Source organism: Littorina saxatilis, unplaced genomic scaffold, assembly GCF_037325665.1.
Source record: "Littorina saxatilis isolate snail1 unplaced genomic scaffold, US_GU_Lsax_2.0 scaffold_259, whole genome shotgun sequence".
Lineage (NCBI taxonomy): Eukaryota > Metazoa > Mollusca > Gastropoda > Littorinimorpha > Littorinidae > Littorina > Littorina saxatilis.
The window spans coordinates 1-72,089 of record NW_027127582.1 but is presented as its reverse complement, the minus strand read 5'-3'; the positions used below and the strand labels follow the sequence as shown (position 1 = coordinate 72,089).

The following is a 72,089-nucleotide window of genomic DNA, read 5'->3' as shown; positions in this document are numbered from 1 at the left end:
GATGCGTGTACTGGCTGATTTTTTTTGATTTTTTACTTCGGTCAGATACAGATGATTGGAAAAAACCTTGTCAAGGATTACAGAATTTAATAGATCTGTTCGAAGTTTTTACGGGATGGGTCCTGTTACAATACAGACTGAATGTGCCCAAGATGAACTTTTGATTAAACATACACACACAAATGAATCTCTTGAGTTTGTTATACGGCGAATGTCCAGTTTCCACCACCACGTCTGTGGTATGTTTTTATACTGTTTGATTACTGACGTGCATTCTCTCGCAAATGTGCGCGCGTGTGTGTTTGTCTGTGCCTCAGACTTATTAATCAAAGATGATGTTGCACATTGCAGATCTATGCGACAGGAGCAAGTGGACAAGACAGCTACATTTGTCTGAGCGAAGATCCAACGGTAAGCTCTTTTAGCCGAAGACAGCGAGCCTGGGTGCATGCATGCAAGCCTCTATCATGTTCATGTGAGTGCTGCAGGGCTATTAGACGACTTTTCATTATTCTTGATTTGGAGATCCATGCAGGGTATTAGAAAGTGCAGACTATACACGTTTGAACAAATACGATGTGTGTTTGCTCTGAAAAAAATAAAAGACGCAACAAACAAACATTGTATTTGTTTAAAGTATCACAACTATTTATTACCTGTATCTGCATGTTTTGATAATGATGAAGGGCAAATTACTTTGACGTGTGCTTTTTTTTTAACCACACTGATAACGAATGATAGAAACACAGACACACTAATAACATATCCACAAAAATTGTAACAATAAATGTAAGCTGAACAATGCCTGCAACACATTTCAGGCCTCAGAAGGAAGTAATTATGAGATTCAGACAGAGAGAGAAAGCCCAACACGAAACCAGTTGTGACATTTTTTATTTCATTATGTAATATTAAAAACACGACAACAACGTATTTCCTGTACTTAGTTTCGTGCAATTATGGATTGCAAAGTATGTCTAATTGAGTGGCATAAACTGATAAAGAGGCACAGTTGCATGAAAAACCAACTCGGATCTTGACTAGGATCAGGATTTTACATGGACACAACCTAGAATTTAACATCCTGGGGGGAGGGGGGTACTGCGCCTTTCACATCAAGATGTAAAGATCTATTTTAAATAATACTTATTAGAAGGGAACAAAATCAAACAAACTACAACAATCGTTCTGAGGGGAGAGAATTACCTCTTCCGAAGAAATTACCTCCCTTGCTTTTCTTGTCGTGACTTATGTAGAGTAAAGTGAATAGAAAGTGAATCAGTAAGTAACAAAAACAAGAAGGGCAAAGCCCATACGACTCACATGCTTGACCTTCTGCTTTACACATTTTTCCTACCAAAATACATGTGACCTTGACCCAAGGTCAAGGTCATCCAAGGTCATGCAACACAAAGCTGTTAATTCAAGACATAGGAAGTACAATGGTGCTTATTGGCTCTTTCTACCATGAGATATGGTCACTTTTAGTGGTTCACTACCTTATTTTGGTCACATTTCATAAGGGTCAAAGTGACCTTGACCTTGATCATATGGGACCAAATGTGTCTCATGATGAAAGCATAACATGTGCCCCACATAATTTTTAAGTTTGAAACAGTTATCTTCCATAGTTCAGGGTCAAGGTCACTTCAAAATATGTATACAATCCAACTTTGAAGAGCTCCTGTGACCTTGACCTTGAAGCAAGGTAAACCAAACTGGAATCAAAAGATGGGGCTTACTTTGCCCTATATATCATATATAGGTGAGGTATTCAATCTCAAAAATTTCAGAGAAAATGGGGAAAATGGGAAAAATGGCTGTTTTTTAGACAACATTTATGGCCCCTGCAACCTTGACCTTGAAGCAAGGTCAAGATGCTATGTATGTTTTTTGGGACCTTGTCATCATACACCATCTTGCCAAATTTGGTACTGATAGACTGAATAGTGTCCAAGAAATATTCAACGTTAAAGTTTTCCGGACGGCCGGCCGGCCGGCCGGACGGACGGACGGACGGACGACTCGGGTGAGTACATAGACTCACTTTTGCTTCGCATGTGAGTCAAAAACCACAACATTTCTTAAGATCAATGAGGAGTCTTGAAGTATTTGTCAATCTTAATCTTGTATGCATAACAAACAATATATTACGGATTGATAATTAAAGAAAATCGTCTCTTCTACAGGGTTGACCCCCCTAAAAAGGACACCCACAACCATGCAAATTACTTCTGCATCTGTTGAACCAATTATTTTATATATGGTATTCATTAACTTCAGTTTATGTTCTGCCTTTACAGTAAGTGGCAATTTTGTAAATTGAATGGTCTGACTTTTGTGCAATTTTAATTTTTTTCTCCAAATTCGGGGGTCGACTAAACAGAACGAGTTTTGACATTGAGCGGTAGCCATTTTTACCTAATTTAAACCCTTCAGGCTTTTACCTTTTTGATTATTTTGAATGTCTGAGTATGTAAAAACATCCCCTTCAACCTCCAGGCTATCGATGACCTGAAGAAAGCATGCAGTTACAGCTAGGTTCAGGGCAATCCTCAGACACGAAAGCGATGCAAAAGTTAGATAATTTAACCTACAAATTTGCCACTTTGTGAACTGCATATGCATAAAATCAAGTTTAAGTATGCTGAATATGAAGTTATCCAGTCAATTGGTGTAGAAGTTATAGCATTTCTGTCAGTTAACAGTATTTAAAATCTCTAAAGTAAAATCTGACATATTCGAAAGTTTTGCATAAACACCCAGACAATTTTTACGATACTCTCCTAAGCTTCTCCACTTCTCAGCCCTGTCTTGGAAATGAATTCGAATAAGGCAGTCAAAATAACTTAGTTTGGAGCACCCATCAATCAGAATAAGCATTAACTTTTGACACAGGAAATATCTTCTACCGAAAGCTCTCCTGGTTTTATTCTACATTTTTCCTGCATAATGGTAACAAATTTAATGATAAATCTAAACAACAAAGTGACTGTGGTAAGATGAACAAAGTTAAAAAACAAAGGATTAATGTAAATGGTTTACGAATCGAAATCTAAACAAGTTTTAATGATAAGTACAATGATAAAAAAATAAAATTAAAAAAAGCTAACGTCCTCGCATTTGTCCAGAATTATTCCATGTTTAACATGGGAACAGAGGGATAATTGGTCTAAAGAATTTTTAAAAAGGAGGGTTAGGGTAACCCTAACCCTCTTTGGACTATCTGTATGCAATGCCCGCCATAGGTGAAAGACTTTTGTGGAAGCCATGGAAGAATGCATCGCTGCTGTGCTGGTTCAGCTTGAGGTCCTGTCCTAGCGAATATCCTGCACACACAAAAACACGATTTTTTAAGCCACTTATGTTGCATTCCGTGACATAGCTTTGTTAAAACCGTGTGCCTGATAATAATGACAGATTTTGTTGATATACATTTTTTTTAAGACACCCCATATAATATTGTTTGACAATCTCTTTCAACATAGTTTACGAATCACCAATGTGTATACAAACGCAAATAACCCACAGGTCAATAAATTACTTTCCAGAGAGAGAGAGAGAGAGAGAGAGAGAGAGAGAGAGAGAGAGAGAGAGAGAGAGAGAGAGAGGGAGATTAAAACTAGAAAATGTGTGCTATATAAAACAAGGATAATCACTGTCAAATCTTTGCTTGTACCTGCATGGTGTTTACTGCGCTATATACACAACCTGTTTTATTTCATTTATTTAAAAAAAAAAAAAAATTTGGGGGGGGGGGATGTTTTGTGATGAGGGTTTTTTCAAAGCCTTTACTGCTTTAGTCATTGAATCCACCCGACTTCGATTTATTGTTCAGTGATGGGTAATTGTGTGTCCAACTATGTAAGTTAGTGATTGTTCTGGCTTCATACAATGACATTGCATTAATTTTATAAGTGTATGTGTGTGTGTTTCAGGCAAAAGCTGATATTACAGTCCTAGTTGTATGCAGTACCTCTGCTTCTTCGTTCAGGAATCAAAGTATACAATCTAAACCGATTATTTTGTTCAATAATGTTCAGCTTACCATCCCGAAGAAGGCAGTAACGTGCCGAGATATTGATTATAGATATTAACGTACCTAACCTGGTTACTGGTGTGTTTTCTTTTCATTTCAATAATGTAAATGTGTGACAACTTGCAGAGTACTTGATGTTCAGAGCAATTTTTCTGGCAAAAGACCTTTTATGGATCAAAGAAAACTTTTGTCGTGGTGCACAAGTCAATCAATTTGGTTGATAAATAATTTGTGCTGCATTTTCCCTGGTTCCAAAACGTAGTATGTATTACCACATGTCCTTACCTGTCATTGGCATCACATGATTCTCTGCAAGCAGTCTTTTGTGGAAATACGTCATTTAACACTTGCACTTATAGTAGGTGGCTGTGGAACGGTAGACATGCAACGACAACGAACAACAAAAGACAAAGTGTGGAGTACACTCATTTTTCTTAACATACGCTAAGTTTCTTTGAGAATGCTCCAAGTGAAAATCAGGGGTTCCTAGGCCTGATATCACAATTAAACAGCTTCTTCTCAGAATCAGGAGGGAAAAATCTGTTATATGGCGAGATGTCGTGACAAGAACAGACAGCAGCAGCAGCAGCAACAACAACATTGCTAAATCGTCGCTTTAACAAAATTTCATGTTTAGCATCGCAGACAAAGCACGGCTACTGATCCGACCAAAGCCACACTTCATGCACGATGGGCACATTGTTATGGCCAGCTTGTTAACGTGCGCATTGTGTATGTTTTACATAGAATTGAATGTGTTTGTCGTTGTGTCTGTCATCTATCCTAGTCGTTTGATTTAGAATAAAGCAAACTTATTACAATGACGTTTTTGTTCCGTTTTTGATGAAGGATTGGCATCAAGACTTTTCCTATTTTCCAACTCTGCCACCATACACTGGCCGTTCAGGTCTGCATGTCGACCACATGGTGTGTGATCAGATTTTTCGGACATGTTCACAATGCTTACATGACCACCAAATGGAAAATCAGTTGGTATTTGTTATGTTTTTGTGTTAGCACAATCTTCATACAAGTAAACAAAAACAGTTTTGTTGCAAACAGAGCCTTCATAAGAAAAAATGCTTCTAAGTCAAAATACATACCCCCTTTTTCGTATTGCGTAAAATATACCCATCAATTCTGGACATCATATTTTTATTTTTTTTCACAACAATGAAACCAAACTTTGGCATATGTTTTAGCAATATATTCACAATAAAACCTATGAGTTTGAAGGCTGCATCTTGTTTTGTTTATTTTTTAGAATGTTTTTGCAAACCCATGCAAATGGCCAGTTTCTGGGGAGAGACTGGGGAGATAATGGCCAGTATAGAAAGAGTTAATAAGTAAACTAATGTCAGAAGTAGGTATTTACCTTGTTTGCCTTCGCGTTCTTGATAGCCCGCTGCAGCATTTGTATCACTTCCCTTGACATTCAAAACGCCAATGTATTTCTGAAAGTAAAATAAAGATATTGACCGAAACATCACACAAGTGGTATATCATGCTAGGTTTTGTTTACAGTGCCTGTTCTACGACCACATCTGATTGTAATTTAAATAAATTAATTTATTACTTCTCTATTTGTGTGTGTTTGTGTGTGTGCAGGGGCGGATCACATCATTTTTAAGGGGGAGTTTCCAAATTTCTTTTAGGGACAATTTGACGACGCGAAGCGTTTAGTTGAAGACGCGAAGCGTTCAACCTCCTTGGGGGGGGGGGGGGGGGGGGGGGGTGTCCGACAAATGTATGTTGATAAAAACAAGGAAAATGGATCAATCTGAGCAAAGAAACATCCCCTAATACACCTTCCAAAAAAGTAAATATATTAAAAAGAAAAATTTGAATCACAACAAGGACAATTGATCGATCTGGCGCAACCTGAGCAAACTAATTAGCCAACTTCTTTCCAAAATCGTCACTTAGAATACAAAGGCCGGCTCCTAAGTGGTCCGGAAACCCCGGAACCCCCCCTCCGGATCCGCCCAGTGTGTGTGTGTGTGTGTGTGTGTGTGTGTGTGTGTGACCGATGACCTTCTCTAAATTCTAATCGTTGCGTTTGCATGGTAATAAAGTTTTAATACTGGATATGCCCATGAAAAAATATCATTTCTTGTTCATGTCATTGTGTGTGTGTGGCCAGGACCGTGACTTCTGCTTGCCTCGACGTCTTCAGAAAAGACACAAAATGCCAGCAGGCGTATGTTCTTGGAGCACTCAGTATGCCGTAATCTGCAAACAAATAAATACAAATTATTCAACTGTGTAAATAAAGAACAATCATTTTAATATTACAACAAAAAATTCATATAACTGTAGTCTTCACCAGAGACATCCACTAGATCTACACTATCTTTAAATAAAACTGCCGTAAAAAATTGAAATACTATACAACTTACCCCCACTCAGATCTATTTGGGATTATTCAAGTTTCAACCATGAAACGATGCCGGTTTGGACAGATCTGCTAGTTTGCCGCTGAAACTGAAATCAAAGGCGATCTTCAGAACTATTTATAATCTTGTATTTGTGATTAATATAAAATACTGATCTTCCCAATAGAAGCTGATGTGTATACACATGACCAGGACAAAGTATTTTGTTACAGGGCATTTACGCAGACGTCGCAGTTCAAAATATCGTTTTAGATCTGATTTTGTACAGCAGCCTGTGTGATTCAGAATCGTCTGCCCTTTTTCGGTTTAACATTTTATGGACGATTCCTATGAGACTGCTCAATCATAACTGATCATGATGACAAATTCAGAAACAGATGATGGTTTGAAGTAGGCTACAGTAATGATTCGTTAAAAATGTCAAGCCACTCGTCGATCATTCACACTCAAAGAACCCAAGCCAAATCTGCTCTGGTTCCGAGCAGCTTTTTCCAACTGAGACCCTAATTGTTACGCATCTGCCGCGAAAAGATAGACCACAAACAAGCGGCACTGTACCATGCTTTCGTTTATGTTGCTAAACAGATTAAATGTGCATTGTAAATGTGCTTACAGCAAAGAAATGCATCCTTACTTACCACAAAAATACTGGTACCACATTCATCGCACTTGTGTCTTCTTACCAAAACCTATCGATATGTTTGTTTACGATATATTGGTAATTACTAACCGTTAACTATTTTTCAAAAATCTGAAATGACTTTTAAGAATCAAAGAAAGATTCGCTAAAACGGTTGACTTCAGAAAATAAGCAATATTTTTCTGAACCATGAAATAAAAATCGAAAACTCCGTTTGATCTTTTATTTTGGTAGATTGATGACAACAGCCGGAACTGAAAGTACCAGAACCAAAAATTAAGGGCATTAATCAGGTAAACTAAGAAGATTGTCGTTCCTGGCGCGCACTTCACATGTCCGTCAAACAGTGTCAGAGTGAGAGAAAATTTTTTTTTTTTTCGCAGTTCGACAGTATATGAGGCCCTTCTTCATATCAAAGTGTAAAGGTTGCTGAACGATGTTTTTCCTTTTTGCTTGTTTAGTTACACTTTAAAGCAGGTATTTTTCTATGTGTTAACGTACATTTTAGGTTCATTACACTCCACCCTTACCTGTCATAGTGCCTCTCAAAAAGCTTTCATTACATAACGTTGACTTACAAAATTAGGGGGTGTACTTCGAAAATGAACTCTCACACATGAGCAATCCCATCAGAGGTACCTGCAACTAAACGCCCGATGAATGCACTTTTCTCTGATATGTATTTGATTAGATTGTGGCTTACAAATGGTCTTTGAGAAGATTTGACAGTATCCAGAAAAGTGAAAATGACGTGACGTAACACAATTTCTTAAATGAAAGGCCTCCTGGTGCTCCTAAGTGTTGCACGCAAACAATCTTTTTACTTGCTGTTTAACACCTTCCATTTACTTGATAGTTCACTCAAAAATATTTACTCTGCTGCCTGCGGTTAAGCTGATGTTGCCGTTTTTTGAAACAGTGTTTTTTCTGTTGTGCATTTTTCAAAATATCGTAGCTACTTTGCCTTACAATTGCGTATAGCTGCTGCCACTTTTGGGTACTAAGAATGGTTGTTTCAGAGGCTATGTATGCATTTGTCTGTCAAATAAAACCAAATTTGCCCGGGAGTACCTCATGTGTATTAAACTCCTTGAAGGCACAGTAAGCCTCCCGTAAACCATCACAGATACGGTCAGGCTTTTACACACAGTACAAACACCCTTTCATTTAAACACTCACCGATTGAGAACATCCTAGGTGCCCTCCGTAAAGAGCGAACAATTGTCAAAGAATTTATTTTTGCGTGGTTTATCTTACCCCTGAGCCATCGTGAACCCGTGTGATCCAGTTTCCCTTTTTCACAATGTAGTCGTCAGTTAGTCATTTGAATGCGACTCGATGTGAGCTTATCTACAATAGCACGTTTTTATGCACGAAACAAACGGCTGTGGTTCACAAGAACTCTAGCGATGGCTTTTGGCTGTTGAGAGGAACGGCATTATGCATAAACCGTCGTCTGCTACGATCCTTGCGTGACCCTGCTTCCGGGCTTTTCTTTTTTCAAACTTTCACAACTTCGAATTGTACTGATCTTGTCTTGATGAAAAAAGAATTATTTTATGATTAAAGAATGTTTGTGTAACAAGCTGCCAATTTATCCCCGAGTACGCTAGTACTAGGGCTCAGCAGACTTTAATTGTCTGTCTGTCTGTGTGTGTGTGTGTGTGTGTGTGTGTGTGTGTGTGTGTGTGTGTCTGTCTGTCTGTCTGTCTGTCTACTGGGCGCAGTTCGTTCAAAAGTTGATACACTAACTTGATAATAGGTCCGATTGATCGTATTAAAACTGCATAATGTTACCTGGGACCTAAATGCGAAATAAACCACAAAAACGACTTGTCGGTGGGAGGAAAGCTTGTGGGAGGAAGTAGACATTCCGTAGTTTCCAAGTCTATGGATAAAGCTCGCGTAAGAAGATTACGTCACGGTCGAAAGTCTTTGACGTCAATTAACGCATCATGACGTCATGCCTCCCTGTAGTCTTTATTCTCTCGCGCGGTGTGTGTGTGTGTTCATTTTGTGCACATGTGTTAGTGTGTGTGTGTGTGTGTGTGTGTGTTTGTGTGTGTTTGTGTGTGTGTGTGTGCGCGTGCATGAGTCTGTACTCGTGTGTGTGTGTGTGTGTGTGTGTGTGTATGCGTGTGTGTGTGTGTGTGTGTGTGTGTAAGAAAGAGAGAGAGATTGGTTTTTGGAGTTTTATGTCCCTTCAGCACAGAGAGAGAGAGAGAGAGAGAGAGAGAGAGAGAGAGAGAGAGGGGGAGTGAGGGAGAGAGAGTGTGTGTGTGTGTGTGTGTGTGTGTGTGTGTGTGTGTGTGTGTGTGTGTGTGTGTGTGTATGTGTGTGTGTGTGTGTGCATGAGTTTGTGTGTGTATGAGTGTGTATATGTGTTTGTTTGTAAAGCACATCCTCGGCTCGCATGCAATGTATTTATATAGCAAAGGGAAGTCCTGTAATTCACACAGACCAATCACTTGGTCTTAAACGTGCACAAGACAAAAACTTTCATACTGGGGGAGCGAACCAGTCTGAAGAGTACTCGGGTCCAGCGCGAGCGTTTTTTATCATTTAGATTTTAAAAGTTAGGTCTAGCGCAAAAACGCACCACGGTCCAAAAACATTCTGATAATCATCGATCCACGGCTGTGGCCAGTTTACATCGATAGAATGAGACCCGAAGGGAAGTAACTCATTTTTGACCTGAGTTCAGGATGGGTCCAAAAAGTGTTCGAGGCAATCTGCAAAATTAATTCTTTAAAAATTGCTCGCTCTTTACGTAGGGCACCTAGGGTGTTTCCGTTTGGTGAGCGTTCAAATGGAAGGGTGTTTGTACTGTGTGTAAAAGCCTGACAGTATCTGTGATGGTTTACAGAAGGCTTACTGTCCGGGCGTGATTTCCGGTTATGAATATTCATAACAGCCGTACCCCCCGCGGGTTAGGGGGAGTCCCATATTGGTTGGGACGAGAAAGAATTTACCCGATGCTTGCCAGCATGTTGTAAGAGGCGACTAACGGTTCTGTTTCTCCTGTTACCCTTGTTAAGTGTTTCTTGTATAGAATATAGTCAATGTTTGTAAAGATTTTAGTCAAGCAGTATGTAAGAAATGTTAAGTCCTTTGTACTGGAAACTTGCATTCTCCCAGTAATGTCATATATTGTACTACGTTGCAAGCCCCTGGAGTAATTTCTTGATTAGTGCTTTTGTGAACAAGAAACAATTAACAAGTGGCTCTATCCCATCTTCCCCCTTTCCCCTATCCCATCTCCCCCTTTCCCCGTCGCGATATAACCTTGAATGGTTAAAAACGACGTTAAACACCAAATAAAGAAAGAAAGAAAGATAGCAGCCGTCCAGCACCAAAACGAGGCGCCATTGTTGTAGAGGAACAAGTCCACGAAAATAAATTCTTTGAAAATTTCTCACGCTCGACAGAAAGCAGCCAGGATGTGAGCGTTCAAATGGAAGTATGCTTGTACTGTATGTAGACGCTCGGGGAGCTCTGTGATGGTTTACGGGAGGCTTACTCTGCCTTTAACTAAGCACCTTTTTCCGATTTGGTTCCTCGTCTAGAAGGTCGTATTGATGACATGATTAGAGATAACATGAAGTTTAAAATAACAAATCAAAATAGTTTCAAAGATAAAAACAATGTTGTAAGCTCTGAGTCGTCGACGAAGCGCGGTGAAGGTTAAAGCCACCCTCAGCCTCCCGTAAACCATCTGTTTCTGATCAGCTCCCCGAGCCTTTACATACAGTACAAACATACTTCCATTTGAACTCTCACCAAACGGGAACATCCCGGCTGCTCTCCGTTAAGAGTGAGAAATGTTCAAAGAACGTATTCCGTGCAGTTAGAAAGGAAGTACATTAAACAAATCGGAAGCCTCGTTTTGGCGCTAGATCTAACCTTTAAAATCCAAATATTAAATTGACAGCTTGTAGCCCAAACATTGTTAAAACACCTAAGAATTCATCAAAACGAAGTCAGTACAGTTCGAAGTTTTTGAAAGATTGAAAGGATGTATGTCAAGCGAACCGGGTGAATGAGTCGACTGGTTTGTGCAACTTGCAGCTCTCTTTTGAATTGATGACGGGGAAGTGGGCTGCCAAAAACGATACAACTTCGCCTTTTGCTTTAAATGTTAGTCGACTGAGATTTTAATAATTTGATACTGTTTGTTGCTGTGCCTTTGTAGATTGTGTATTGCTCGCATACAAACGTGCTTCCGTGACAGGGCGACTATCACATTAAATGTGCTGCAGCCTACCATTGCAAAAGCAGAAAATTTTTCGAACCGCTACAGTTTCTTTGAAGATGCCGCCACTCTGTTTTTTCACTATCAGTCATTTGTTCTGGGGCGCTATGAACGCCCTTGTTGTAACGTTTTGCTGGAATTGTATTTTAGATTCAGAGGTGCACGATAACATGCTTTTGCAGATATAGAGTAGGATTGAAAACGCAAACTATTATGTTATCATGCATGAAAATGTGGCTCGGGGGTTGAGTAAACCACGAGAACTGATGTGTGGTTTACGCGTGCTAAATGGTAATTCAAGTGATCTGTAAGTGTCATTTATTGTTGTCGAATGCTGTTCTGAGTGTGTCCCATAAGGTTAGTATTGCTGTTTTAGTGATAGATATCATAGTTCTGTAAGCCTCTTGAGACGCTGATTTTGGCTTCAAACAGCGAGAAATTAGCATTTTATGCAGATAAACTTGATGTCTGTAGTTAGGCGAGTGATACACGTGTGATACATCCAGCTTCGCTTGGATAATTTTCAAAATACAGGTGTTCAGATTAAATCAAGTGAGGCAATGGATGGTGGCAGAGGGAACTTGGGGTGCACCAATTATCCATACACTCCCAGCACAGTGACGTGGACTCTGACCAACGAATCAGGACAATCGTTGGACCTAGGGACCTGTACAGATGTCAATAACTGCACCTCCCCGCACTCTCCTAACATCAATATGACGAGGCCTAGTAATGACAGCAGCCGTGTTCACATTGGAAGTGTTAACAGAACGCTTCAGGGTCAGCTGTCTTGCTCAATCACACATGGCGGGTCAACAGAAACGGATATAAAACCCTTCAATATCTACCGTAAGTAATACATAAAGCTGGGTTCTATGTGCGTGTGTATACGTGCGTGTGCGTATGATGATAACAGCTTTTTTAACGGCTGCAGCGATTTAGACGGAAATCTAAATACAAAAGTTCTTTCGATTTTGAAGCATTTAAAAGCAGAACACTTTCTGAATTAAATGCCCCGTGATCAGAGTTTCGACACGTAAAGAGTAACTGGCAAGGGAATCTTCCTCCTTCAACAGGCCAACAAGTGCCATGTCATTTATTGTGTTGCGTCCCTAATAAATCGGATACAAAACGAACTTCTAGTTGCCTTTGTTGTCCAAAAATGCAAGCACCTGTGTAAATTGTGAACAAGAAGACAAAAAAACAGAACCGACCCTAATCTGGTTGGCCTGCCCTTGTCATTGGAAACACAAGAGTGTGTGTGTGTGGGGGGGGGGGGGGGAGGCAGCTCAACAAGTTTATCTTTCCTTGCGCTTACTATGGTTTAGTTTTCTACAAATTCTGCCCTTTGTGTCGAAGCTACACATCTAAGTATGTTGCATGACTTTCATTGCACCCTCGCCCGGCAACAGAAACGTATGTATGTTTTGAGGTACTCTATGGAAGATTGTAGCGCTTGGTCCCATCTATGCATTGTCTGAAGTCGCTACATACCAGTGCAGTTTAAAATAATGGCGGTTTACAATTACTGATCTGTACTTGAGTCTAAACAATAACTCCAGGCGACAGCTAATACATTTCCTTATTGTGAAAGATTGAATAAGCAATCCTGAACGTACAAAGAGGCATCTTTTTACCGTTGACATTCTGAAATCTTGGGAACAGTTGCTATTTAGACAATTTTCTATTATTCCTCAACATCTTAAACAATTGGAAATCATGATCCGTACCTGTGACTGATCTTAAAAACTGTTCATATGTTCATCTTGGACAGATCCGGCCACTGTGGAAAACTGCAGTATTGACATCAGCCGTAACAACTGGTCGGCCATCCTGTCCTGTCACATCACCGACGTGTTCTCTTCGGCTGGACTGTACAATTTTCAAATACTGAAACAAGTGAGTGAAGCAAAGGTAGCGATCTATTCGTGTTGTTTCAGCTGCAAATAAACCTATCATGATCCATGACTTTCATATGAATTTTAGACCTTTTCACATCTAATGACGTAAATGAAACAAGCAGTTGGCGATACCCTGACGTACGCTCACCTTGTTGATACATATTGATGACTTTGCTAATTATGATGACGTAATAATTCATTATATCAGAGGAAAAGAGATCCGCAGCTAGCCTGTCGTTTTCTTGTTGTAGCACAAACATGTCACCTCTTAGTTGTTCTACAATACAGCTCAATGAATCAAATTTGTATTTCAATCCTTCGTCCATTGTCGTGAGCATGTTCAGGATTTCTTTGTTTGAGCATACCTCGCTGTCCCTAGAGCCTGTCCTTAATTGGAGAAAGTCGACTCCGCTTAGCTCACTTCGCAAAGCTTCCGGAACGAGAATTCGTCCCTTAATTGAACTATTTTCAGCATAGCTTCACAAAGTCCAAGGGAATGCATTCTGCTCTTTCGAGTGTAATTTTTACGTCCATCTTGAATCAAAAAGCACTCTTCTGACAAAGAGAACATTTTCGTCGCAGAGCTACGGCGTACCTTCGCATGTTAAAACTTGCGAAGCGAAGTAGGGTACAGAGTACTTTGCCGTAGCTACGGGTTTTCGGTATAAAGATTTCGCGTAGCTTCGCTTAGTCGACTTCGTGCTCAATTAAAACTGTGGTCTATTTGTGACTATCCGGGGCTACGAGTTTGAAAAGATAGGGCTGAAAATCATATACAGAAGAAGAATTCGACGCGGAAACGTATGTGTTTGGACCTGAGGGCCCTTAACAAGATAACAGTTTTCGACGCAGAACCCATTCCTGATCCTGAAGAGATGTTTGCATCATTGGCAGGTGCAGAGTATTTCACCAAACTCGACTTGGCCAAAAGCTACTACCAGATCTTCATTGAGAAGAAAGACAGACCAAAGACGGCATTTCAAACACCACAAGGACTCATGCGGTTTTGCCGGGTACCCTTTGGACTAGTCTCAGCCCCAGCGACATTTGCGAGAGCCATGAGAGAGCTGCTCGGCACGAGCACCATCAATTTCTTTGATGACATTCTCATCGCCAGCGTTACCTGGCGCCAACACGTGACAGCTATACGTGAGACTCTCCAGACCCTATGCGCAGGAGGTTTTGCAGCCAAGCCGAGGAAAGTGTATGCTGGATTCAGGAAACTGGAGTTTTTGGGACACACGATCGGAAAGGGAGAACTGAGACACATCAGAGAAAACGTCGAGTCAATCCTGAAGATCACAGCACCAGCGACAAAAAAACAAGTGAGATCGTAGCTGGGAATGATCGGATATTACAAGAAGTTCGTTCCATCCTTCTCAACATTGACAGCACCGATGACCAAGCTCTTGGCAGGCCGCCAGAAAGGGCCCGTCACATGGACAAACGAATGTGCACTGGCTTTCGAGCAGATCAGGAAATGTCTTTCCAGAGGACCTGTCCGGAAGCTGCCGGATCTCAGCAAACCGTTTGCAGTGAGGACGGATGCCAGTGGCACGGGCATCGGAGGAGTCTTGTTACAGGTACATGATGGAATGCAGCATCCAACAGCGTTTGCCAGCAGGAAACTACTCCCACGAGAGACACGCTACAGTACAATCGAGAGAGAGTGCTTAGCCATCGTCTGGACACTGACCAAGTTCCAGAGATACCTTTGGGTGCAGGAATTTCACCTGGAGACAGATCACAGACCACTTCAGTACATCACGTCGTCGTCGTACAAGAACGCGAGGATCATGCGCTGGTCACTGTCACTCCAGGAATTCCTCTTCACCATAAAGAGTCTGCCGGGTGATGACAACATTTTCGCTGACATTCTGTCACGATCAGGATCCGATCAATAGATTCCGTACGCACCTTAGCAGGTCGGAGGATGCCTGAGAAAAGAATGGAACATTCTTTTTTTCAGGGGGGGACGTGTGAAGGAAATCACGAGTAACACTGAAACAGGCAGAGTTTGACAGTGATATTCTCCACGCGTTCAGAACGCTAACCAGAGATATAGTGTGACATAGCAAAGTGTGTGGCACGCAGTGAATGCAGCTCACTGACCGGGGATAGTTGACGTTGTAAATCGCAACTAGGGTATTGTTACACTTTACCACTGTCCTTGGACATTGAGAGGTTGTCGCAGTAATCGTCAGGGAGGAAGGAAGCCCGGGGAGATGCGACAGTAAAGCACTTAACAGGTAAATGGAATAAGCATTCGAATATCGCCAGAGTGTTTATCGCATAAGTTGAATCGACTAACACTGTAAACTGTAAGGCCTAAAAAAAAAATAGGTGTGGTTACGGTAACCCGACCTACCCTATTTTTAGGGGCCGATCCTATAACTTTTTATTACATTTGTCACCAACAAAAAAAAAAACGAGAGCAAAAAACGCAATGAAAGTGAAAGCGCCCGAGTCGCACACTTATTTCCCTGTCAAGTAGGTTTCATTTGTACACATTAGAAAAAAAAGTTAACCAAAAAAAAAAAGTGATTGCCTACCTACCTACCCTATTTTGGGGGGCTATGTTACCGTAACCACACCTATTTTTTTTTTTGGCCTAAACATAGCAGACAGATATAGACAAGATGTCCGCTATTTATGTTTGTGCAGTGCGTCGTAGAACCAGTCTGAGAGGGAGATAGCGACCAGATGACAAGTGTGACGGATCTGAGAAGCCGCCGAATTATTATAACTCTAACCCAGCTTAGCTGAAATTCGACGGGATTTCGCGAAGTTATTGCAAGGTTATGGGTGTCCGTATAGTTGGACCATAGAGGTCACAGGACGAAAGGAACTGAGTAGACCGAGGTCGCCAGTGGAAGGAATTAGTATCCTGATACATTTCCCAGTGAACGGCCATAGACGCTGTGTAATTCTGTGTATTAACAAAGTTAAAATATGTCTATAAGATCTTAATTACATGAGATATAATGAGTGTTTAGTACGCTTGAATTAACATTCATGTGTTGCCAAAAAGTAACAAGAGGCAAAGCCTTCAAGGCTCACGTAAGAAATCGACAAACAGTAACACAAACTCAATCACTCCGTCACACATTCACACACACAGTACACACACACACACACACACACACACACACACACACACACACACACACACCCACACACACACACACACACACACACACACACACACAGAAAGAGCATAGGTGAAACTGTGCAAGAAAGCGAGACACTAGATCTAGATCTGTCTGTCTGCATGTAGCCTACTTACATGGACACGACTGCCAAATAGTCTCGGCCCGCTCAAAATAACAATCACCGAGACTTTCAGTAATTCCATCGCGTGACGTCTAACCCTCGTACGTCATAATGTGACGTCAATGTAATATGACGTCTTCAAATGTTAAAGTTTCTACCACAGACATACATACATACATACATACATACATACGCACGCACGCACGCACGCACGCACAGACAGACAAAAGTTAGCATCGCATAGGCTACACTTCGTGAGCCAAAAATTGCTATTCAAATGTGCCTTCATTTGCAAACATATTTCACGGAATCGCAGTACATGTTTACACCGTCAGGCTACACGACATTCGCGCCATGCAAATAGCTGCGATATCTCTATTTACAACATGCAAGCAAAAATGACAAGAACATTAATTGAATCTCTCCAAAGCTCTGTGCAGTTGAAAACAGACATCAAATAAATAGAGAATACTACATGGCTTGCTGTGTCGTACCAGATTTACACGAGTTGTTTTTTTAAATATTGAACTGCGAGCGAAAGCGAGCTGTTCACTATTTGAAAAAGCAACGAGTGTAAATCTGGTACGAAACAGCAAGCCATGTAGTATTCTGTTTATCCTACATACTGTACTTACGTGTATTTTACTGAAAATGTCCTGCATGCGGGGCAGCTAAATTGAAGACGCTTGTTTTGGAACCTCGATCTCTTTTAAAGCCTCGTGAAATCTGTGACGTCGAAGCAAAGAAACGTCACTCTGAAAGTGTGGCGTGACGTGTTAGTTCAAAAAATTCATCGAGGGTAATTAGCGAGCGCAATTTTTTTTGTCTATAATGACGTTTGTCTCGGTGACTTTGGCATCATGAGCAGTGGAAAAACAGGTCCCTGCCAGACTTGCTTGACATGACCTCATTTACATGATACACACACGTGTGATTTGAACGATTATTATCTCACGGGTGTCTCTCTCACGTATGTAGGATAAATAGTTATACATGTATTCACTTCTGAACAGTGGGCGGATAGAGATATAAATCATCATGCTGCTTCAAGAATAACATAACATGAATTCATATCACTGTTTTTATATTTAGTCAAGTTTTGACTAAATATTTTAACATCGAGGGGGAATCGAAACGAGGGTCGTGGTGTATGTGCGTGTGTGTGTGTGTCTGTGTGTGTGTCTGTGTGTGTGTCTGTGTGTGTGTGTGTGTGTAGAGCGATTCAGACTAAACTACTGGACCGATCTTTATGAAATTTGACATGAGAGTTCCTGGGTATGAAATCCCCGAACGTTTTTTTCATTTTTTTGATAAATGTCTTTGATGACGTCATATCCGGCTTTTCGTGAAAGTTGAGGCGGCACTGTCACGCCCTCATTTTTCAACCAAATTGGTTGAAATTTTGGTCAAGTAATCTTCGACGAAGCCCGGGGTTCGGTATTGCATTTCAGCTTGGTGGCTTAAAAATTAATTAATGACTTTGGTCATTAAAAATCGGAAAATTGTAAAAAAAAAATAAAAAAGGTATAAAACGATCCAAATTTACGTTTATCTTATTCTCCATCATTTGCTGATTCCAAAAACATATAAATATGTTATATTCGGATTAAAAACAAGCTCTGAAAATTAAATATATAAAAATTATTATCAAAATTAAATTGTCCAAATCAATTTAAAAACACTTTCATCTTATTCCTTGTCGGTTCCTGATTCCAAAAACATATAGATATGATATGTTTGGATTAAAAACACGCTCAGAAAGTTAAAACAAAGAGAGGTACAGAAAAGCGTGCTATCCTTCTTAGCGCAACTACTACCCCGCTCTTCTTGTCAATTTCACTGCCTTTGCCATGAGCGGTGGCCTGACGATGCTACGAGTAAAATGGCATTGCGTTCAGTTTCATTCTGTGAGTTCGACAGCTACTTGACTAAATATTGTATTTTCGCCTTACGCGACTTGTTACATTTAGTCAAGTTATGACTAAATGTTTTAACATCGAGGGGGGAATCGAGACGAGGGTCGTGGTGTATGTGTGTGTGTGTGTGTGTGTGTGTGTGTGTGTGCGTGCGTGTAGAGCGATTCAGACCAAACTACTGGACCGATCTTTATGAAATTTGACATGAGAGTTCCTGGGTATGATATCCTCAGACGTTATTTTCATTTTTTTGATAAATGTCTTTGATGACGTCATATCCGGCTTTTCGTGAAAGTTGAGGCGGCACTGTCACGCCCTCATTTTTCAACCAAATTGGTTGAAATTTTGGTCAAGTAATGTTCGACGAAGCCCGGACTTCTGTATTGCATTTCAACGTGGTGGCTTGCATTTCAGCGTGGTGGCTTAAAAATTAATTAATGACTTTGGTCATTAAAAATCTGAAAATTGTAAAACAAATTTTTTTTTATAAAACGATCCAAATTTACGTTCATCTTATTCTCCATCATTTGCTGATTCCAATAACATATGAATATGTTATATTTGGATTAACAACAAGCTCTGAAAATTAAATATATAAACATTATTATCAAAATTAAATTTTCCAAATCAATTTAAAAACACTTTCATCTTATTCCTTGTCGGTTCCTAATTCCAAAAACATATAGATATGATATGTTTGGATTAAAAACACGCTCAGAAAGTTAAAACGAAGAGAGGTACAGAAAAGCGTGCTATCCTTCCCAGCGCAACTACTACCCCGCTCTTCTTGTCAATTTCACTGCCTATGCCGTGAGCGGTGGACTGACGATGCTACGAGTATACGGTCTTGCTGCGTTGCATTGCGTTCAGTTTCATTCTGTGAGTTCGACAGCTACTTGACTAAATGTTGTATTTTCGCCTTACGCGACTTGTTCTCTATTCGCGCAGTAGCCTAGTGGTTAGGACATCAGAGACACGTAGTCGCGTGGTCGAGAGTTCGAATCTTCGCCGGGGCGTTTATTTTTTCCCCTTGATCTTTCTTGAAGATAAAATATGATCAGTCTTGAGAGAGCAAACCGGATGTTATCACTGCAAAATTCAAGCGTTGAATGAAGCTCTCAAGGTCATACACGCCGCGCCGTATAGGTGGGGTTTCGGGTAGCGTTTTCTGTACAGAATTGTGTATATGATTTTCAGCCCTATATTTTCAAACTCGTCGCCCAGGAAAGTCATAAATAGACCACAGCTTTAAGGACGGGCTTTATACACAGGTCTGTCATCGAACCTGTGTCACTGCCGTCGTCACGCCCTGTAGTGGTCGCCGTGTTTGACGTAGATTAAAGTAAAGTGTGAAAGCAGTGTATTTCCTCGTTTATTGTCTGATAGGTTAGGTTTATTGCTTTCTGTTCTTTGTTTATTGGTCCTGTACATTTACTGTCAGGAGCAAACGTTTGCGGTGGTTCGCTGAAGCCGACCAGGACCTGTTCATGTCGATGTAGAGAAGTCAGCATAGCCGCAGCGCAAAAAAATATCAGGATTTCCCAGTAGTACGAATTAATTAGAGGAAAACGCTTAAACAAAAAATGGAGGAGCTCATGTAAAACGCGTTTTATCGAGGCAGTGAGCGCTTGTTATTGTTTTTTTTTTAAAGAGATCTTCGGGGTATTTGTTTAATTTTCATCGTGTTTTTTTCATTTCTAGGGCGCTGGGCGTCATAATACGTGGGACGTGTATGATCGTCAACAATCGTATCGCGACGGACTGACCAGCTACGTCAAGACCACTGACAACCAAGTGTACTACAAAGGAAGCCTGATTGGCTCCTGGCGTCTCCTCCGTCTTCCTTTCTCATTCGTGGTATTTTATGTTCAGCTCCACAGGGGCGGGTACACCATAGACACGCCCAACTTTCTCAGTAAGTAACGATCGGTATAGGCATGACTCGGACTGGGGCTCGGGATAGCCCGATACACGGGTGGGAATCTGTTCCGCACCATATCCGTTGGGATCAACGTGTTCCCGTTGTGGATAGTCGCTATTATTTCACTTGCTCTGGATTGCATGCGAAGGTAAGTTGGTCAGCATTACCCTTCCCACAATATCTGGCGCATCACGTCACAGAATGGCTGGTCTACCATATACAGGGCCGGACCAAATGAGTTGTAAGGGGGGGGGGTTCCTCCTTTTTTGGGGGGGCAAATCAGCGAAGTGGCGAAGCCACAAGCGCAGGCGTGCGAACTAGGGGGGTCCGGGAGCATGCTCCCCCGGAACATTTTTTAAAAACGGTTAAAATCTGTGCAATCTGGTGCATTCTGGGCCTTGTTTTGAGGGTTAAGAGCAGCATTGGGGGGGGGGGGGGGGATACTTTTTTCTCATCGGATTTCACATTGAATAAAATTTGTTAGAGACACACACAAAATTTATTAAAAAAAAAATAAATAAAAAACCACTCAAAGCAAGGTACATGCTTTTTCCAGGGGTGGGGTTCCGGAACCCCTGGAACCCCCCCCCCCCCTGGGTCCGGCCCTGATATAATATTATAAGAAATGATTTACGGGGGTCTAGACTGTCAACAAGCGTGCGTTATGTGACAAAAATGCCAGTTTTGACACGTGTTGGTGTTTTTGCCATGTATCAAGTTTTGCAGACCACAGAGATTGTCATATGGCATAAGACCAATGCTAAAAATGGGGTTTTATAAAAAGCAATCAGTAAGGTTTATCCTAGCTCGTAATTTGATTATTTTCTTGACACCATGTTCCTGTTGGGAGCATTTTCCTACTAAAAAAATGTTCCAGTTGGGAAAGTAAACTTTCCCAACAGGAACATAGCCTCAATAAAATAATCAGTGAGAAGGGTCTGGTCGACCGACCTAACTTCGCGTGCAATCCAGAGCAAGTGAAAAATAGCAACTATCCACAACCGGAACACGTTGCTCTCAACGTATATGGTGCGGAACAGTTCCCCACCCGTGTGATAAAGAGAAGAGAGTAAGAAAGGGGAATGTCAGTCAAACAGAATGAAACTGTAGCTAGTATATCAATTTGGTCAGTGAACCTGCACCGGATCACTCTTTGGACTACACAGTCCGGATGATGTGGGTCGTGTACGACCAATACTTTCTAAAGAAGGATTTAACGTAACAAGTATAGGTCATGCCATCCGAATAGGGATACACTCTTTACCGCCTATTTGCTAAGTATGGGTCGTACACGACCCACGCCATCCAAATAGGGATACACTTTTTAATATCTCTTTGCAGAGTATGAGTCGTACACGACCCACGCCATCCGAATAGGGATACACTTTTTAATGTCTCTTTGCAGAGTATGGGTCGTACACGACCCACGCCATCCGAATAGGGATACACTCTTTACCGCCTATTTGCTAAGTATGGGTCGTACACGACCCACGCCATCCAAATAGGGATACACACAGTAAACTGCCTCTTTAATTCCATATGGGTCGTCTACGAGGTATACAACATCCGGAATGTGTAGTTCAAATGACGTTACTGTTAATATGTTTGTAAACAAAGATGATCCCAAGAAAATGGTCGATAGGAAGGTTCTATGGTGTGTGAAGAGTACATGAGATCTATATCAAAAACTCCCAATAGTTTTAGAGATACAGAGCACTGTTGTGAGGCTCTGGGTCGTCCACGACCCAGGAATCACGGTGAGGGTTAAGTGAGTGAGAAAATGGAGGGAAACAACGCATACTTCCCAGATTTCCCCATGAACATGCAGTCTGTCATTTACTTGAGCGAATGATTGTATTGAAAGGCATACAACAAAGTCTAAGAAAATAAGTTTCTGTGTTCAGTTTAATAACAGCAGCTGCGCGAACCCTGTGAATGTCTATGTCGATTCCTTCCCGGTTGGGCCCGGTACTTCTCAGTTTGCCGTCGTAGTTACGCTATTTTCAGCCGTATTTGAAAGACACATTATAATAATTCAAATGGAAATACATCATTAGGCCAAAAAAAAAAAAAAATAGGTGTGGTTACGGTAACATAGCCCAAAAAAATAGGGTAGGTAGGTAGGCAATCACTTTTTATTTTTTTTACTTTTTTTTCTAATGTGTACAAATTAAACCTACTTGACAGGGAAATAAGTGTGCGACACGGGCGCTTTCGCTTTCATTGCGTTTTTTGCATTCGTTTTTTTTTTTTTTTTTTTTTTGACAAATGTAATAAAAAGTTATAGGATCGGCCCCTAAAAATAGGGTAGGTCGGGTTACCGTAACCACACCTATTTTGTTTTAGGCCTTACAACAAACGAGCTGCATTGAATACAACGGTTGGCTCTCAAGTGATTTTGATGTCAGCTGTGGGGTGCAACAAGACTGTCCTTTCTTACCACTGGCTTTTATTATTGGAATTAAGTTGCTTGCAACCCGATTTCGAAAGGGTTGTGAAGTAAAAGGTTTGGAAATTGAAACTGGCGATTCAGAAGAATTGCGTATGTTTAAAAACATTTTGAAGGCACTTTTGTATGCCGATGATGTTACCATTTTTTTGCCTGATAAAGAGTATATTAAAGTTGTTTTGGAGATATTAGACGAGTTTGCAATTATATCTGGTTTGAACATAAATAGAGTAAAATCCGAAGCAATGTGGATTGGATCAAATCGGAATAGCAACGAAGGTGGATACGGATTAAGATGGGTTAAACAAATGAAGATTTTGGGTATGTATTTTTGTAATACATACTGTGCCTCCCTCTTGGATGCAAACTGGACACAACAAATTAAGAATATTAAACAGGTGATTTTAAATTAGGAAAAACGGAATCTTGGTCTTTTTGGTCAAATGTGCGTAATAAAAAGTTTTTTGATTTCTCAGTTTTGTTATGTTAAGCAGGCAATGTGCATCCCTGAACCTGTGTTGAAAGAAATTAATACGTTATTGTTTCGTTTTCTTTAGAGGAAAAGGAATTGTAATAAGAAAGCGTTTGAGAAAGTGAAGAGCGTTGTGTACAGTGGAATAGGAACAGGAGGAATTAACATGATTGATATGCAAGCATTGCAAGAATTTTTTGTGTGCGGCTGGCTTGCTAGCGTTCGAATATGAATAATGACAGTACATGAACCTGGATTCCTAGATTACATTTCCGTAATATTTTAACAGATTTATCATGTTTTAATTCAAATATTGTTCCTAAAAAGTTCAAAGGGTGAGATAGTCTTCAATCCTCTTTCTGGGACAAAGTACTGCGAGTCTGGTTGGAAAATGATAAACTGCACTATCCTGCATCACTGACGATGGTATGCATATGGAATAATGTCGATATAGAATATCAAAATAATGTAATCTATTTTGACAATTGGGCAACAAAAGGAATAACACATGTCAATGACCTTTTAGAAAACAATTCCATATTGTCATTTCAGAATGTATAGACATTATTTGGTACTTCACCATAACTGTATTTACAGTACATTGTTATTCACTCGGCGTTGTCTAGTTATTTAAAGAAAAATACCGATTATGTGCTGTTACTGAAGAAGTTCCAAAATTGTATTTAATGATAAAGTGATGTTAAAATCTAGAGATTTTCGAAATGTTATGATACATACGAATTTGTGTTCGATTTTGGGTGAACAAATTTGGTATTATTATTGATGAGCAAGTTTGATTAGTGCAAAAGACACAACAAAACCCAGATTAAGAGAATTACAGTGGAAAATATTACACAATATAATATTGTCGCTGTCGGTGCAAGACCTCGTATCCGACATTTTGGCGCGAAACGTTTTTTTGCATGGTTGCCCCCCCCTTAACATTTTTCGCGCCTTTTGGGAATACTTTGGAATCGATAGCTTTCTTGGAATTTCTTGTTATTACTAGTGTCAAAAGCTCGTATGTGAATACGCATCCAAACAATGAACTGCAAAACCTCGTAGAGAAACATTCGAGGTAAGTGTATGCGTAAGTGTATATATGTGTGCTTGAGTTGTTAATGCGAAACAATTGTATGAGTGCGCCTCGAGTCGCCTTGTGGTGAAATATGTGCGCGTTATAAAATGTTCGTATTATTATTATTATTATTATTATTATTTTGCTCGCAAAACACCGGTAAACATCGGTCAGAATGATGCAAATACGAGGTTTGGAGGAATTGTCCATTACTTTTATATCATGTTTGCCTGTCAGTAGGAGGATAAACAAGTCACGTAAGGCGAAATTACTACATTTAGTCAAGGTGTGGAACTCACAAAATGAAACTGAACACACTGCATTTTTTCAAAATGACCGTAGTCCGCCTGTACAAAAGGCAGTGAAATTGACGAGCCTCTTTAGCGCGGTAGTGGTTTCGCTGTGCTGCATAGCACGCTTTTCTGTACCTCTCTTCGCTTTAACTTTCTGAGCGTGTTTTTAATCCAAACATCTCATATCTATATGTTTTTGGAATCAGGCACCAACAAGAAATAAGATGAAATTGTTTTTAAAGTCGATTTCGGAAATTTAATTTTAATCATATTTTTTTTATATTTTTAATTTTCAGAGCTTGTTTTTAATCCGGATATAACATAATTATATGTTTTTGGAATCAGGAAATGATGAAGAATAAGATTAACGTAATTTTGGAACGTTTTATAAAAAACATAATTTTAATTACAATTTTCAGATGTTTAATGACCAAAGTCATCAATTAATTTTTAAGCCTCCAAGCTGAAATGCAATACCAAAGTCCGGCCTTTGTCGAAGATTGCTCGGCCAGAATTTCAACAAATTGGGTTGAAAAATAAGGGTGTGACAGTGCCGCCTCAACCTTTACAAAAAGCCGAAATGTGACGTCATCAAAGACGTTTATCCAAAAAAGGAAAAAACCGTCTGGGGATATCATACCCAGGAACTCTCATGTAAAATTTCATAAAGATCGGTCTACACACACACACGCACAGACAGACAGACACACACACATACACCACGATCCTCGTCTCGATTCCCCTCCTATGTTAAAACATTTAGTCAAAACTTGACTAAATGTAAAAACAAGAAAGGTAGGTTGTGGGAACGTTTGTTATTGAACAATTAAACTCAGAGGCAAAAGAAACGCAAATGTTGCAGTGAAGATGGGTTACACATGAATTTTAATGTCGAATTAATTATTTCGGGTTAACAATAACAAGGAAATGAATTTACCGATACAAAACCAGACGGGGGACATGAAAAACTGTCAATAACACCACTGAACAAGAGGCGAAGCCTTCAAGGCTCACGTAAGAAATCGACAAACTAACATAAACTCAATCACTCCGTCACACATACACACACACACACAGTAAGCATAGGTGGCACTGACAGTGTCACTGTGCAAGAAAGCGAGACACTAGATCTAGATCTGTCTGTCTGCATGTAGCCTACTTACAGACACGACTGCCAACTAGTCTCGGCCCGCTCAAAATAACAATGACCGAGACATTCCTTCGCGTGACGTCTAACCCTCTTACGCCCGTCGCTATATAACCTTGAATGGTTGAAAACGACGTTAAACACCAAATAAAGAAAGAAAGAACCCTCTTACGCCATAATGTGACGTCTTCAAATGACGAAATGTTAGAGTTTCTACCAGACATACACACGCACGCACGCACATACGCACGAACGCACAGACAGACAAAGTTACGATCGCATAGGCTACACTTACGTGAGCCAAAAATGTATTGGGATGAGAGCATGACGTGCCAGCGAATTTGCGATTCCTAAACGCCCCACTGAACGACTGACGTCACAGCCGCTTCGGCCTTTTCCGGAGGAACACCGCGTACCACTTCGATCGCGTTGCACTTGCCGCAGTCATTCGGCGATGCCACCTTGATTATCAGTTAATAAAGTTATTATTCAGGCAATATGAAAGAAATTAGTTTTTTCTTTTGTTACACTTACACATAGTTTTATGAAGATCAATTTCAGACTCGGCAAAAGAATGGTTGTATCATGAGCGACTGTCACAAGCGAGAGGTGCGGTTCGGTCAGTAGGTCAGTCACTGTCGAGGTGTTCGGTGCGAAGCACGGTTTTGTTTCTGGTAACTATATTGATTTCTTCAAGTTGTACTAATGTTTACGCTTTGCGCTGCGGTTTAATATGTGTGCTTGTTATTGGCTAATACGGTGAGCCCACGCCGTTTAGTTTGCAGACCGTGCACATGTGAGCTTTGTGTAATCGCGTTTTCATCATAACATACCACCGTGCTAAACCGCTTTGGGGGAAATGGTTTAAAAAAAAATTAAAATAAAAAAATAAACGGAATGCATCAGGGTTGAAAAGATTGAAGGGTGGAGTTGAGGACACAAAATAGATGATAAAAAAAAAGAAAAAAAAAAGAAAAAAAACTCTAATCATGAAGGGAGTCGAACCTGAGTCAGCTGACCTTCAAGCTGGAGCACAAACCACTAGGCTACGACAGCAACTGAGAGATAGGGCTACAAAAGTGAAGGCATTTCAGGATTACTCCGTCGTATGTGGCGTTTCTCGCGCATGAAGGTTCTGTTACCAACTCTACGGCTAAGAAAGGTTGCATTTGAAGTTAAATGTCCACTAACATATCAAAGGGAACACCATTTCTGAACAACACAACGGTTTGCGCTCGCCTCTCGCAGTCGTGCAGGTGAAACCAAATCGGCTTGCCTGATACAGCAGATATTTCAACACTTCCACGTCATACTGAAACACTGAGCTACAGTTTAGTAACGTGATATGTTTTCAATTGTTCGTTCACTTATATTGCTTTCAGATTTAACACACCAAGATGAATGGAACAGTGGCACGGTTTTCGTTGCGAAAATGTGCAATGGCAGTGCTTCGCGATCGAAGTGTGTATTATGTACACGCGGTGTTCCCCTCTGGAAAAGACCGAAGCGACATGTGACGTCAGTCGTTCAGTGGGGCGTTTAGGAATCGCAAATTCGCCACCGGGCAAGGGCATTAATCCTTCTTTGCATGATGTCCCAAAAGTGTTCGATTGGGTTGAGACCGGAATCGAGCAGGATGAGGCAGAAGGTTCACGCTGTTGTGACGCAGGAAGTTCTGGGTAGCACGTGCAGTATGGTGACGGGCATTGTCTTCCTGGAACAGGCAGTTCCGGTGCCCCTGGACAAATGGAACCACATAGGGACGCAGGACTTGATTGATATAGCGGTCTGCATTGACACCATTCCCACGACCTTGGCCGACGTTCTGAAAGACGACAGGCCCCACTCGCTGATTGACACCAATGGCGCCCCATATCATGACGCTGGCACCTCCCCACAGATCATGCTGCAGGATGTTATTGTTAGCAAACCGCTGTCCAGGTCTTCGCCAGATCCGGACACGCCCATCGCCAGGTTCCAGGCAAAAGCGCTTCTCGTCCGAAAAAAAGAACCCTCCGCAAGTCCCGATGGCGCCAGTGGGCATGCTGCTGGGCCCAGGCTAGACGATCCAGGCGATGCTGAGCTGTCAAGACAGGACGTCGAACAGGACGCCGATTTACCAGGTTCTGCCCACCAAGCCGTCGGCGTACAATTCTGGCACTGACGGGTTGTCCATGCACCCCGAATGTGTTACGGGCTGTGTTGGCGCCAGTTTCGAATGCATCTCGCTGGTGTTGATTGACAAGATGGCGATCTTGTCGGGCTGTTGTTACCCGGGGTCTGCAACGTCCTGGTAAGTCGCAGGTACTGTTAGTGGCATGAACACGTTGTTGCAGGCGAGAATCCGTGGTGACATTTACTCCAAATAATCTAGCAACTTGCTGAACTGATTGTCCGGCATCAAGTCTCCCGATCGCCTGTTGGCGCTGATCTGGTAATAGTCTCGGCATCGCGCCTGTGTCGCAGAAATGAATGTTGTAACAGTTTTGTGAGTACGGTACAGCTTGCCTGAATACTCTGAACACGAAAAGCTGCTTTTCCACATTTTGCACGTGCTGAAAGTTGTCCCCATGACGGTTTGGGATCTCCGTCAACAAGACCTCGCGTGTGACCCAGATAACGGCAAACACGGTTCTGACAAGATAAGACCGCTAAAACAACACGTGCAGAACATGCTAGTATCATTATTTTCTTTTTATTTCAAGTCCACAAAGGTTTAATTAACGCATCCTTTATTTGCGTTTCTTTTGCCTCCGAGTTTAATTACATTCAGATATTTTGACCCGACGGTCTTTTAACCTTCGCCCGACCGGGTTATCGACTAAACACGGAAGACATCGTGGGGCCGTGCGGACCCATGCTTCTCAAAGAAAGACACATATGCATACCCTTCCGTATACCCATGCTTTCCAAAGAAGCAAAAACAAACGTGCATCCCCTTCTGTAGACGCCGTGGTTAAATTTCCGCGAGAAGTAATTAAATTAAAGTATTAATTTAATTATTACCGTGCGGACTAAAGCTTCTCAAAAAAGGAAAAACGTGAATACCCTTCTGTAGACGTCGCGGGGCCGTGTGGACCCACATTGTTATGTATTAATTTCGCTCCACGCGACTTGCTTATTAACTCCAAAATTAAACAGATCGTAGAAAATGATGTTTGGAGCCAATACCTGAAGGTTTGTGACTTCTCTCCCTAGTTATTATGTAAGTTCCTTCAGTTTGAGAAACATGGGTCCGCACGGCCCCACGATGTCTTCCGTGTGTAGTCTAAATTTGACCTTTGTTTTTTAATTAATTCTCGCTGAAATTTAATGATCTTTTAGGACATAAGAGCGTTTTAGGTGTCTGAGGCATTCTTAAAAGCTCATTAACAAATTCCAACTGGTTTAAGAGATATTCGCAATTAAACACCCTTCTGGGTCCACTTGGACCCACGACGACCGGCGAAGGTTAAGTGAACAGACAAACAAATATTCACACAAAACTTATCTTTATTGAATTTTGTAACGTTGGCAGTCTTTGTTTTAGGATTTGTTAGTAGGAGGGTTAATCATGGTTTTCGAGACTGTTTCCAAAACCAACCAAAAACATTTGTGTTTTAAGCCACTTTTTGGATCAGAATATCATTACTGGGGTTTTAAGATAATAACGCTCTCTGTCTCTCTCTTTTATGTCTCTTCAACTCTGTCTTTATCTCTCTCTCTCTCTTACACACACACACGCTCTCTCTCTTTCTCGGTTCGTAGCCCGGCCGGGTCATACCTAAGACTTTAAAATTGGCAATCTAGTGGCTGCTCCGCCTGGCGTCTGACATTATGGGGTTAGTGCTAGGAATGGTTGGTCCGGTGTCAGAATAATGTGACTGGGTGAGACATGAAGCCTGTGCTGCGACTTCTGTCTTGTGTGTGGCGCACGTTATATGTCAAAGCAGCACCGCCCTGATATGGCCCTTCGTGGTCGGCTGGGCGTTAAGCAAACAAACAAACAAACAAACAAAATCTCTCTTTCTCTCTCAGTCATTCCTGTATGTCTGTCTGCCTCCCCCTTTCTCTCCTCCCCCTCTCTGTCAGTTCCTCTCTCTCACTGCCTTACCCTTTCTTTCTCCTCTTTCTTTTTGAGAAAATACACACTTCATTGCCTTGAAAAAGAAAACACATTACTCATCGTATCATATTTACTTCCAGCCATAGATATTTTGATATTTTATTAAAACATTTTCAAGTGAACATCAGTCAACGACTCTAATTGACCAAACTAAATCACATGTCATTCAATATCGATAAAACATAATACATTTCAATAACGGCGATTCAAAAGTGCCAAAAACTTGATATCAAAATTAAAGACTTGCAAAATAAAAAATGAAAATAAAATATAACTGAGGTTAAACATCCCCAACGTATAAGGTGTTATTTGTCATTAATATTGCGTTGCTCATGTTTCGGATCTCAACTATGCGAGACAGTTTCTAAAAAGTTAGATTTACTGTCAAGATCAAACGTTTTGTACTTTTGGAAAACTCACTTTTTTCTGCGCACATTCAATCAGGAATTGAGTGTTCATCGAAACTGACTATGGGGCACTCCAAGTGCTTATAAAATGAAGCTCTTTCTAAGTTTTACAAAAGAGCACTCAAAGTAGTTCTGTTAATTCCTACAACACTTCTATCAAAAGATTACAAACATTTGGACATATTGCCGCGATACAAAATGAAGCTTCAAAATAAAGCAGGTAATTTATGAACAGACAAACTTCTGTAATTCTTCTTTCTAAATTCGCAATTATCAATCCACGACACCCAAATAAATGTCTCACCCCTCTCCCCGAAAAAATCTGTGTATACATAACAAGCTAACACATTTCTGACAGTTTGTTTGTTTGTTTGTTTGCTTAACGCCCAGCCGACCACGAAGGGCCATATCAGGGCGGTGCTGCTTTGACATATAACGTGCGCCACACACAAGACAGAAGTCGCAGCACTGGCTTCATGTCTCACCCAGTCACATTATTCTGACACCGGACCAACCCCATAATGCCAGACGCCAGGCGGAGCAGCCACTAGATTGCCAATTATAAAGTCTTAGGTATGACCCGGCCAGGGTTCGAACCCACGACCTCCCGATCACGGGGCGGACGCCTTTCCACTAGGCCACCGTGCCGGACATTTCTGACAGTAGTGAACTCACTCCCTAAAGTTATCAGAGAAACCATAAGTGCGAGAGGCTTTATAAACACACTTGCAAACTTTCTACAAATTGATTGAGCTGAAATAAATAAGATGCTACTTCTGATTACTATATTTTACTCTCTAATTACATAATGTTTTGTAAATGTTGGTAATATTTGTTTAAATCTTATCTCTTGTCTTACTCTCTCACCCTCTCTCTGAACCTACGAACTCGCATGTGCGAAATTGCATAAATCATGTTTGATCTGCTTGTTCATGCAAAACTAAAAGTTTTACACAATTTTGTCTCGTCATTGTTGAGTTTGTGAATGCAAAACCTCGTTTTCACAAGAAAACAGCCCATGCCTGAGGGTCAATTCCTCGTATCTGCACACTTGTGTACCTACGTCACGAGCACTTTGATTTACACAAAGATACACGAAGCCTCCTTAATACATTAGAAGTCCATGGAAGGCAGAATTGTGTAGGTAACATTAACACAGAATGTTTAAAAACATATTTTTCGCTTTTCTCAAAACGGAAAAACTGCACGAAGTTATGAGGTCTTGCACTGACAGCGACGATATAGCCAACCAATATTCTTCTTTTAAAAATGGGACTCGTAAATAATGATAAATGTCCATATTGTATTGAACAAGATTATATTGAGAAAAAAACAATTCTACTGCAGTAAAATTCTGGTTTCCGCATTATTATTTAAAGGCCAAAACTATCGAACTCGAAAACTTGTTGGGTTTAGAACGTTCTTACCATGTAAAATACTTCAGTGCAGATGCAACACGAGAAATTTACTTTTGGAAATGAGACTGGATCGATTGCCCTAGCAGACGACATAAAACCCGCTTTGAAACGCACAGCAAATATACATGTTGGGCAAAATATGAAGGAAAACACTATTGGGATATAATACGTGTAGGGTTCAGAGCATTCTTATTGTCCATATCTTGTACCAGACTCCGATGCGTAGATATAACACGAGAAACATACCACATTTATTTTGAAAATGAGCTAACCATCGAACAGGCCTGGGAGTCAAATCAGGGGGCGTCACTCTGCACAGTCAATCAGTCGAAACGCGAAGCTTTCGACTCGCAAATAACAAAGTGCACAGTCCTTTCTTTGAGTTAAAATGAAGTCTTTATCAAACAATTTCACTTTTTAGCTTCACGCTACACTGGATTTTACCAACATAAATTAAAACAAGAGTTTACGTGTGACAGAAAGCACGACACACTTGAGACGGCACACACAAAAGTAGATCTAATACGACCTGACCACACAGTTATACCTATCCAAATATGTGTTGTCCAGCGCAGCAGACTGAACTGGCACGTCACTCACGATAAAAAGCGTGCCAGTTCAGTCTGCTGCGCTAGACTGGGTTTTGATGTTGGAAGACCTGTTTTTCGTAATTGTTTTGCGTTCACATTTCCATACCACCCAAGCGCGTTGTTGCTTTTGTACCAAAATTGATCCCTAATTGTAATATTCATTTGTGTTAAAGTGTGCAAAATGCTGAATTTGTGCAACTATACTGAAAAGAGTTATTACAGTTTAATCAAACTTTTCTGAAAACTTCCTGTGCGTCTAACAAACTCATCAAAACGCCATGATATTGTACACACTCTTTTGGAATTGTAGTAACAAATGTAAAAGCAAAACAAAGAGCCATTAGAAAACTACGGGGTTTTAACCCACATAGCCCACACAAAATGACGCGAAAACAAGCCTTTTACGGTGTCAGGAATAAAACATTCAAAATAGTTATAGACAGTCAGAAGTTAATACTCTTTTTCATACGCGTTCGTCTTTCTCCCACGCTTCATTCCAAGCAATACGAGAATTTTTTTTTTAGCTTAACTGTTTATATGATTCATTGAACATAACATTACAAATACACGTACACTCACAGCAATTCTTCAATCATCCTTAAACATAACGACCCAGGGCACTAGATGAGCAAAATTACCACCATAGCCGTAGACGTCTGTTGAGTTGCTCATAAGCGTAGACTCGAAGATATCCCCCGTTTATAGTCTGTTTCGTTTCATTGCGTCTGCTTCCCCATCCTGAACTCAGGTCAAAATGAGTTCGGCTCATTCTCTCGCTGACCGGACGCGACAGTCCTACGCGAATCTATCAAAACTAGGAATACAGAGTTATCTCCCATATGTTTTTCGCTAACACTGATCTAAATTTGAGATCAGTGTTCGCGAGACGAAAATGATTGCAGATTGGCCGACTTCGACAGTGATCTCCGTTCTGTTCTTCACAGTTATGATAAAGAAATCGTTCTAAGGTCAAAACAAGTCGAAATTTTGGGACTGCTGCCGGAAGGAGACCGTAATTAATATTGCGTTGCTCATGTTTCGGATCTCAACTATGCGAGACAGTTTCTAAAAAGTTAGATTTACTGTCAAGATCAAACGTTTTGTACTTTTGGAAAACTCATTACATACTTATTACAAATCAAAATAACAATATGATTTCATCATTAATTAACTAATCATAATTTTAAAAACATAAAACCCACAAATGTCGTGTCTGACATACGGCTTCTGACGAGACTAACACTGGTCAGTCTTCTTCAAAATGGCAAAACAACACTGCTAGGCACAACAGCTGAACCAAATCAATTTGTGTGGGTAGAAAATGCGTTGTTCTTTAATTTTAGATTTAAAACAAAACAAAACAGGGTCACTCTTGCTTATTTTGATTGTTTGTGTATTTCAGTGTCTGCGATTTTGGGGGGTGTCCTAGGTCTCCGGTACACTGCATAAGCACTAATTGATGAAAAATGAAACTCTTTATTTCAAACGGTAGGGGAAAAGTTTACCTTTCTGGCAATATACTTGGTTTTACTATAACTGGCCGCATCACAAAGTTATACAGCTAAATGTATGTGTTTAGTTTTTTTATGGCGATTAGTGCAGAAGTACTTATCTGCTATTACCAGCAGTCGACACGCGGTGATACATATTCCCTTTTGACCTTTCCTTGGGGATATCCCGTACTAAAAATAGAATATGGGATTATGGGAAAGCTGTTGAAGGGATTTCACGCACTATATTCGATTTTCAATACACGACTCAAAACCTTTGGGATAAACCAAAAAGAATAAAGTACAATAATATACAGTTCAGAAAAGAAGAAAAAAAGTTTAAAAAAATCACGTTGTACGAAAGTCTATAAGGAATCGAACCCGAGACCGCCGGCATTAGAGGCAAACGTCTTACCACCCTGCAAGACCGCTTACCGAATACTGAATAGGCGTGAAAACTAAGACTTGAACTGCCAACATAACTGCCACGTGCCCGGGTCAGTTTTCGAATAGAGCATTTGTTGACTCGTAGTTTTCCCCGTTCGTATTTGTGTTGTGTACGTTTTCTTGATATCATCATTACATGTAGTCGCGGTGTTGCCTATAGGGCAATCAATTTTCACCAAAGCCGATGTTACCCAAAAAAATAAAAAATGGGTAATTCCGCAGCTGGGGATATTGTCCCGCTGGAAGTACTCAATATATATATATGACATTTTTTTAATAATTTCGATTCATTTCATAATCCAAAACGTTTAGAATGAAGCAAATTAATAAAATACAAGAACTACGAGTTCATAAAAAAATAAATATAAAATTACCATCGAAGCGATTCGAACCCGGGCCCACAAATGTAAAGACTAGCGCATGTTTGAGCATGTTATCAACTGAGCTATTCTGTCGAACTCTATAAGGTGAGGGAGATTTTAACTTCAAATATTACACTTGAGTTCTCGAGCGTGGCGAAGACTGACTCGAGTGTCCGAGTCTCTCTGTTCGTATTTGTGTACTGTTCTCTATATCTCATTGTTCTGGGCTAATTCAGTTCATAACTGACCCTTCGTATAAGTTTGAAAAGCAATATAAAGTTGCGATAATTTCAAGATTGACCGACATTATTGATACGAAATGCATTGACCAATCGCCAAAAATCGCTGACGTCATAGCATGAAAAATACCCTAATCTCGATGACATACTTAGGAGTTAGTTCGGGAGAACGAAGATCTATGGACGGTTTATTATATAAAGGGAAGCAAGCGGTTAAAAACGGGCGTCGATAGAGCCAATGATTACAGAGATGGGAACTTGTAGTATTTCATCCACTTGTTCTTAATCTTATTCTTTATCATTTCCTCATTCCAAAAACATATAGATATGCCATATTTGAATCTTAAAAAAGCTCGGAAAATTAAAAGTATGACAATTCTATAGTTTAAGGTCCTCGTCTGCACTGTTTGGACAGGAATTCACATTTGACCGTTTGAAATCTGAGTCTATTCACTACAACTTAAAAAAATCTAAATAGAAAACAAGTCGCGTAAGGCGAAAATACAACATTTAGTCAAGTAGCTGTCGAACTCACAGAATGAAACTGAACGCAATGCAACGCAGCAAGACCGTATACTCGTAGCATCGTCAGTCCACCGCTCACGGCAAAGGCAGTGAAATTGACAAGAAGAGCGGGGTAGTAGTTGCGCTTAGAAAGATAGCACGCTTTTCTGTACCTCTCTTCGTTTTAACTTTCTGAGCGTGTTTTTAATCCAAACATATCATATCTTTATGTTTTTGGAATCAGGAACCGACAAGGAATAAGATGAAAGTGTTTTTAAATTGATTTGGACAATTTAATTTTGATAATAATTTTTATATTTTTAATTTTCAGAGCTTGTTTTTAATCCAAATATAACATATTTATATGTTTTTGGAATCAGAAAATGATGGAGAATAAGATGAACGTAAATTTGGATCGTTTTATAAAAATTTTTTTTTTTTTACAATTTTCAGATTTTTAATGACCAAAGTCATTAATTAATTTTTAAGCCACCAAGCTGAAATGCAATACCAAACCCCGGCCTTCGTCGAAGATTGCTTGGCCAAAATTTCAATCAATTTGGTTGAAAAATGAGAGCGTGACAGTGCCGCCTCAACTTTTACAAAAAGCCGGATATGACGTCATGAAAGACATTTATCAAAAAAATGAAAAAACTTTCGGGGATATCAATCCCAGGAACTCTCATGTCAAATTTCATAAAGATCGGTCCAGTAGTTTGGTCTGAATCGCTCTACACACTCACACACACACACACACACACACACACACACACACTGTCACACACACACACACGCACACACACACACACACACACACACACACACACATACACCACGACCCTCGTTTCGATTCCCCCTCTATGTTAAAACATTTAGTCAAAACTTGACTAAATGTAAAAAGCAAGCTTTCCTATTAAGTCCTTTGCTTTGCTGCACTATACTGGTTTGTCACTTCAAGCAATATGCAAACAGGCCATACGCTACTGCGCTACACTGGCTTGTCACGTTCTGTACGCTTTTGTCGTCAAAGTTGCTCGAGCATTCTCGGTTGAAGGCCTCGGGGAAATGCAGTGCGTTAATTTCATTCTGTGAGTTTGACGGGTTGACTAAAATTAATGCAGTAATTTTGCTTAACGCGACTTCTTTTAGCTTTGTGTGTGCTTAGAGGCTATTAAGAGATTTGCATCTGCCCAACACCACCCACCCCCACACACACACAGTGACACACACACACAAATCATGGTTGTCAACAGCTCATCCCACCCAGCCGACCCACACCTGTGGTGGCCAGATGTACTTCCCTGAGACTGGCGTGGTGCCGTGTGTCTGTACTACGGACTCTCTGGGATCCCCGGCAGGACGGCTGGTCTGGTTGCTAGGGAACATCACCATGGCAACAGGATACTACGGCGTGACGCAACTGACGTTCCCCTCTGGTAAAGTGAGCAGACAGCACGATAGGATGATGGCCACGTGTCAGCTGGACTGGGTACGACCAGAAACAGCGGCGATTACCAGTCAAGTGATCTGTGAGTTATATTGTAGACGTCATTTGTATTCTTACGTAATTTCCTTTCTGTTTTTACGTCATCGTTTGTTTTGATTCCATTACTGAAGAAGGAGTTTTTACTCCGAAATATTTATTTCATTTTGGTGATTGGGTGTTATTTTTTATTCTTATGTTGTACGTAGACGTGGCAGATTGATTATTTGTGCTCTTGATCAAGTTTTTTAAACCTTCCCTTTTGTGTGAAATGTATGCAATTATTTGAAGAAAAAACTGTTGAGTAAGCATAATCAGGCCTTTTGATTTACACAGCGAGCTTTCTACTGTACGTGAAAGTTAAACAAGTACATTCAATTTACGTTTCGTAGCTAACAGCATTCCCTTTCAGTGTGTTTTCCCAACGTTTAAAGTTATAGTTTTTGTCGAAAACATTGTTTTGTGCTGCCCGTCTGTCATCGCCTCAAACCAGCAATAGCAGTCAAACCAGATAAGGTGTCATCATCACACCTGGGGGTACTTCTAGACTGTGTAGATTACACAATTAAAGATACATTTCTTCAACAAAACCATTGGCGGGTATTGTTTTGTTTTTATTTACAACTTAATTCATTTACCCCAAATTAATTGTTTATGTTTTTTTGTTCTTTTTTTCTCCCTTTTTTTGTTTGTTTGCCAGATCGTCAAAATACCAATTTCGCTATCAACATGACACTGAAGTACGCGCTGCTGACAGTGTGTACCCGCGTGACTGAGTTTCAAGTGGGGACACAGGTTCTCGCTAGAATCGTACAGCAGAATCAAGAGTGGCCTGGCCTTTGCGCGGACAGGGCTTGCACCAATGCTCACGTCAATGCGACATGTGACGGCGCCTTTTCTAAATCCATCACGACCGTTGTTGTAATTGAACAAGTACCGTAAGTGATAAGACAGCGACAGATGTTGACGTTTATCGTGTGCTGAATGGCTGACACCTGTATTATTAGCACAACAAGGAAAACAGGGACAATGCTTCTTTAATAATGGCATCCTCGTAGCAGAACACTGATTGATTCAATTCAGTGTACATACGTGGCATAACAATCGTGTTGAAGCCCGGCTAAATGGAGCTTCTATAAATGTATGCCTACTAAAGTAACAACGGCTAGCAAAGTGGAATTTGTTAGCGCAATCCCTGAGTCCAGTAGTTCGCGAACAAACGAACATCTCATTTCATGCATCTGTGCCCCTTCTTTCAATTTGAGAAGATTCTTCTCATCCTCCATTTTAGTGACAAGTAGCTTATTATCTCAACGTTACCAAATGGTGCTTCAGTCAAATATTCCTTGTGGTATTTTACGACAACAACTATGGGAATAGAAAACGTGTAGGGTTCAGAAGATTCATAATTACCATGCAAGCTTAGTACCAGCCTCCCCGATGATTGCAAATACAACAAGAGAAATGACATGCCAAATTTATTTTTCGAAATGAGCCAAGCATCGAACAGCACGGTCAGTTTCACCCCAAGGGACGTCACTCCCTAGTTGTTTGGTTGGGGAGGGGGGAGCTGTTCATTATTTTGGAGCAACTTGTGACGGATTGTCTGGTTCGTGTTTTGCTGCAAACAATTAAATGACCATTAAAGTAAAATTGTAGACTCACGCGTAGATTAAGCCTAACTATAACTCATGCTGTTAATTGCTAATCGATAAAACGTATAGAGGGTCGTCAAATAGTAAGTAACTGGTCGGTGTTAACAGCGGCCAATATCCCTGTGGCGTAGCGCTTTGTTAAATATTTTTTTTTTTTCTCTATGAATCTCTAACTGCACTGTGATGTTTTAATAACATAAATAATAATAATGAGACAGGGGCAGGCAGATAGGCAGGCAGATATGTCCTCCTGTACATGCTGTCTACAGTAAAACACACATACAAGATTTCACATGAGAAGATGTGTTTGTGCAGGGATACCGTTCGTTCCAATGACACCAAAAGCACTCGCTCACCTCGGGATGTCCTGTTTAGGGCAGCGGTTCAAGAAGACGCCTTTGACCTAAAGGTACGTGTGTTACGCTGTCCGACCCCGAAATCTCGAGGTCATGGGTTCAAATCTCTGTTGAGGCGTTCATATTCCCCCCTTGGCCCCTCTTGAAAATAGAGTATGCTCAGCCCTGACAGAGCAAACATGAAGTTACCAGCGCAGAAGTCAAGCCTGGATGAAGCTTTCAAGGTCATGCGGGCAGTGTAGGTCGGGATTCAGGCCGCCTTAGCTGTCTTCCTCTCGGACGCCCTTTCAGTCCTTCAGGCCCTAGAGAACGACAAACTCCCACAGCTGGCCAAAGCATTACAGATGGTCAGACAAACCAGAAGAGTTGTCCTCCAGTGGATACCAGCACACTGTGGGATACCAGGAAATGAAAGGGCAGATGAGCTGGCGAAAGAAGGAGCCGTGGAAGACCAACCTGAAAACAGTGTCAGCTTTAGTGAGCAGAAGACAATCATCAAGGCATTGATGAGGCCAAGGACAAACAGAGATGACTACCACACAATGTCCAGAGAGCAGCAAGTCAACCTCATCAGGCTGCATACTGGCCACAACAGGCTCAATGCTCACATGAACCGAAAGTTCAAGCTGGCGCCATCACCAACCTGTGCCTGCGGTCAAGAAGACCAAACAGCGAAACACATCTTACAGCCCTTACTAGATGAGGAACGAAAAGAAGTGTGGCCGTCACCAACTCACTTGCAGACCAAACTATATGGCAGTCGACAGGAGTTGAAGAAAACGACAACATTTATCACCAGTGCTGGACTGATCGTGTAACCTCTGCGAGCGCCAAGAAGAAGAAGAAGAAGTGTCCTTGCAGGATTCTCAGCCCTATCTTTTCAAACGCATAACCTCGGATAGTCACAGAGATACGTACTCAGCTTTAATCGTGGAGATACATTTTGAATTCCACACTGCTTAATCTTTATGGATGTTAATTACTCAAAGCAATACATTTATTATGCAAACATATTTTGTATTGTACGCGAGGTCTATGCACATTCTTGCAAATGCATCAGGTACTGAGAAGATCTAGTAGACTTCAGATACGACAACATAAGACTTATACAAAACATCATTAAAACGCTATAATGTAAGCAAACTTCCAACAGACGCATGAAACGCTTCCAGAGTTTAAGCAAGGTATTTTAAATGTTTCATGTTTGATAATTAGAAGTAGAAACACCTGTTGCTACAAGCAACAAGAAAAACAAGAAAAGCTAATGCTTTATTCGACTCCCCTTCGTCATGTCTCACTTCACTCGCTAAATTACAGTTGACCCCCCCCCCACCCTCTCCCAAGAAAACGACCTCCATTCGTCCCAAACATGATCCGAATGCAACCTGACATATTAATTCATTTAGTTATAATTAATCCTCAGAATATCCCAGCACCAAATTTGCTCTACCCCAATCCCTCACCTAACCACCATCACTATCCTCTTACTCAACACGTGCCCTCTACATTTTGAGAAAAAAATAAAAACAGTAACAATAACACACAAGAAATGCAAATGCTTGCACGACTCTCCTTCATTTTTCAGGAACCCCCCTATTCTTTTTAGACCCCAACCCCTCTCCCTCAAAATAAGACGTACTCTCTCCCCTTTAAGACCCTCCCCCCTCCCCATCCGATAGAAGGCTCCTTCCCTAGGGCCTGCCCCCCCCCCTCCCCCAACCATCCTACCTATTAAAAGACTCCCTCTCTTTTAACCCCCTAGCCCTCCCCCCTCCCAGTTTAGCCCATTGGAGACCCAGTTCTCTCAGATTTTCTATTTCATCAACTCTGAAAGTTTACCCCCATTTTAAAACTCTTTTAAGACATGATTTTCTCAGGGTTTTTGTTTTAGGTCTTAAAAGGAGAATTTCACCGTGTATTACCCTTGAAGGGTTACAAGTTTCAAAACTCTAGCTTCAAAAACCCATGAGATAACGTCAATGTTAAGTTATTATGAATCGAACATGACCCCCTGTGACCCCAAAACTTGACGAGGGTCAAACAAACTTTCGTCAAGTCGGTAGATTATAAAACCCTAGAAGTGTGCATCGTATTAAAGCTCTTGCTTCTAAAACATCCGAGATAACCTCAACGTTAAGTTTTTATGAAACCAACATCATTTGACGAGGGTCAACCAAACTTGGGTCACTTTGGATATCATCAAACCCTAAAAGTGTGCACAGTTTTAGAGGTCTAGCTTGAAAAACATTCGAGATAACCAACTTTCTTCTTTTTTTTTGTCCACGGACGGACGGACATTCAGACGGACACATATGAATCCTAATACTCAGTGAGTCAAAAAATAAATGCGACAAGAATGTTCATCGAGTTTTACTCCGGTGTATATTCCACTACTATTGACTATGTACTCACTGATTTGTTACAATATATGGAATGTCTATTTCATTCGAATTTTGATTCAAGTTATAACACATTAGTAATTAAATTAAATTAAATACAGTGTACGTGTGTGTTTTTACATTTATTCAAGTAATGATTGAATGTTTTAACATGAGCGGAGAGCAAGGTTTGTCTCCCGATGTATGTTTGTTTGTGTGTGTGTGTGTGTGTGTGTGTGTGTGTGTGTGTGTGTGTGTGTGTGTGTGTGTGTGTGTGTGTGTGTGTCTGACTGCCTGTCTGTCTGTGTCTGTGTCTGTGTGTCTGTGAACAGTATTTCTCAAAAATTACTGGACGGATTGTGACCAAACTTGGTTCATACATTTTTGAAAGCATTAGCTTGAGAAAAAAAATCGCGGATTTTGGATGGGGCCATTTGATGACGTCATATTTGACTGTTTGCAAAAGTTGAGGCGGCACTCTCACGGCTTTTTGTTTTGACATTTCGTTACATGAAATTTGATTTGGTCCGGACAATGGGATTGCATTTCAGCTTTACAAATTTGCTGTTAAAAATTCGCTGATTTTTTTTATAATTTCTGTAAAATTGATATTTTAATCACAAAGATAACATCATTGTATTCTGTATTACCTGCTGTATCCGGAAATAGATAGTTCTGTTGTGTTGGATTGAAAAATGGCCTTAAAATAAAGAAAACCGTTAGATATTGACTTTCTTTATTGTGAGATGAAAACACAAACAATTATCAGAAGTATTAGGCCTCCAGGACAAAAGAACTCTTTCAGCGAAGTATTATGCAAGTCCGATATTCTCACAATCTTGCCTTTTTTATTTTCAGACCATTAATGCAACACTCCAGAAAAATCAGACACTTGTCTCAGTCCGGGAAATGTGCACACCTGGGTACATCTACACAAGAACTAATTGCGGTAAGAACAAGATAATGTGTTTAGTGGTGTTACGCCTTTCTTTCAACTAGTTTATTCATGAATCTGAAGAAGCTTCGGTAACAGCAAGATTCTGAAATAAAGTGATGAACAAATTCAACAATATTGTTTCTTTTGTGACTGTTCATGTTGTATGCATGTCAAAGATTTTTTTTTTTTTTTTTTTTTTTTCTTTTTTTGTTGACCTCAGTTGCATGCAGGATGCTTCAACCCATATTTTTTGCCCGATTTTTGTAATTTTTTTTTTTTTTTCTTTTTCTTTAAGGCGGGGAGCATCCTTCTTCCTTGGTCTCTTTCTGTATAACATAATCAACTTTATATTATACAAAACATAAATTTCTGTCTAATGTTTAACTCTAATTCCAATAAAATACGTAAGTCTAACTTCTTCCCATACTTAAATTTTCCTATGGTCATTTTTGTTATCAAAATACAATAATTTATAAAGTAAATTTGATCGTTTTTTAAATTTTCATTCCAAAAACCAAATAATATATCTGTTTCATTCAAAGTTATATTATAATAAATTTGCTTAAAAATAAAGTCTTTACATAGTTTCCAAACGTTCCTCACCTCTTGACAATGAAAAAAGAAGTGCTCAAGTGTATCCAGTTCATTACAAACTTCACAATTATTAGTTTGACATAAACCCATCTTGTTTAGTAAAATATTCGTTGGGTAAATTCTGTGTAAAATTTTCCAATGAAGCAGACGCAGTCGTTCTTCTTTTGTACAATTAACAGCTAACAGCCAGTGTCTTGATTCCAGAACAATATTATGCTTTCTTTGCCAAAAAGAACAGGCGCTCGGAGTTTGTACCTCGAAATTAACCAAAACAGTTCTTATTTCCCTTGGTGTAATATTACCAATACGAGTCAAACCCTGCAACAGAACATATCGGTATGGCAATGCGTTAATCAGTTTTGTTTTAAGTGCTGTACATAACGCATTATACTCAAATTGTCTGGCTGGTTTATAAGCAACCTTTTGACATAATTCTTCAAATGAAATCATGTCACCGATTTCATTCATGACATCCTTTACATGATAAATATGACATTTAATAAAATCTTTGAAAAAGAGGCATTTATGTTTATATTGTATATTCATGTTGTTCCATATACATTGATTCATCAATGGAACAGGTGTGGCATCATACTTTTCATACAAAATGTGTTTGTTGTCTAGCCAGGTTAACAATACTTGTCTCCAAAAGACCGATCTGCAGTTAACAACGCCAACCAGCTTCTTGGAGGATGCATTAGAGTCAAAACAGGACAAACCATTACCCAAACTTGAAAAAACATATCTAGGAGTGACAGACCAGTAATTGTCTGTAGAGTTCTGCAGACCAATAGCCCACGACATCATAAATGAGTTGTGCATATCCACAACATTTATCATATTTAATCCACCATCATCTTTTAATTTACACATAATTGTTCGTTTTACTTTTTCAAACGCCCGTGTATTTGAATATTTTTTCTTCCAAATAAACCTGAACAAAATGGAATTAATTTGATGTAAAACATGATAAGGCACTGCTAGAGACTGGAAGATATAAACGAACTGAGATATAAGAAAGGTTTTAACAATGCAAATTTTACCTTGTATACTTAAGTTTCTTTTGGACCAATTAAAAATTATTTGTTGCATACGTTGAATTTTCTTAGACCAGTTGTCTTCAATTGATGACGCAGGTATATTGTTTGAAAAAACAATTCCAACGATTTTTACTTTCCGTTTCCATTTAAGACCAAAATATTGGTCAGTACAGTATTTGTTTGACCCAATCCACATGGCTTCAGTTTTATTTACATTCACTTCTAAATTGGAAACAGCTTTAAACATGTTTAAAATATGTAAAGCTCTTTCCAGATCTCTTTGATCATGTAAAAAAAGGGTGACATCATCGGCATATAAGAGCAGTTTTAGGACCCTCATTGGTGATACCTCAAAAGGTGACATGGGTAGCCGGATACCCTCAACATCTTCATCTGAACGAATCTTAATTGCTAACAATTCAAGGGCTATAATAAATGCCATCGGCGAGAATGGGCATCCTTGACGGATGCCTGATTCCACAGGGAAATGCTCAATAACCAATGCATGTCAAAGATGAAACAATCTGTAAATTGTTAAATCACATGAACAATACATGGTAATTTGGTCGATGGTTAAATCACATGAACAATACATGGTACTTTGGTCGATGGTTAAATCACATGAACAATACATGGTAATTTGGTCAATGGTTAAATCACATGAACAATACATGGTAATTTGGTCGATGGTTAAATCACATGAACAATACATGGTAATTTGGTCGATGGTTAAATCACATGAATAATGCAGGGTAGGCTAAGTTGTTCGATGGTTTAAGGGAATATATCTAACAAGAAAACGGTCTCAAATCGCCCCATAAGCTATACAGTTCAGGTTGTAATTATATGACCACACACAAGAATTACCTTAAAATAAACGTTTGAGTGCTGAGTTACTCAAATTGAAAACGGCTGTGTTTTGAGTTGGCATTCCAGACTGTAATTCTCAATGTGACGCTCTTTAAGGAAGTTATAGATTTCGTCCTGACCTTTCGACCCTGAGTCTTGCATGCGCTTTTCCTAGATATACAGATATAAATTAAGCCGAGAGCTACTGAGTTCGTTTTGGGAGTTGAATAGATTACAATATACACGAGGAAGGTCTGAGAGTTAGTGTTTGAGCGTTCTATTGTTCAAATCTGAATGTTGTGTTTGGTAGTCATTGCAGAACTTAATATTCCCCAACCGACATTTCGTTTGTTTCTGCTGTGTAAAGCGTGTTAGCGCGCGATGTATGACACGCAATTTGCGTGCGTAAGCTCGACTGTAGATTCGACTTCTTCAATCCAACGGTCTTGATCTGCTTTGACGAATGGGTATCTATGAAAACTAAATAAACAATAATGACGTCCGGAAGTCCTGACAGGAGAGCTGGGCGATGCAAACCATTCGCTGATTAAACTTCATTTAATTATTTGGTATCGTTTCGGAGCGGTTTTGAGCAACACATTGCAGGTGTTTCTTAATTACAGTACTTTAAGGTCCAAATCATCAGAAAACTTTCCAAATGGCGCCTTCGATAGTATATCTTTAAATCACATTTATAATGCAGGGTAAATTGGCCGATGTTTATAACATTGTAATATTGCAGTTTTGTGTGTGTTGTTAATTCATAAACTGCTCTTAATATTCAAGAGACAACTGCCTCACATCGACATTAGAATAATTAACCCATGGTACATATATAAATAAAGTGAGGCTTAATCCTGTTGCACAGAAAACAAATAATTTTTTGTGTGTATGCTTCAAAATCACAGTAATAGACCAAGGGACCTTTTGCATAATATGTTTATTCATGACACATTATTGTGTTTTGTTTTTTTACGTGTGGTAAAGATAGAACAACAAATACAAAAACTGATCGTGGTTGTTTTTACATTTAGTCAAGCTTTGACTAAATGTTTTAACATTGAGGGGGAATCGAGACGAGGGTCGTGGTGTATATGTGTGTGTGTGTGTGTGTGTGTGTGTGTGTGTGTGTGTGTCTGTCTGTCTGTTTGTCTGTCTGTCTGTGCGTGTGTGTGTGTAGAGCGATTCATACTACTGGACCGATCTTTATGAAATTTGACATGAGAGTTCCTGGGAATGATATCCCCGGACTTTTTTTTCTCATTTCTTCGATAAATACTTTTGATGACATCATATCCGGATTTTTGTAAAAGTTGAGGCGGCACTGTCACACCCTTATTTTTCTATCAAATTGATGGAAATTTTGGCAAAGCAATTTTCGACGAAGGCCGGACTTTGGTATTGCATTTCAGCTTGGTGGCTTAGAAACTAATGAATGAGTTTGGTCATTAAAAATGGGAAACTTGTAAATGAAATTATTTTTTTATCAAACGATCCAAAAACAATTTCATCTTATTCTTCGTCATTTTTTGATTCCAAAAATATATACATATGTTATATTTGGATTACAAACAAGCTCTGAAAATTAAAAATATGAAAATTATTATTACAATTAAATTTCCGAAATCAATTTAAAAACAATTTTATCTTATTCCTTGTCGGTCCCTGATTCCAAAAACATATAGATATGATATGTTTGGATTAAAAGCAAACTCAGTGCGCTAAAAAGAATAGAGATACAGAAACGCGTGTTATCCTGCTCAGCGCGACCACTACCGCACTATTTTGGCTTGTCAATTTCACTGCCTTTGCCACGAGCGGTGGACTGACGAAACTACGAGTATGCGGCTTTGGTGAAAAAAATGCAGTGCGTTCAGTTTCATTTTGTGAGTTCGACAGCTTGATTAAATGTTGTTATTTCGCCTTACGCGACTTGTTTGTTTTGTGTGTGCATGTACTCTTTATCATAAAGGATTCACTTCAACACAGCACATATACATGTACATTTATATTGTTAACAAGACTTGTTGATCATACATCTTCTATGTAAATGTCACCATTCAATTATGTGTCGTACGAGTGAATAAAATCATGTGTGCTTCTGTTAATCTGTATTTTCATGTGTTGCTGTATCAAGTTTGTTTTGGTTCTACTGCTGGTGTGCATTCGTTGTGTGCTTGGCTTATATATGTGTTTACAATTAAAACATAGCTAGCTCAACACAATATAAACAATCACATAAGCAATATTAAAGCCCCAGTATGTCTCAAATGGTTTACAAAACGATTTAAATCTTCTAATGAAAAAAGCAGTTCTTACCTTATGGAACACACTTGCAATAGCATTTAATAGCATTAAATGAAACAGTTCGTTTAAATTGCTATTTAGCTCGCGTAAACCACACACCAGATTTCTTGGTTTATCTAACCCCTGAGCCATCGTGAACCCGTGTCACACACTTTCCTTTTTTTTCACAATTTAGTCGTCAGTTTGTGATTTCAATGCGACTAGCTGTATCTGCAATTGCACGTTATTGTGTACCTCTGATTCTAAAACGCAACAAACGACTGCGAGTCACACGAACTTGTCGGCGGCGGCTGGCTTCAAAGAAAGCGAGCGCTATGCAGAAAAATCGTCTGCATTGAGACACGACCTTTCGTCACCCTGCTTCCGGGCTATCTGTTTTAAAACTTTCAAAACTTCGAATTGTACTGATCATGTTTTGATGAAAAATTAAATCTTTTATGATTTAAGAATGTTTGTGTTACAAGCTGTCAATGTATCATTTAGATTTTAAAAGTTAGTTCTAGCGCGAAAACCAGGCGCCTGTTTGTAGATCAGACGGTCCACGAAAATAAATTCTTTTAAATTTTGTTACTCTCGACGTAAAGCAGGCCAGGATGTTCCCGTTCGGTGAGCGTTCAAATGGAAGGGTGTTTGTTCTGTGTGTAAAACCTGACAGTTTCTGTGGTGGTTTACGGGAGGCTTACTGTGCCTTTAAACACACTTCAGTATAAATATAATATCCACTATTTTCCCTCTACCATTCGATTTCAAATCACAAGTCACAGCACATATTTACTGTGCCACACTTTACATGAAAAAAATGCCATCTGAACGTAAATTCCCGTTCACACACAACATTCAAATCATACTGTTGACCATAATTTATTTGAATTTTTTTTTTTTTTTTTTTTTTTTTTTTTTTTTTTCTTTTTTTTCTTCTTTTTTTTTTTTTTTTGTTTTTTGTTTTTTTTGTTGACCTCAGTTGTATGCAGGCTGCTTCAACCCATATTTTTTGCCCGATTTTTGTAATTTTTTTTTTTTTTTTTTTTTTTTCTTTAAGGCGGGGAGCATCCTTCTTCCTTGGTCTCTTTCTGTATAACATAATCAACTTTATATTATACAAAACATAAATTTCTGTCTAATGTTTAACTCTAATTCCAATAAAATACGTAAGTCTAACTTCTTCCCATACTTAAATTTTCCTATGGTCATTTTTGTTATCAAAATACAATAATTTATAAAGTAAATTTGATCGTTTTTTAAATTTTCATTCCAAAAACCAAATAATATATCTGTTTCATTCAAAGTTATATTATAATAAATTTGCTTAAAAATAAAGTCTTTACATAGTTTCCAAACGTTCCTCACCTCTTGACAATGAAAAAAGAAGTGCTCAAGTGTATCCAGTTCATTACAAACTTCACAATTATTAGTTTGACATAAACCCATCTTGTTTAGTAAAATATTCGTTGGGTAAATTCTGTGTAAAATTTTCCAATGAAGCAGACGCAGTCGTTCTTCTTTTGTACAATTAACAGCTAACAGCCAGTGTCTTGATTCCAGAACAATATTATGCTTTCTTTGCCAAAAAGAACAGGCGCTCGGAGTTTGTACCTCGAAATTAACCAAAACAGTTCTTATTTCCCTTGGTGTAATATTACCAATACGAGTCAAACCCTGCAACAGAACATATCGGTATGGCAATGCGTTAATCAGTTTTGTTTTAAGTGCTGTACATAACGCATTATACTCAAATTGTCTGGCTGGTTTATAAGCAACCTTTTGACATAATTCTTCAAATGAAATCATGTCACCGATTTCATTCATGACATCCTTTACATGATAAATATGACATTTAATAAAAACTTTGAAAAAGAGGCATTTATGTTTATATTGTATATTCATGTTGTTCCATATACATTGATTCATCAATGGAACAGGTGTGGCATCATACTTTTCATACAAAATGTGTTTGTTGTCTAGCCAGGTTAACAATACTTGTCTCCAAAAGACCGATCTGCAGTTAACAACGCCAACCAGCTTCTTGGAGGATGCATTAGAGTCAAAACAGGACAAACCATTACCCAAACTTGAAAAAACATATCTAGGAGTGACAGACCAGTAATTGTCTGTAGAGTTCTGCAGACCAATAGCCCACGACATCATAAATGAGTTGTGCATATCCACAACATTTATCATATTTAATCCACCATCATCTTTTAATTTACACATAATTGTTCGTTTTACTTTTTCAAACGCCCGTGTATTTGAATATTTTTTCTTCCAAATAAACCTGAACAAAATGGAATTAATTTGATGTAAAACATGATAAGGCACTGCTAGAGACTGGAAGATATAAACGAACTGAGATATAAGAAAGGTTTTAACAATGCAAATTTTACCTTGTATACTTAAGTTTCTTTTGGACCAATTAAAAATTATTTGTTGCATACGTTGAATTTTCTTAGACCAGTTGTCTTCAATTGATGACGCAGGTATATTGTTTGAAAAAACAATTCCAACGATTTTTACTTTCCGTTTCCATTTAAGACCAAAATATTGGTCAGTACAGTATTTGTTTGACCCAATCCACATGGCTTCAGTTTTATTTACATTCACTTCTAAATTGGAAACAGCTTTAAACATGTTTAAAATATGTAAAGCTCTTTCCAGATCTCTTTGATCATGTAAAAAAAGGGTGACATCATCGGCATATAAGAGCAGTTTTAGGACCCTCATTGGTGATACCTCAAAAGGTGACATGGGTAGCCGGATACCCTCAACATCTTCATCTGAACGAATCTTAATTGCTAACAATTCAAGGGCTATAATAAATGCCATCGGCGAGAATGGGCATCCTTGACGGATGCCTGATTCCACAGGGAAATGCTCAGATATCCACCCTGTATAATTAATACAACTTTGACTGTTATTCATGATAACCGAAGCCCATTTCTTAAAATTGTCTCCAAAACCAAACTTATCAAAAGCAAACAAAATAAAGTCTTTGGATATGCTATCAAAAGCGCGTCGAAAATCAACTGCCAATAAAACTCCAGGTTTATCCATTGTATTCATAATATCTATGGTGTCATCAATAAGTCTAATCATTGTGCTAATTTTCCTACCTTTCATAAAACCAACCTGATTTTCATGAATAATATCACCAATTACAGTTGAAAGTCTCCTTGCCAGACATTTTGCGAGGATCTTGTAATCTGTGTTAGTCAGAGATATGGGTCTCCAATTCCCGAGATCATCTCTGGGCAATTCTTTCCCTTTATGGATTAATGTCAAGACAGCTTGTTTTTGAGTGGTCGATAACTCGCCATTAGCAAAGGATGATATAAAGGAGGCATGAACTACATCCCTAATCTTCAGCCAAAATACTTTATAAAAACAGGTAGTGAGGCCATCTAGACCTGGGGCTGAATCGTTATTTAATAGTTTTAGAGCAACTGTTAATTCCTCTTTGGTAATATCAGAATCTAGATTGCCTTTTTGGTCATTGGAAAGAAACGGTATATTCAAATCTTGTACAAATTCCTGTGCGCTCACTTCGTTAAATTCAGATTGTTTTTCATATGCATCTTTAAAAAAACGTACCTGCTCTTTCATAATTTCTTGCTGTGTATTTACTACCCTTCCATCTTTTGTTTGCAACCGGTCCATAATTTTCATATTGGCTTTACTTTTTTCCAAGTTCAAAAAATATTTGGTGTTCTTCTCCCCTTCTTCAATAAACTGGACACGGGAACGAACTTGGGCACTTTTGGCTTTTTCCAGTGACAGTACCTCAAGCTCTGATTTAATATTTTCTCTCTTTATCAAAAGTGTCTCATCCTGTGGTTTATTGGCTAATAGTGTATCAGATTCATCTAATTCCCTCTGAAGAGAAACACAATAATTAGTTTGTTTTCGTTTCCTTCCTGCTGCATAGGCTGTACACAAATCACGCATTCGTACTTTCAATAATTCCCATTTTAAGTGAGCATTCGTATCCATATTTTCTAATAAAAAGGCATCAATCAAATCATTCATCAGATCAACAAAAAATTTATCACTCAGTAATTGGTTATTGAATTTCCAATAAGAGGGACCACGTTTGATATTTACAAACTGAATTTTGAGTTCAAGCAAACGATGATCTGTGTGTGGTACTGACAAAATATTACAAAAAAGGGTTTTATCAAATAAATGATCAGAAACGAAAATATAATCGAGACGACGGGCTATAAAGGGGTTCTTCCTACTCCAGGAAAACTCCCTTTCATCTGTGTGAAACAGGCGCCATACATCATTTAAGACATTATTATTTAAGAATTGCTGGAAATTTACCACATCAACCGTTTTATGCTTTTTCTTTGAATTTACTTATGGACATTTTTTGAATTTATATGATGTGATTTATTTGCTGATTTTCATTTTGATTATTTTCATTAACTTCATAACCAAAAAGAACATCTCGTTCACTCAAAAGAATGCTTTTGCCAATTAACATGTATAAATCTTTCATTCTGAAAATGTATCCAAACATTTTTCATCTTGGTATAATTCAGAAAAAAAAGTTCAATAAAAAACGCTGGCGCTGGACCCGAGTACTCTTCAGACTGGCTCGCTCCCCCAGTATGAAAGTTTTTGTCTTGTGCACGTGGATTTAAAAAAAAAATTTTTTTTTTATTTATTTTACACAATTAAAAAAATTATTAGAGTAAAATAAAACATTAAAACGTTCATAATAAACAATAGTAAACAAGAATTAAAAAAAAAAAATAGACCGCCCATGCCGGGAATTGAACCCGGATCACTTTGGCCATAGACGGACGTGCTACGACAACTTTACTAGAGTTGTGCGCCTTGAATCACTGTGTGTATCTGTCGCTCTCTCTCTTTCAGTCTCACCGAGACCAAACACTGTATTGTAGTTTCTTTGCCGAGACCAAATCCCCACCAGCTGCGGCTGGTTTGCAAATCATGCTTTTCTCGTCACTGCGTGACGTGTTCGGCTCAGGGCGCCCAAGTCTCCCCTTTAGTTCAGTGACTGGCTGTTCGCAAAGCGACCAGCCTCCCACCGCAAAAACTCCCCCCGTTAAGAGTCGTTTTGGTGGAATATTTCGCATTGAGGTCCCAGGTAACATTATGAAGTTTTAATACGATCAATCGGACCTATTATCAAGTTAGTGTATCAACTTTTGAACGAACTGCGCCCAGTAGTTTCCCAGCAATAAGCTGTTAAGTCGAGACAGACACACAGACACACAATTAAAGTCTGCTGGACCCTAGTACTGCGTACTCGGGGATAAAATTAATGTTTCCACAATAATCGCACTTATTATTTTCTCTAATCCTCATAATTATTATTTAGTAGACGGTGGGATACACGTTATGCAAACTATTCCACTGTAATAATCTTAGTCGTTCTTCGTCTGTACAATTACGTGCCAACGTCCAATAATTCTTATCAAGCTGAACTTGATATTTATTTTGCCAAAAGCGTGCAGCGCATGGCACGGTATTTTTCGCCGTCGCTAGCAAGTGGCGTAAATCGCGCGGCGTGACCGGCTGTTTTCTCGTGGCTGGCTGAGTGTCGTTTTGTTCACTGTCTCGCGGTTTTACGCGCGCACATAGCAGTTTTTATGGCCCAGTATGCAAACTGCCTATTTACATGATGCTCCACTATCACACAAATATATGCACAGAAAATAAATTAATTTCCAACCCATGCATCTTTAACATATATAATGCCAGCTTGAATCTAATGCTTTAAAAAAAAGCATTGTACTTTTATACACAATGGCCGGGTCGTTAAATAATCACTCATCCAAAAAGAGATTATGCTCGCTCTCAACATGCGTTCTATTTTCTAACCATATATTCAATACTTCTTTCTAAAAATGTGAACGTATTAAAGGCTGCCATATACGTAGCGTTCATTAATTAATTCATGTTTACATGTGCCAATAATGTTATAAAACTGTACCTAAGGGGATATAATAACGATTGGCTGTAGCTTTCGAAAACAGAAAAAAATATTTCAGTATTGCAAAGTGGTTTTGATAGTGTCGAATGTAAACAGAACAGTCTCAAAGTGAAAGTGGATGTTTTCCGGAAATTGCGAAGTTAAACAAGAATACAGAAAAGCGCGCTTTCCTGCTTAGCACAATACGCTACCGCGCTAATCTGGCGTGTCAATATCATTATCACTACGTTTTGCACGTGGAAGGTGAGCGATTTCCTTCACGCGGGGATTGACGAAGCTGTACTGTCTGTGTTGACGGTCTAAAAATAGCCCAAGTCCTTGAGAACTGTTGCTAAACATTGCAATAAAGAATTAATTATTTCTCGTAATTGGTAAGGACTTCAAACCTAAAACTTTGCAGGAAGCTTCATTTATACATCCCCGCAACGATGGGAAAAGCCCTGGAAGCAATTAAACTAATTAAATAGGATTATGTCAGCCTTAAAATTCAATCTAACGAAATCCTTAACACATGCTGAACTTTTAAACCAAGCAAAATCCTTCTCCAATATTTTAAACAAAAAAGTCGGTATAATGTTCCCTTTTTTTAAAAACATCACAGTGTACGCGTACGTTTTTCGCCAATGTCAGCAAAAATGATGCTTGAAAATCATACATATTTATCATTAATACCTCCTTTCGTATAAGGCCAAACAAAAATATATGTTGATTTAGGGTAACCCGACCGACCCTATTTTTTCTCCCGCCGACCCTATAACTTTTGTTTTCATTTTCATTTCAGTCCTTTTTTTTCTCCATAAGAAGCAACAAAAATAGTGTTTTATGTATCGAGCACCTTTCTTGGTACCACGAGGGATTGCATCGGGTAACACATCTGCGACATCAAAAACGTCTTAATTATGCATGATTCCCCTATAACACCTAAATGTCTTTTTTGTCAATTCTTGATTATTTTATTCAATTTATATTATACAAAAACTGTTACTCCAATACATAAGGCAGGCATATAATTGCAAAAATAATTACCAATAATGTTCAACTTATTTCTTTGTTAAAAAACTAAATGGAGAATTCGTGTCATTCCTTTTTTAACCTGGCCACATAACCCTGTTTTGCTTTTGTTCATTTTTAAATGTGATATACAATAACATTCTTCAATCATATGCAAAAACTTTTCCAAATTTTGTGATCTCTTAAAAACATGTTTACATTATCAGTTTTAATATTTCTGAAGGATTATGCACATTTAAATCAGGACCGGGCAGACATAATCCGTTTTACATTCTCATATTGCATATTGCATGATTAATTGGTTGATGCTTATTGATATTGCACGGTATGTTGGTTGATGTTTTGTAAAAAAAATAAAAAAAAGGATTTGTATCAGAACTCATATTTTGCACAAACTGATTTCAGAAATCAACTAAGATCTAAATGTTTCTGCAATGACATAATACAAAATCTGAAGAAAAAACGAGTTACGAACATCAACTGCTTCACTTCATCTGTACTTATATTGATTAAATAATAATGGTATCTCAATTACTATTAATGAATTGCATAATCAATGTACGAGTACAACCTGCTTGGCATGAACATCTTCATTGCATTTATGTTAGCAGCATCTGAACAAATTATTAGCAAACTTTTGCGATTAGTTTTACATACCATTGAATCACTTTTAATTATTTGGACTGCGCACGAGCACCTTCCAGTTTGTGATTTTAGTAATCACTATTATTCTAAGAATGATAAAACATAAATGCATTTTCTTGGTTGTGCCGACAGTGAAACAAGAAGAACCGTCATCCACGTCCCCTGTTCTCATTGGCTCGATCATTGGAGGAGTGGTGGCCTTTCTGGTGGTTGTCATCCTTGTCATCGTTGTTTACAGGTGATGTCTATAGAAATGCTAGCGTACCTCCATTCTAGTCGGCTTGATTGATTAACAACAATAATAATTGATAATAATAATAATAATAATTGTCAGTAAGTACTGGTGTCACATGACTGATGTGAACCAGTTGATTGGCTAATGGCGATGCGCTAAAACTGTTAGCGCACTCTTGGAGTGCGCTAACTTTTCCACAGAGCGTATTATTACGCCCTTTGCCTAAGCAAGACTGTGCTCTCATCCTCAGAATTAATTACTGACATGTAGCTTATTTTCTCCACAATACCAAATGACCATAAATTCCCTGCTTCTCAATTAAAGCAGAAGTGTTTTTTTTCTGACAGATTGCATGTGCCTGTGCCACAGTGCGGCTGCCAGTGATCTAAAAATAGAAGCCGCTGTGTTTCATCTAATTTTCGCCGACTTGCATAGATTCTTCTCATATGCCGTGTTAGTGGCATGTAGCTTATCATCCACATTACCAAATGATGAGTTAGTATAAAATTCCCACCCGCTAGCAGAAAACACAAGTGTTATTCCGATAACGTACCAGCTAGACCAGTTTGGAAGACTGACTCGATCGACTCTGTAGCACTGACTACACTGAAATACGACTGCATCAGTTCAGTAAATGAATGGTTTCCGAATTATTATTTCAAGGCAAGAACAATCGTAATCGAAAACGTGTAGGGTTCAGAACGTTCTTACCATATATAAGACTTATCGTTACCAGCCTGCCTCGTAAGTGCAGACTCAGTGCAGACTGCATGCAGTGGTTTGATTGCCCTAACAGACGACATAAACCCCGCTTAGCAAATTAACATGTTGGGCAAATGTGAACGAAAAAACGATGGGGATATAATACGTGTAGGGTTCAGAGCATTCTTACCGTTCATATGTAGTACCAGACTCCCAGATGAGTGAGATACCACACGAGAAACATGCCACATTTATTTTGGAAATGTGCTTTCCCGTCGACCGTGGCAAGGGGCAAAACTCTGCCCAGTCAATCTGTCGAATAGTCCAGGCATATTAGAGAACAACGTTGAAGTGACAATGACTAGGTTTAAAATGTCCCTTATCAGAAAGTTCAACCTCATTCGTTTGATGTTTATTAAGCACATTTTCATATAAAGTTGGCGCTTCATACGGAAAAATGGCTTTGAAATTGACCCAAATCCTTCTTTGGGCTCTGTAAATGTCGTTTGGGGGTATGGTTGTAAAATGGTATCTACTGGTCACCCCAATGTATAAACTGAAAACTATTTCTGCACCAGAACACGCAGAAAGGATTGTATCTGCCTGATGTCTGATGCTTTTCAAAATCCCCAACCACTAACACCTTCAAAACGGACTTTAACTGACACTGTTGTTTTTCCCTATATAATCCTTACTATTTTTCCGAGACGTCGTCGTGTTGTGTATTTAGCTTGCCACAACCTCATACATGGTCCTGAAAGTTAAAGTTGAAGAAAATACTAAAGATAAATGAAAAAGCTGACGCAGTGTCATTCGCACCGTGAATCCCCCCATGGGAACATACTAAAGTCTGGTTCCAAATAGGCTCAATTTCCTTCTATTTCTTTGTATTTCTGCCTCGTAGGGGTAGGGGTGTTCAAACCAAAGGCACCTTTAAACCAAAATTCAAATCACACATCTTACAATACTAAGACACTCAGCAGTAAAAGGGTGTCTGCTGGTAAAAAATTCCAAACAATCCTAAAAGTACTTCACTACTAAAAGTGCTTTTAAAAAGAGCCGTTATTTTTCCCTCTATATTCAGTATTGTGTTTTCTGCGAACATGTAGTCTATTTAGATGGTTGTCGTGTGCACTTGAGTTGCTAAAGCGTTTTCAGTTGGGCATATGTCGAAAAGCAAAGAATTAGCCCTTTGAAAACCATCAGAACTGTCACACAAAAATAACATTTACCTATCTCACCAACTGACCAAACATAGGGCTTTTCCTTATGTATTATGTATTGTCGTGTTTTTTGTAGCATACTTGTGAAAACAGCCACCACTGTTGTAAATGATACTTTAAAGAGCATTATTTCATTTTTACAGTTGAAGGACAACCTGGACTGCCGTATATTACAGCTGTTTTACAATCAGCCAAAATTTTCTTAACAAACGTATGTTAAGAACAACTCCCATAGTGAAATTGAAGGAAAACAAATTGAAAATCCCCCTGCCATAGAGGAGCTAAAGAATCAACAATAAACGACTGCATGGATAGCTTGATGCACGAATGCATTGCGGACATGTTTGTCTCCAACCAAGAGAAAGTTCCAAAAAATCCCTTTTGTGCTTCTTATTATACAGTGACGTCAAAGACAGCCTTTTCTGCTGTTCATACATTCAGGGGTTATGGTTACACTAAACGACGTAGTTGTAGCCATACTGCCATCCAGATTTATTTTTTCCTTGCGAGCAGTCACAGGGTGTTTGTGCTGTCTGCCAACCGTTAGATGACCCCGCCCAAGTCTGTTAAGGGACCGTTTGACCGTTATAGAACGCGTCTTTTTGATTTTTTGGCACAGTTGGAAACGGTTGATTTTTATCCCTACCATTGTTTCCAAACATTATATAGGAATGTTTTGTGAACAACGGATAATAGCCGCTACTCGCATGTGTAGCAAAAGTGAGCGTACATACTCACCCTGGTCGTACAGCCGTTGTCCGTTGCCCGTCTTTATCTGTCTGTACTGAACATTACCTTTGGATATTTCTCCAACGCTATGAAGTGAAGAAACACCAAATGTTGCAAAATGTTGTATGACCCCAAGAGCTCAAAAAAGATACTTGAGAACCTTGACCTTACCATAAGGTCAAGGTCACAGGGAGAATTAATGTGGTCTAAAAACTGCAAAATTTCACATTGTGCCAGTTTTCTGGAAAACAAATTAAAAACAGCGGGCTTAGTTTTGTATGGTATACAAGAAAAAGAAAGCCTTATCTTCTGATACCATTTTGGTTGACCTCGCTTCAATGTCAAGGTCACAGGAGTCCTTCAAAGTTGAATTGTATACATGTTTTGAAGTGACCTTGACCCTGAACTATGAAAAAAATCTTTCAAACTTCATAATTGTGTGGGGCACATGTTATATACTGATATTGAGCCACATTTAGTCACATATCATCAAGGTCAAGGTCACTTTGCCCCTTATGAAATGTGACTGAAACGGGCAATTGAATCACTAAAAGTGACAATGTCTCTTTGTAGAAAGTGCCAATAAGTATGTTTATGCTTCCTATGTCTTGAATTGATAGCCTTGTGATGTGTGACCTTTGATGATCTTGACCTTGGCCAAAGGTCATGTGTAATTTGGTAGGAAAAATCTGTAAAACAGTTCTAATAGTGTACAATGTCCTTGCCAGCTTCAGTTGTTAGACCTTCACCTTCAAGGTCACCTGAAGGTCAAGGTCACTTTAAGACAAAGGTCAAGCATGAGAGTCGCATGGGCTTTGCTTTGTTAAGATTTTTTACCAAGACACATGGATTTCTTTACCCGGCTTGGTCACATTTTTCATAGGGGTCAATGTGACCTTGACCCTAACGATATGTGACCAGATGTGGCTCACTATGAAATTCTAACAAACGCCCCACTCAGTGTTTAAGTTTGTAAGAGATATCGTCCATAGTAAAGTTAAAGGGGCAAGCTCACATCAAAATATGTCTACAATTCAACTTTGAAGGGCTCCTCTGACCTTGACATTGAAGCGAGGTCAACCAAAATGGTATCAGAAGATAAGGCTTTCTTTTTCTTGTATACCATACAAAACTAAGCCCGCTGTTTTTAATTTGTTTTCCAGAAAACTGGCACAATGTGAAATTTTGCAGTTTTTAGACCACATTAATTCTCCCTGTGACCTTGACCTTATGGTAAGGTCAAGGTTCTCAAGTATCTTTTTTGAGCTCTTGGGGTCATACAACATTTTGCAACATTTGGTGTTTCTTCACTTCATAGCGTTGGAGAAATATCCAAAGGTAATGTTCAGTACAGACAGATAAAGACGGGCAACGGACAACGGCTGTACGACCAGGGTGAGTATGTACGCTCACTTTTGCTACACATGCGAGTAGCGGCTATTATCCGTTGTTCACAAAACATTCCTATATAATGTTTGGAAACAATGGTAGGGATAAAAATCAACCGTTTCCAACTGTGCCAAAAAATCAAAAAGACGCGTTCTATAACGGTCAAACGGTCCCTTAACAGACTTGGGCGGGGTCATCTAACGGTTGGCAGACAGCACAAACACCCTGTGACTGCTCGCAAGGAAAAAATAAATCTGGATGGCAGTATGGCTACAACTACGTCGTTTAGTGTAACCATAACCCCTGAATGTATGAACAGCAGAAAAGGCTGTCTTTGACGTCACTGTATAATAAGAAGCACAAAAGGGATTTTTTGGAACTTTCTCTTGGTTGGAGACAAACATGTCCGCAATGCATTCGTGCATCAAGCTATCCATGCAGTCGTTTATTGTTGATTCTTTAGCTCCTCTATGGCAGGCGGATTTTCACTTTGTTTTCCTTCAATTTCACTGTGGGAGTTGTTCTTAACATACGTTTGTTAAGAAAATTTTGGCTGATTGTAAAACAGCTGTAATATACGGCAGTCCAGGTTGTCCTTCAACTGTAAAAATGAAATAATGCTCTTTAAAGTATCATTTACAACAGTGGTGGCTGTTTTCACAAGTATGCTACAAAAAACACGACAATACATAATACATAAGGAAAAGCCCTATGTTTGGTCAGTTGGTGAGATAGGTAAATGTTATTTTTGTGTGACAGTTCTGATGGTTTTCAAAGGGCTAATTCTTTGCTTTTCGACATATGCCCAACTGAAAACGCTTTAGCAACTCAAGTGCACACGACAACCATCTAAATAGACTACATGTTCGCAGAAAACACAATACTGAATATAGAGGGAAAAATAACGGCTCTTTTTAAAAGCACTTTTAGTAGTGAAGTACTTTTAGGATTGTTTGGAATTTTTTACCAGCAGACACCCTTTTACTGCTGAGTGTCTTAGTATTGTAAGATGTGTGATTTGAATTTTGGTTTAAAGGTGCCTTTGGTTTGAACACCCCTACCCCTACGAGGCAGAAATACAAAGAAATAGAAGGAAATTGAGCCTATTTGGAACCAGACTTTAGTATGTTCCCATGGGGGGATTCACGGTGCGAATGACACTGCGTCAGCTTTTTCATTTATCTTTAGTATTTTCTTCAACTTTAACTTTCAGGACCATGTATGAGGTTGTGGCAAGCTAAATACACAACACGACGACGTCTCGGAAAAATAGTAAGGATTATATAGGGAAAAACAACAGTGTCAGTTAAAGTCCGTTTTGAAGGTGTTAGTGGTTGGGGATTTTGAAAAGCATCAGACATCAGGCAGATACAATCCTTTCTGCGTGTTCTGGTGCAGAAATAGTTTTCAGTTTATACATTGGGGTGACCAGTAGATACCATTTTACAACCATACCCCCAAACGACATTTACAGAGCCCAAAGAAGGATTTGGGTCAATTTCAAAGCCATTTTTCCGTATGAAGCGCCAACTTTATATGAAAATGTGCTTAATAAACATCAAACGAATGAGGTTGAACTTTCTGATAAGGGACATTTTAAACCTAGTCATTGTCACTTCAACGTTCCCTTCACTAAAGTGGCTAAGATGCCTGGACTAGAAGCTCGATGAAGGTTCAAGGTTTCGAAACCAAGAGCACAGTCCTTTCTCCGAGTTTAAATGAGGTCTCTATAAAAGATCATCACTTTTTAGCTTAACGCTACACTGGAATTTACCAACAAAAATTAAAAAGAGTTTGCGTGTGACGAAAGCACGACACACTTGAGACAGCCCACACAAAAGTAGATCCAGTGACACAAACCTGACCACACAGTTACGCCTGTCCAAATGCGCTTTGCAAAATGTGCGTTTTGAATCTTCTTTTTTCTCTGGCGGTACTGACAATATCGTTATTGAAACAATCCCAGTGCACTAAGGGATTTATAGAGCAAATCTCGAAAATAATTATTGAACTCAGCGCTATGCGCTTTGTTCAATAATGAATTTTCTCGATTTGCTCTATAAATCCCTTAGTGCACTGGGACGTCTCAATAACTTAAATAATAAGAGAATTTATAGCGCGCACATATCTCACCACAAGGCGACTCAAGGTTAATAATGACAATAACAATAACAATCAGAACACTTTATTTTCCATTAAAATGAATACATTTAAATGGAATATTGTCTTTGACACGTCTAACCTAACTGTCAAAGATTATAAAATACACATGGAAATAAGAATTACAAGATCATTAAACCAAGTTACGAATGATAACTGCTTGACTGAATATGTACTTTTATTGAGTTAACGTTAATAGTATATCAATTACAATTGTTTTTCTATGTATTTTTTAATCTGAAAAAGATACAACATGAATGTGTTTACAAGCACACACACAAAACACATGGGTTATAGTTTTAACAGGCACACCTATTGCAACTTGCCCTAACTCAGTGTGGTGTGAACAAACATTAAAATGTATAACATTACAGTATCGTATTAAACCTTCACCTGGGCGGGGATGTAGCTCAGTCGGTAGCGCGCTGGATTTGTATCCATTTGGCCGCTGTCAGCGTGAGTTCGTCCCCACGTTCGGCGAGAGATTTATTTCTCAGAGTCAACTTTGTGTGCAGACTCTCCTCGGTGTCCGAACACCCCCGTGTGTACACGCAAGCACAAGACCAAGTGCGCACGAAAAAGATCCTGTAATCCATGTCAGAGTTCGGTGGGTTATAGAAACACGAAAATACCCAGCATGCTTCCTCCGAAAACGGGGTATGGCTGCCAAAATGGCGGGGTAAAAAACGGTCATACACGTAAAATTCCACTCGTGCAAAAAACACGAGTGTACGTGGGAGTTTCAGCCCACGAACGCAGAAGAAGAAGAAGAAGAAGAAACCTTCACCGTGCTTCGTGGACGACCCAGAGCCTTGCAAAATCGTCTTTATCTCTGAAACAATTCGGAGTTTTTAATTGAGACTTCATACAATCTCCAATCACCATACGACCTTCCTATTGCTAAACTTTTGAAAGACTATCTTTGTAAATGTAATCAAACAAATAAACGATGACGTAATTTGAACTACACAGTCGGGATGATGTGGGTCGTGGACGACCCATATGGAATTATGTATGAAATTTTATGCTGCTTATCTTTATTCGGATGGCGTGGGTTGTGTACAATCCATACTCTACAAAGAGGCGTCAAAAGGTTAATTCCTTTTCGGATGGTATGGGTCGTGTACGACCCATACTTTTTACTTGGAATCCTACATCATCCGGACTGTGTAGTCCAACGCGTGATCCAGTAAAGGTTAAAAGTGCTAAGAGTCACTTACGAATGGTTTCATTCGCCGGTCGTCGTGGGTACGTGTGGACCCAGAAGAGTGTTTAATTGCAAATACCTCTTAAACCAGTTGGAATTGTTTTAATGAGCTTTTAAGAATGCCTCAGACACCTAAAAGCCTACAAAGTAGAGTTGTACTCAATGCATATGAAACCAATTATGTTATACTGTTCAAAAAAAGAAACGCATAGCTTGTAATATTTGGTTAATTTAGTTATATGGCTACAAGGATATCCACCAAACTGCAGAAAATGTTTATCTGGTCGTCGACCTTTCGTCCATTGCCACAAGTGAGCTCTGCACGTGACGCATGCGTTATCAGTGGCTACAATGTCAAAATTGCTCATTTGGCATGACCACTCGTCATGCTTCAGTGTAATCTCGTGAAACTCGGGGAATATTGAGCTCTCACCATGTCTTCCAAAACCCATAAAAGCGGATTGTTCGCCACAAAGAAATCAGACGACAATTCAGCGACGAAAGATGGCCCGATTGAGCAGAGAAGACCGCCAAATTGCATTGGGTCGTTTACAAGCAGGCCAAAGTCAAAGTGCAATCGCCAGGCACTTCCACGTGTCCCAGAGCACCATCAGTAGACTGTGGGTCAGGTTTCAAGCCACTGGCTCCGTTGCTGACTTGCCACGAGCGGGAAGACCAAGGGCGACAACTGCTGCTCACGACCGCTTCATACGGCTCCGCCACCTCCGGAATCGTTTCCTGTCGGCCTCATCTTCTGTCCAGGCTCTCCCCGGGCCACACCGATTATCGGACCAGACCGTGCGGAACCGCCTGCATGAAGCTGGTTTGAGAGCTCGCAGACCTCACAGAGGAGCTGTCGTCACCCGCCGCCATCGCCAGAACCGAGTGCAGTGGGGCAACCAGCACCTTCGCTGGACCGTCCGGAATCACTGGAGACACGTGTGGTTCAGCGACGAGTCCTACTTCCTGCTCCAGCGACATGATGGTCGGAGGAGGGTCTACCGGAGAGTAAACGAACGTTACGCGCCCATAGTGGAGGCGTCATGGTGTGGGGGGCGATCAATACCGCTGGAAGGAGCACCCTGGTGCACGTCCAAGGGCGCATAACTGCCCAGCGATACGTGGAGGAAATTCTGCGCCCACACGCCCTTCCTCTTCTGGCTGACCAGGATGCCATATTCCAGCAGGACAACGCTCGCCCGCACACAGCACGACTCACCACCCAGTTCCTCACCGACCACCATGTCCAGGTGCTTCCCTGGCCATCCATGTCGCCAGACATGAACCCGATAGAACACCTCTGGGATGAATTGGACAGACGTGTGCGCAGGCGAGAAGAAGCGCCGGCAAATCACCGCGATCTATTGCAGGCACTTCAGGAGGAGTGGGACACCATCCCACAGCAAGATATCCGGCATCTGATCCAGTCCATGCCCAGAAGGTGCCGGGCAGTTGTTGCTGCTCAAGGCAGTCACACCCCCTACTGACTTGACAGCCTCGGCACCCAATCGTATTGATTGACTGATTTATTTGAAGATGCAAATGAACTGTGTGTGCATTCAACTGTGTCCATACCAAATTTCAAACAAATAATCTAAATATTGGATTTTCTGTTAATTTTTTCGAAAAATAAAACAAATTTGGCAAGTAGCAACTATGCGTTTCTTTTTTTGAACAGTATAGTATTTTAAATAATTAATTGCGAGAAAATCAAACTTGACAACCTAGAAAATTCAACTGCAGAAAGACTGTTGATGGCGATTTAATGTTTAAAAAAATTTTTAACAGTCATTTAACATAAAATAGAATTGAGTTTTACTTCATGACAGCCTACCTCATTCATTGATTTACTCTTTCTTGTGGGTGCTTTGCATGTGGTTGCATCAGTGGAGGATGGTTGTCGATGTCATCCACCACACAAGATGCTTCATTCCCGATGAATAATGACATGTGAATATATATATATATATATACAGTCTACAAGTACCAGAAATGTAATAAATACTTCTTAAATTTCTGCCTACAACTGAGCAAACAAACTGTAATGGATTTTTTCTTCGTGTGTGTGTGTGTGTGTGTGTGTGTGTGTGTGTGTGTGTGTGTGTGTGTGTGTGTGCGTGTGTGAATTTGCATTTGTAAAATCTCTTACCCTTGAATGTTGCAGACGCATCAATCGGCCCGACACTGCCAGACGCGAGAGACAAGATGACGAACACGACTACAGCTCCCTGACCCCTGCTGGACGCTACACAGGTCCTGACCACAGTGGTCAGCAAGATAGTGTAGAACTCGGACGTCTGGACCTTGACCTGACCAACCCGAGCTATGAGTATGACATGTTTATCTTCTTCCTACTTGCCTTGTCTTGTTTTGCAAATGTCGTGCTTTTGTCGACATGTCCTTCCTTGTCTTGTTTTGTTTTGACTTGTCTCGTCTTGTGTTGTCTTGCATTGTCTTGCCTTACGTATTGTTCTGTTTTTGTTTGTTTTCGTTGTCTCGTTTGCTGAGCCTTATCTTGTCTTTCCTTGTCTGGATTTGTCTTGCATAATTTTCTTTCCTTACGTCGTATTGTTGTTTTTGTTTTGAGCTGTCTGGCTTTGTTTTGACTTGTCTTGCTTCGTTTTGCTCTGTCATGAATTAATTGCCACTTTCCTCTTTGCCTCGTTCTGCCCTCTATTGCTCTGTTTTGCTCTGTGTATCTCCGTCCTGTTATCTGAATCTTGTTCTTGTGCAGTTCTCCTGTGCTCCGTCGTATCCTGTTCTTCTCTGCTTTGTCTTGATCTTGTATTTTGTTCCGACATAATTATTCTGTCTGGTTCTGGATTTCTCTGTCATGTCTGCTCTTTTCAAGGACTGCCTTGCCCTCTGCGATCGTAATTTCCCTGTCCTTCTCGGTCACAAAATGTCGTTTTGAATTCACCGGTGTCTCTCTTATCATTCCTCCCTCTCTCTCTCTCTCTCTTTCTCTCTCTCGCTATCTCTCTCTTTCTCTCTCTCTCTCTCTCTTTCTCTCTCTTTCTCTCTCTCTATCTCCCCCTCTATCTCTCTCTCTCTCTCTTTCTCTCTCTCACACACACACACACACACACACACACACACACACACACACACACACACACACACACACACACACACACACACAAAGACATGGATATACTGACATGGACACATGCATACACCACTCAACCATAATTAATATAATTATGCACATTATTTACTTGCTCTTTTTTTCAGTGATAAGAACGAAAGACCTGTCAGCGACTATGACGTCATCGGCGAGGAAAATCCTGAAATTGCAAAGTATATGGCAGAATCATCGCTCGACAAGGAACATCCTGATTACCTATCTCTGAGTATTTCACAGAAACACGACTACCTCAAGCTGCTCCCGCCACGTGAAAACGGCGACGGAGGAGAAGGTGAGAATCAGGCGGAGTACTTAACACCATGTTCACCAGATGAGATCAGCAAAGAAAAGAACGATGAGGACTACATCACACCATGTTCACCAGATGAGATCAGCAAAGACAAGAACGATGAGGACTACATCACACCATGTTCAGCAGATGAGATCAGCAAAGACAAGAACGATGAGGACTACATAACACCATGTTCACCAGATGAGATCAGCAAAGACAAGAACGATGAGGACTACATCACACCATGTTAACCAGATGAGATCAGCAAAGACAAGAACGATGAGGACTACATAACACCATGTTAACCAGATGAGATCAGCAAAGACAAGAACGATGAGGACTGCATCACACCATGTTCACCAGATGAGATCAGCAAAGACAAGAACGATGAGGACTACATCACACCATGTTAACCAGATAAGAGCAGCGAAGACAAGATCGATTCGGACTATAGAACACCATGCTCCGTTAAAGAGAACCTGGACGATGAACTTGGGAACTGAACATAATTTGCCCCTTCTAACCCCTCTGTGTGAATCTATCAAGCATCAGAGTGCTTACAACGTTTGACAAGAGGAGACACTAATAGTTTTCGACGCCATGCTTCCCTCCAGGGGACTTTGACAAATTTAAGCAAAAAACTAGCCTTGTTAACAATCAGTTCCTTACAACGCGGTTGTTGCATCCTCCAGCTATTCTATAAAACAGAAGTTGTCCAGGAGGGTTACGAAAGAAAGACGACTCTCGTAACTTCTGTACCTGGACCAAAACAGGCTTAAAGGCACAGTACGCCTCCCGTAAACCATCACAGATTTTGTTTTGTTTTGTTTGTTTGTTTAACGCCCAGCCGACCACGAAGGGCCATATCAGGGCGGTACCATCACAGATACTGTCAGGCTTTTACACACAGTACAAACACCCTTCCATTTGAACACTCACCGAACGGGAACATCCTAGGTTCCCTACGTAAAGAGCGAGCAATTTTCAAAGAATTAATTTTTCGGATTGAGACCATCTCAATCGGACCCATCCTGAACTCAGGTCAAAAATGAGTTACTTCCCTTCAACTGGCGATATCCGTGGAGCGATGATTGTGCGTTTTGGCGCAAGACCTAACTTTTAAAATCTAAATAATAAATTAACAGCTTGTTACACAAACATTCTTAAATCATAAAAGAATTATTTTTTCATCAAGACAAGATTAGTACAATTCGAAGTTTTGAAAATTTGAAAAAAGAAAAGCCCGGAAGCAGGGTCACGCAATGTCGTGGTTTTCGTAGCAGACGACGGTTTATAGGCAGTCAAAAGCCATCGCTCGAGTTCTTATGAACCACATTCGTTTGTTTCGTGAAAAGTCAGAGGTACATAATAACGTGCTATTGCAGATAAGCTCACAGCGAGCCGCATTCAAATTACAAACTGACGACTGCATTGTGAAAAAGGGAAACTGGATCACACGGGTTCACGATGGCTCAGGGGTAAGATAAACCACGCAAAAATAAATTATTTGAAAATTGCTCGCTCTTTACGTAGGGCACCTAGGATGTTCCCGTTTGGTGAGCGTTCAAATGGAAGGGTGTTTGTACTGCGTGTAAAAGCCTGACAGTATCTGTGATGGTTTACGGGAGGCTTACTGTACCTTTAAGTAGTTGTTTTGTTGTTGTTGTTGGGTTTTGTTTTTGGTCATGCCACCTACACATGTTTGCCTCACACGAGTAATCGGCGAGCCATTGTCATGAGCAGTGTCTGTCTGCATTGCTATTCGTGAACAAAAACCTAAAAGTTGATTTGTTTCTCAGATGGTGGTGAAGCTAGACCTTTGGAACATTCTACACTCGAAGGGTTTGATGGCCTTCAGACATGACATCAGTCTAGTTGATTCTCGCGTAAATTCAAGACAGCATTCGACTTTGGATAATATAGGTGAATATTGTCAAATTCGTGGGCGTTTTTGAAAATCTAGAACTTTGAAACTTTGCACACTCCCAGGATTTAATGCCATTCAGAAATGATTTCAGTTTGTTTGACCCTTGACAAATGTCAAGGTCATATTTGGGCCAACATTCTTTGGAACAAAAAAAGGACAACAGATCTACTGCAGTATTGAAAAGTGGTACACACACACACACACGCACACGCACGCACACGCACACACACACACACACACACACACACACACACACACACACACACACACACACACACACACACACACACACGTGTGCGCGAAAAAATGAGAACTGATGGTTTCTTCCGAATGTATCCCTGCTTTTTGAATCATTGGCTTATGTACATTCCGAAGTTGCTACTTAAACAGATTATTATACTGGTAGTCTTTAGCCGGAAATGAGTGAACCCTTGAGACGCAAGTGTTATGCTGGAATAGGGGTTCATTTGGTTCGATTCCGTTAGTTTTGTTTTGGGCGTTTGCTTGTTTGTTTTAATGCCTGCTTTTTGAATCATTGGCTTATGTACATTCCGAAGTTGCTACTTAAACAGATTACTATACTTGTAGTGTTTAGCCGGAAATGAGTGAACCCTTTAGACGCAAGTGTTATGCTGGAATAGGGGTTCATTTGGTTCGATTCCGTTAGTTTTGTTTTGGGCGTTTGCTTGTTTATTTTAATCTGTTCTGGTTAGTTTCAGTACCACACCAACGATTTTTATAATGCTTTAGTTAAGAATTTTAATCTGAAAGTTAGTGTGTGTAATATTATATTGTTCATGTGAACGTATTATGTAACCTGTGTCTAAAACTGTTGAACTTTTGTATTGAAGAAACACGTAAACACTTTCGATTGAATAAGACCACTTAAATCTTTCTCTGTCTGTCTCTCTCTATGCCTGTCTCTATCTCACTCTCTGTCTCTGTCTGTCTGTCTGTCTGTCTGTCTGTCTGTCTGTCTGTCTCTCTCTCTCTCTCTCTCTCTCTCTCTCTCTCTCTCTCTCTCTCTCTCTCTCTCTCTCTCTCTCTCTCTCCTCTTTCTTAGCCGGGCGAGAGCAGTCTGTCTGCGTTAATTCAACCGTATCCAGCAAAAGACCTGTGTTATACGGGGTTCCCCAGGGTTCTGTCCTTGGACCACTACTCTGTTCCCTGTATATTAATGATCTTCTTCTTAGTATTAATGATGACTGCGAACTCTTTGCTGACGATACGACCCTACACACTACTGATAAAAAATTAGACAAAGTTTATTCATCGTTGCAGAACAGTGTAGGTGATCTCGATCTCATTCATTGGACGGAGTATAACCACATGAGTCTTCACCCTAAAAAGACCAAATACATGTTAATAACAACAAGACAAAAGAGACAAAACATACGAAACAATCCTCATTCCATATTAATTGGTAACGACGCAATAGAGGAGGTAGGAGATCATAAAGTTTTGGGAGTAAATATCGATAATAATTTGTCTTGGGCCCATCATGTTCGGTCGGTATGTAAAACAATGTCGAGAAAAATATATCAGTTAAATAGAATTAAACACTTTCTAGATCAGCACTCAAGGTTATTATACTTTAACGCATATATATACAAACCATCACAGATTATTGTTCAACCATCTGGGACTCTGCCAGTGCTCATATTTTAAAACCATTGTATAGTTTACATAGGCGAGCGCTGAAACTAATTTTACTGAAACAATGCAGTCTTGTATTTGATGATTATAAGAAACTTAAGATTCTCCCATTAAAAGAAAGATTTAAATGAAATGAAGGCGTACTCCTTCACAAAAAATTTTCCGGCCGTGCACCACGAACTTTCGTTGCAAACTTTAAAGTCAAACCAAACCGAAAGTTTAACGTCCCAATTCCAAGGATAGATCTCTTCAAATCAAGCTTAGCCTATTCTGGTAGCGTCCTGTGGAATTCTCTCCCAGAATTTGTGAGAGTCCCAAAGAGTCTCAATACTTTCAAATAACACCTTTTACTGTATTTAATGTTAAATTACGAAAAATCACAGTGATGGAAGACTTCGTTTAGTTATATTTTCATTTGTCCAAAGCATCAGTGTTCATTATATCCACACAAAAACACTCAAAGCTTTAATAACACATTTACTCATGCATGTGTATTCAGCATTGTTTTCACTACGTTACATATAGGACGCTTTATATTTGTGTATAATATGTAATGTGTAAATATTCATATATTGTTGTTTTTCTCTACCTTTTTTTCAACGTTAATATCCGTGTAAATATGTGATTAGCTTAGTCCCCTCTCTGGGCCAGGGCTGGTTGTATTGCTTATGCCACAACCCTCGAAAAATAAAATTTGATTTGATTTGATTTGATTTGATTTGATTTCTCTCTCTCTCTCTCTCTCTTTCTCTTTCTCTCTCTCTCTCTCTCTCTGTATCTCCCTCTCTCTCTTTCTCTCTCTCTCTCTCTCTCTCTTTCTCTCTCTCTCTCTCTCTCTCTCTCTCTCTCTCTCTCTCTCTCCCTCTCTCTCTCTCAGTAACAATCAATAGGTTGATTCTCACTTACTTATTGAGACCAACAACGCGCACTGACAAACTAAAACATTCAGAATTAAAGGTCGATATGTTCGCGCGGGTGCTTGCGCATAGATACACGCGGCGCATGTAGAGGCGCTTGCAATTCCTGCTGACGATATCTAATACAGAACAAAAATCATTGGATAAAAGATTAAATATTGTTCTTATCGGAAGTCTCCCGTTAGGAAAGGTTCCACTGTACGTAGTTACAAAAATGAGTTCTCATGGAAAGTTATCAAACCTGTTGTTCTAATTGTGTCCATGTGTACAGACCATAGGAGATAAAGTTTGAAAATAAGTTTTTGTTGTGACACAGGGGAGACTCATTTGTGGGTCAAAGTGTTTATAATCTATGATAAATTGAAAGGCAAATGCATAACTCTTTTTTTAATTTTTTTTAAGCGAACCTCAACCTGAATCGTCAAATTGCATTATATTTCGAAAAAATAATTGTATAACCGAATGTGACCCTCCACCACGAAATGAGTCGCATGATTGTCACCTCGCGCGGTTTTGCGCCAGAATTAATATAAGTTCGGGGAGTGTCTGGTAACAGTGTGAGGGTCACCTTAGTCACAGGCTTATAAATCAAAAGGTTTTCGCTCTTTCCTAAAAACGGTTTTCACCACTGGATGGAGAATGAAAAAAACTCTTTTAGAACGTTTGAGTAAAAATATTAAAATCATGAAAAGGTGACATGCGACTCATTCCGTGGTGGAGGGTCACAAATGACATGTATGTTGTATCTTACATTGGATTATAAATGGTATGTGTTTAGTCACTTATTGTGACCGAACCGTTATATTTTGCATGTTATATCTAATATATCCAAAATATCCAATGGTTCTGAACTTTACTCTTTTTGAAGGGATTGTACAATCCGTAAAACGGTATCAGAGAAAGTTCGCTTTGGAATGTGTGTCTGTCAGAGCCCACAGAGTAGAAGTGTATCTAGACCGAGTGTGCCTAAGATGTTTACACATGTTTGGTTGGAAATAATATGGTTCCAAACTGTATGTAGAAATGGATTTTTTATTTTACATACATGTAGCCTACCTGTATTCGTAAATAAAATATTTTCACACGGTATTGCGATTACAATGGTAACTAATAAAAGTTTTGTACATAACGACTGGTTATTCTTACACAATGGTTTTAAGTTCTGATGAAAATTGTTGATTCCTTAAATGTTTACATTTTGTGATGAAGAAGGAAAAATAAACTCTTGCATATTATGTTGTTGGATTGTAGTAAGTTCCAAATGTTCTGGAACTACTTTATGAATTGACCCCATGCAAAATTAACGCACTGTACTAAAGCAAGATGTCCATTTAAGTCTGTACTTCATAGGAAGCAGTCAGGTTGTTGAGTAGTGGTGCCTTTTCAAAAGAACAAAATTTGGTCCCGTTGTATTAAAAATGATAAATGTATTCTCGATATTTAACACAGCGTGTTGCACGTGACGGATAGTCACTTTATTCTGTTGAATTGCTTTTCTGGTCACTAAATAAGCCGAGTAAAGATATTAAGACGACACCTTTTCGTGACCAGGCTACAGACCCATGCCAGATTAAAAGAAAGTTTTTTTCAAGATGGCTTGATCAGTTCAAACATGATTAAGTATCACACTTACCTAAGAATCACAGTCAGCATCTTTAGTATCTGGTCAGGTGGTTCTTTTGACTCAAAACCATCCTTATACACCGCGGACTGGAATTATATTCCTGATGTACCACAAAGGCAGTTCGTTCCACGCACCCAGCAACTGTTCCATGAAGTTTTAAATGGTGGTGATGCAAAACATGCGGTTTTTCACTTTATTCTTGAGAACAGACCACACATTTTCGATGGGCTTTAGATCCGGTGACGGGCGCAGTGGCGTGGTGGTAAGACGTCGGCCTCCTAATCGGGAGGTCGTGAGTTCGAATCCCGGTCGCTGCCGGAGATTTGTCCGATCTCCCAGGTCAACTTA

General features: G+C 39.7%; 1 protein-coding gene and 1 long non-coding RNA gene across 2 annotated transcripts; one reads left to right on the top strand and one right to left on the bottom strand.

Annotated features, from left to right (window-relative positions):
• Positions 1 to 5,781: 5,781 nt before the first annotated feature.
• Positions 5,782 to 7,551, bottom strand: LOC138956008 (uncharacterized). The gene is made up of 3 exons (XR_011452464.1): positions 7,074 to 7,551; positions 6,439 to 6,523; positions 5,782 to 6,271 (listed from the first exon to the last, which is right to left on the bottom strand). It is a non-coding gene; the product is annotated as an uncharacterized lncRNA (long non-coding RNA).
• A 12,589-nt stretch (positions 7,552 to 20,140) lies between these two features.
• Positions 20,141 to 66,531, top strand: LOC138956009 (uncharacterized). The gene is made up of 8 exons (XM_070327483.1): positions 20,141 to 20,332; positions 36,593 to 36,868; positions 37,523 to 37,760; positions 38,793 to 38,886; positions 42,070 to 42,160; positions 54,686 to 54,791; positions 64,363 to 64,527; positions 65,433 to 66,531. Exons 2-8 carry the CDS (start codon positions 36,631 to 36,633, stop codon positions 65,866 to 65,868), a joined length of 1,368 nt encoding a protein of 455 aa, XP_070183584.1. The 5' UTR covers positions 20,141 to 20,332; positions 36,593 to 36,630; the 3' UTR covers positions 65,869 to 66,531.
• Positions 66,532 to 72,089: the final 5,558 nt, after the last annotated feature.

Coding starts and splice junctions, on each gene's coding strand:
- LOC138956009 (XM_070327483.1), top strand. CDS start 36,631: ATGTACTTCCCTGAGACTGGCGTGGTGCCGTGTGTCTGTACTACGGAC. Junction 37,761..38,792: donor GTTGTAATTGAACAAGTACC/GTAAGTGATAAG, acceptor GTGTTTGTGCAG/GGATACCGTTCGTTCCAATG. Junction 54,792..64,362: donor CTTGTCATCGTTGTTTACAG/GTGATGTCTATA, acceptor TGAATGTTGCAG/ACGCATCAATCGGCCCGACA.